This window comes from Enoplosus armatus, chromosome 19, assembly GCF_043641665.1.
Source record: "Enoplosus armatus isolate fEnoArm2 chromosome 19, fEnoArm2.hap1, whole genome shotgun sequence".
Lineage (NCBI taxonomy): Eukaryota > Metazoa > Chordata > Actinopteri > Centrarchiformes > Enoplosidae > Enoplosus > Enoplosus armatus.
In genome coordinates this window covers 10,881,183-10,938,077 of record NC_092198.1, presented here as the reverse complement: position 1 = coordinate 10,938,077, position 56,895 = coordinate 10,881,183, and the positions used below count along the sequence as shown (strand labels likewise).

Here is a 56,895-nt window from a genome sequence, read left to right as displayed (position 1 = left end):
ACTTTGCTGTTGTAACTGTTCAGGTTTGGAGCTAATTCTAACTACTCTATATACTATTGGGTAATTTAATCCAGAACAATGCATCGGATGTAATAAACCGATCTAATGTTTTGTATGTAGAATCTGCACAATTACTAGTATCTATGACTGTCAGATGTAGTGGAGTAAAAAATATTATATTTTTATATTATAAAAAATAATATTTCCCCATTGTAGTAGAAGTAGAAAATGTACAAGTTCAAGTATATAAGTACCTGAAGTACAGTGCTTGAGTAAATGTACTTGGCTCCATTCTGCCGCTGGAAGTAGGAGTTTTATTAGATGAAAGAGTTCAAAATTCCAAATGACTTATATAGAGTGCATATACAATTGTGCATGAATTGGGTATATAACACAACAAAACACCCATGATCACCTTCTTGAAATACACACCTGCATCTACGGCCATATGCACATGCAAACAAACACAGATGCATACACACATGCTACTTTGCCTGTACACATGCACAAGGCCATTCCTACACTCGCTCTCTCTCACTCACCACCTCACACACAAACCCATGCAAGTAAAATTTGTTGGGAAATCATAGTGTCATAGCTGCTGTTACTTAATGTGTGGGGGTTTTAGTTTTGCAATAGACCCTCGGGACTTTGTGATGTAGTCTCAGGTTCCAGAGAAAGGTGGTTCTTGTCCAAGTGGCTCTACAATGAAATACCCTGAAGTAAACTAAGGTAACTAGTTGAAAGTAGAAGGAAACTAGGAAATAACAAACATGATTGCACAGTTGTACTAAAAGGGGACACTTACATGTTGAATAAGTAGGCTAGACGTAGAAGTTTAGACACCAACCGACTAAATATTGAGACTGCTGAGGACATAAGTGTAGCCACTGGTTAGTTATCATGACAGATATGTGGGGGAGAACTAGAACGAGTCAGGTCATTGACGGTAAGGCCAGTCTCATCAACAAGCACTTCCTGGAATGATGAATAAAATATTCCTGCACCTCTGTGATGGCGAGAATCCAAAATTTCAAAGTTGAAATTCCTGAGAATATGGTGATGCTTCTTATGTTTTTGTTACACTTCATTTGCTTTGCATACTAACTGATTTAGTCATATCATGTGATGTAGCTCCGACAATATCAAATTTCAGAGGGTGGAAGTAATGCAGCAAAGAATAACAATCAAGACTTTCAACAACACTGCAATACACCTGAAATGTTCCACTTCCACTTAAATCCATGTATGTTGAAGAGTAATTAATGAATTGTTGGACTTAATGAATGCTGACCATCTGTATATCTGTACTATCTGTGCTGATAGTTTTCAAGTGATAACGCTGTGATTAAATGGTGATCCAGTGAGGCTGTAGGTGCCACACAGAATCAGGCTCTTAGGATGACGAGAAGGAGAACATTGCCACCTTGTGGAAGTTACCCTACATTGAGTGCTGTAGTAGCATTCAACCAAGGAACCTGATTTACCACCAAAATAAATAACGTTTTAGAAAGCATGTATATCATATTATATTATTTTTATATTATTCATATTTAATCAATATTCACTTACTAGCACCGAGCATATAGCTAATAATGAACTATGGCCACACTAGAGACACTTGTTCGGCCTTCCAACATTCATCATACGTTTTACTGAAATGTATTTTTTCTTCTTTTATATAGATCCTAATGTTGTATAATTGTATATTTGTAAGTGTTTTTGAGGTTTTTAAAAGGGCATATCGTTTCATGTACTTCCCCAAACAAAAGCAGAACATGTGACAATGGCTACAAGATAAGGAGGATGGACTGTGATTGCATTTCTGACAGCACTGCAGTACAGCAGTGAGCCAGGAGCAGACATATTATGTCTTTGCAGTTTGCTCTTTAGTCGAATGGTTCTTCCATAAAATGTCAAAGTGCTTGAATGTCAGACTCCAGCCATCATAAAGGCAAATGTCACGTATAATGTTAGCATCCAACACTGCTATCATTAGGCTCTGCTGCTGGAGGGAGCTCCATATCAGAATCAGAATCAGAATCAGAAACTGTTTATTGCCAAGTAACATACATTACAAGGAATTTGCTGTGGTCTGAAGGTGCTATTGTTTTGATAACAAATAAGTAGAATATAAAAGCTAAAATAAGAATAAGAATAAAAATAAAAACAGATAAGATAAATAACAACAGTGCAGTGACCATAATAAAGTAAAGTGTCCAGGTAAAGTGTCCAGTAGGGGGTGGGTGTGGGTAACGCAGGGGGGACAGGGGTGATGTACGTTAATATAACGTATAAGTAGTGTTTGTGTTCGGGGGGGGGTCAATGTAAGTTCGTCATGTTGACTGCAGAGGGGAAGAAACTGTTTTTGTGGCGGGAGGTTTTGGTCCTGATGGACCGCAGCCTCCTGCCAGAGGGGAGGGGGTCGAACAGATGGTGTCCAGGGTGGGAGGGGTCGGCAGCGATCTTCCCTGCTCTCCTCAGGGTCCTGGAGGAGTACAGGTCCTGAAGAGATGGAAGGTTGCAGCCGATCACCCTCTCTGCAGAGCAGATGATACGCTGCAGTCTGCGTCTGTCCTTGGTGGAGGCAGCAGCGTACCAGACGGTGATGGAGGAGGTGAGGATGGACTCTATGATGGCAGTGTAGAAGTGAACCAGCATTGTTTGTGGCAGGTTAAACTTCCTCAGCTGCCTCAGGAAGTACATCCTCTGTTGTGCTTTCTTGATGAGGGAGCTGATGTTCAGCTCCCACCGGAGGTCCTGGCTGATGATGGAGCCCAGGAAACGGAAGGACTCCACAGTGTCCACTGGAGAGTCACACAGGGTGATGGGGGCGGGTGGGGCTGCGCTCTTCCTGAAGTCTACAACCATCTCCACTGTCTTTGAAGCGTTAAGCTCCAGGTTGTTGCTGTTGCACCAGGTCCCCAGATGGTCAATCTCCCACCTGTAGGCAGACTCATCCTCACCAGAGATGAGTCTGATGAGGGTGGTGTCGTCCGCGAACTTCAGGAGGTTGACAGACTGGTGACTGGAGGTGCAGCTGTTGGTGTACAGGGAGAAGAGTAGAGGAGAAAGAACACAGCCTTGAGGGGAGCCGGTGCTGATCGTCCGCGAGTCTGAGATGTGTTTCCCCAGCTTCACGTGCTGCTTCCTGTCAGACAGGAAATCTGTGATCCACCTGCAGGTGGGGTCAGGCACGTTCAGCTGGGAGAGCTTGTCCTGAAGAAGAGCCGGGACGATCGTGTTGAAGGCAGAGCTGAAGTCCACAAACAGGATCCTGGCATAGGATCCTGCGGAGTCCAGGTGCTGGAGGATGAAGTGTAGAGCCAGGTTGACGGCGTCGTCTACAGACCTGTTGGCTCTGTAGGCGAACTGCAGGGGGTCCAGTAGAGAGTCTGTGATGGATTTGAGGTGGGACAGGACCAGGCGTTCAAATGATTTCATGACCACAGAGGTCAGGGCGACAGGTCTGTAGTCATTTAATCCTGTGGGCCCTGGTTTTTTGGGGACGGGGATGATGGTGGAGGCCTTGAAGCAGGCTGGCACGTGGCATGTCTCCAGTGAGGTGTTGAAGATGTCCGTGAACACCGGTGACAGCTGATCGGCGCAGCGCTTCAGGCAGGATGGGGAGATGGAGTCTGGTCCAGCAGCTTTTCGCGGGTTTTGTCTCTTGAAAAGTCTGTTCACATCTCTTTCAAAGACAGACAGAGGTGTCGATGCTGGAGGAGTGGGGGGCGCTGTGGGGGGCACTGTGGTGGTAAGAGGTGTGAGAGTTCAGCCCCAGGTGTGATGAGGGGGTTGGGGCTGTTGGGCTGGAGCTGGTGGCTGATGGTGTGGGGGATGGTGTCAGGACTGTCCCATTGTCTTTCAAAGCGACAGTAGAAGTCGTTGAGGCTGTTGGCGAGGCGTCGGTCGTTAGCAGAGTTGGGGGCTCTTGGCTTGTAGTTGGTGATCTGCCTGAGCCCCCTCCACACAGAAGCAGAGTCGTTGGAGGAGAACTGGTCTTGTAGTCTCTCTGAGTACAGTCGTTTAGCTTCCCTCACCGCCTTGCTAAACTTGTACTTGGCTTCCGTAAACTCTGCTCTGTTGCCACTCTTAAACGCCTCTTCCTTTTCCAGCCTCAGCTGTCGCAGTCTTGCTGTGAACCAGGGTTTGTCATTGTTGTAACTCACCCTGGTCCGAGTTGGTACGCAGCAGTCCTCACAGAAGCTGATATATGAAGTCACAGCCTCTGTGTACTCATCCAGACTGTTGGTAGCAGTCCTGAAAACATCCCAGTCAGTACAGTCCAAACACGCCTTCAGGTCCTCTGCAGCTTCACTGGTCCACTTCTTCGAAGTTCTCACAACAGGCTTAGAAAGTTTTAATTTCTGCCTGTATGCGGGAATCAGGTGGACCATGTCGTGGTCAGAGTGTCCCAGTGCAGCGCGGGTGACGGCGTGAAAAGCGTTACTGACTGTGGTGTAACAGTGATCCAGAGTGTCCCCCTCCCTGGTGGGGCATTTAATAAACTGTTTGTATTTTGGGAGTTCGTGTCTGAGATTACCTTTGTTAAAGTCACCGAGGACAATAACTAAGGAGTCCGGGTTGGTCTGCTCCGTTTCCAGTATCTGGTTGGCGAGTGCGCGCTGTGCGTCCTGCACGTTGGCCTCCGGTGGAATGTAAACACCGACCAGAATGAATGAAGCGAACTCACGGGGGGAGTAGTAGGGTTTACAGTTTATGAAAAAGGTTCACTGTCACGTCGTTACACCAGCTGCTGTTGATGTAGAAACAAATACCTCCACCCTTTGTTTTGCCGGAGAGGTGCGCGTCGCGGTCCGCTCGGAGTAGCTGGAATCCGTCCAGCTGCAGCGCCGCGTCGGGAGTTCTTTCCCCCAGCCATGTCTCCGTGAAGCACAAAACAGCAGATGAATAAAAGTCCTTGTTTCTCCTCATCAGTAGCTGGAGTTCGTCCATCTTATTCCCCAGTGAGCGCACGTTAGAGAGAAATATTCCGGGTAGCGGTGTGCGTTGTCCTCGCCGGCGAAGACGCACGAGCGCACCGGCACGTTTCCCTCTACGTCGGCGTAGAGCTGCAAAGGTGAGAGCACCTTTGACCAGAATGTCCCATAAAACAGTTAAAGGTGCAAGAAATTCGGGAAACAAATCCACTGGAGTTGTTCCCCTGATGTTCATGAGCTCTTCTCTGGTGAAAGAGCTCCGTGAACCAAAACAAAAAACACTGTTTACAAACAACTATATATACAGCATATACTCAAACTGCTGGTTGTCATGTGGTGAAGACTCAGTTCTGTAGAGGTGTGCAGACTGAGTTATGAAATAGGCCAGCAAGATGATGTCAGGCCTAAAGGAAGGGCAGGTTCATCTAAAATAACACTAAACACACAAAAAATTAATAAAACTAAATTCAGGGGAAAAATGACCTGACGCAACAGTCAAATCATATAAAGAAATGCATCAATAAATATGACAACATCTCGATTAAATGTTCTGGTTGAGGACCCCAGACTCTATGAACGTCACTTATAAGCTCACAAAATCTCCTTACGTGCCTTTGAAGACTGATGTTTTGCCATCGTTGCTAAGCTTCAATGTCTTGTGTCTTGGAGGTTTAACTGCATCTGCTCATAGATGTGATCTTTTGAAACTTTCCAACTGCATTTTTGATCTATTTGAGTATTTTATCAAAATACTGTCATACCTTGGTTTCTGATTCTGTAAAACTCTGATTTCTAAACGCATAAACAATGAGTCAGCAACAAATAAAGTTTGAACTTTAAATTGTCTGGTTTGACAGAGAGCTTTACAGTGCCCACATGAAATGGACTGGGCAGTTAGAGAGTTTGGGTTATAAGGGATGTGCTTGTTGTAGAAGAATGGTGTCTGTCATTGTCGACATGTCATTGTTTGAATTCACTTCGTCTTCCTCATCACTGTCCATCTTGCTGGAGTTTCCAGGCAGGGAGTCTTCTTCTGAGTCACTGGCAGAAAAGTCATCCTACCACTGGAAACGTTTGCCGCTGCGACTCCATCACCTATAGTTGATTTAAAATGTTGAACATGCTCAGTGAGACAGGCTACCTGGGTCAACAATGACAACAACAGCAAAAAAAATGTTGTCATGAAAACTACAACTTTGAGATGAAGAAAAGCATTCAGTGTTAAGAAATCAAAAGACTGCATTTAGTATGATAAAATAAAAGTGCCATCGAATTATGAAATTGTTACGTTATGGTTAAAATTATATTGTCCTGTCCATAACACATTTCAGATTGATACTCCATATATGTTTATATTTTTGATCATCCAAACAAAATATTTTACTGTGTTTCATTTAGTTTTTATAATGTATGTCAGCAGTTTTCTCTCCACTGCTTTCAGCTAATCATTATGCACTTTCAGGAATAAGACTTTAATTCTCAGCCACAACAAAGGCTTTACTGTCATGGATCCATCTGATCCCTGCTTCCCATCTCCCTCGTCTGGCTCCACTTTTCCTGTTTTGTCTGTTTTCATTTCTATCATCTCTGCTCTCAAAAAAATTGCCACTCCTCACCTGTCTACACCTCAGTGAACTCAATAAACTCTGTCCAGTAAAACATTGTTCAGGCCATTAACAAACTCAAGCATGGTGTCTGTAATGTCATATTTGTTGTCTGCAGTTTTGGAAAACAGAAAGTATTCACGTACAGCTGATTTGCTTGATCAGTTCAAGGTTTGGCCAGCAGATGACAGTGCATGACTATGGCTACTGAGCAGATCTGGGAATACTGCAACACATCTTCAGCCCAATACAATTTTACAAAAGACAGAGACTAGTACTCGGATAATATCCAAAGTATTCCACACTGTGACCACATTTTCTCTACGTGTAGCAGCTTTATTTTTAATTGATTTCTGTGCATTTATTATGACAATATTAACCAGCAATAAGTAACTTTGTTTACCCGCTAAGACCAATAGAAAATAACGAAGAAGATGATGATGGTAAAAACAACTGTGAGCGTAGTTAAATTAGTGTTTAAATTACAAAGGAAGGTTGTGATTTGAATAGTCTGTAATCTCAGATTTCACACATACAGGCTTTGTGTAGATCACCATTTTAGATAGATAGCAGCTCCAAAAGATGTTATCAGGGTTTTCTAATTCTGGAGAACACTGATTTTCTGTAGTGACCTAAAATAATGAAGGAAAACAACTTAACATTTTCCTCAGTTATATTTCTGTTGATAAACCTTGTGTGGACATTTCAAACTAGATGCAACTGAATTTTCAAGCAACTTCTCAAACCAACAATGTCAGACGGTTGGCTGGACGAGTCCAGAGAGTTAAAGGTTTTATGGGTTTTCACCAGGACACCTTCCCCATGGTCCTCTTATAATGTAAATCTTTGTGGCGAAATTTTTTTTTCACTTTCCCGTCCTTCCCAGGAAGTTAGAGGTCAGAGGTCACCTACACAATAACCCCCTGGATCTGTTAGACATTCAGTGTCCTCCATATAGACACTCCAGCAGACTCAATTAACCGTGGACACATCCTTGAACTCCAGTAGAAGGACATTCTCCCTCATCAACATGCCACCCTGCTGTGATCTTATTGAGAACATCATTTATATTATTCCTACTTAAATTATCGTTCATGCATTTGTAGCTTTTGCACCAAAGATCAAAGCTCCTCTAGTGAAATACGAAGCCACTCTGCTGAATTGGTTTCATTCATATCTTTTGACCTGGAGTGGCCTCATCAGTCAATAATCTGCCAGCACACTTGGACGTCACCAACATTGTTGTATAAGGTTGCTGACGCACGGAGGGGGGTAAAGTCCGCTATACACTGATGCGGGACATTTGGCAGTGGTCAGTAGCTCAAGCCCTTTGCAACCAGGACGAGAAACGTTTACCATTCTTTACTTTCTTCAGTTTACTCTCTAACTTGATGTGCTCATTTTCTATGGACGCTGTTGGATATTCACTGGCAATGTCAAGACAAGATTATGTAAAAATGATTATTAAATATATTCATATCATTTCTCAATAATTAGAAACAAGGTTTTAAGGTGTAATAAAGTTAAACTTTTATTGCAAACCAAACATGGTCACATAAATCTTAAACAATTTTACAATTTACAGTACATTTAACATGAATTGTTACATATACATATTTAAGCATACCTTTAGTCATTTTTTGTTCAATATACATTAAAACTAGTACACATGACTCCAAATATACAAACAAACTTAAATATCGTCAAACTGCATTACAGCAATATTAAAATGGAATGTCTCGATGTTGTCGGCCCCGCTGAGGGCCGCCATTAGTTTACTGTGAGGCGAATGGAAGACTACATGAGGGGGACACGGTTGGCAAGCAGAACTACACAAACACTTCTGAACACATCACTCTCTTTCTCACCTAGCAGCAGTGCTCTCTCTTTCTCTCTCTCTATCAGCATTACCGTTATTGTTTTATGTGCAAATGAAGATATGAAACAAATCCTTTGAGTTCCTGCGTCTCACGTGTTACAGACAGAACAGGTGTATTAATTCAGTGCTACGTCGTATCTCTCTGGTGACCGCTGCTCCTACGTGACAGTAAGGTCGACACAGACAAACCCAAAAGATGTGAGTTCTGATGGAGAGAAAAAAATAAAGGCACATTTGAGAGAACCCCCCCATAACATTCAGCTTCAAATGTCTCCCTTTTCAAACACACAGAAAGTAAATGAGAAGAAACTAAAGCACCAAAATGAATGTCATCCCCAAGCTACTCATTCAAACTCAACAGGTCCCTGTGGGTGGTTAGACAGAATCTCAAAAAGGATGTTTCGCTACAGAGATGAAGATGGAGCTCCTTTTCAGGACTGGTACAGTACAGTCCAGCCTTTCTTTTTTGAGAAAAGGTGGAAGTCAGTGTGTGTGCTTGTCGGTTGTGGTGGCTTCAGGGTCAAGCTGCCTGAGCTATGTGCAAAGGACCTCCACTATTGGGTGAGGGATGGGCAATTGAAGGCTGCAGGGCGCTTGTGTCTGTTGTGGAAGGTTGAAGAATTTGTGCGTCAGTAAATCAGGGTAAGATGGAAGATTACAACCCCAATGAGTCCTTTAATTATGGCCGGCATCCTCTTGTAGCAAGTCTTCTTAAATGCATTCAAGAGATGGGGAGATCGTGGCAAGTACACATGTGTAAATTCTTTGCAGATGCAGAGTTGTTGCAGAGAGGTTGGTTCGGAAATAGCCATCATCCTGATGGGAAATGTAAAGTGGGGTCAAGATGCAAGTCCATGGACATGCCACAGTTCATGTCCCGTGAGTCTGAGTTGGTGTCCATATTGAGTGCCTGTGTTTGAATCCTATAGGTAGGAGTCCATAGATGGGGCGTAGGAGAAGCCCACAAAGGCCTCGGCAGCCTCTTTGATGCTGGCCGTCACGAGCGCGCTGTCTGGGGAACAGCCAATGGAGCTGGGCACCGGTTCATCTGTGAACTCTGGATCAAAGTGCCGCAGGTCGTTGGGTCCCGTCTGGTGGGGGAGGAAGGAGGGAAGGAGAGGCAAGACAACAGGGGATTAGTCAGACTGTAAAATACCTTGCCATAATTGGCAATGTTTTAATTCACAGCGAGGATGTTCCAGGCTCTTGATCTAGTTATGTAAATGTAAATTCTGAGGACTAAGACAAGAGTCTGTGTTAGAAAATCATAAATCTGCCATTATAAGCATTCATTGGAGTATTAAAAAGGAACGTACCACGTTGGGGTTGAAGGGAGGGGTGATCTTCTTGGCATTGAGTTCATCCCAGTTGATGGGGGAGAAGAATATGTGGTTCTTGATTTCAGTCTGTGAAGAGACATATCATTGACAAAAAAAATGAAATTATGCCCTTTAAACACACGTAATATGTAAACATGCACGCTGATACAAACATACGATTGCATGACCAGACACTTACAAAGTCCTCTGTGCAGCCCAGCCTCTTGGTACGGTCCTTCTGCAGCAGGCCCTCCAGCAGGTGTCTGGCTGCATTGGAAATGTTGGGTTTCAGCTGTAGTGGCTTGTTCAGGATGTTGTCGTACATCTCCGCTGTGTTACGGCTGTAGAACGGAGGCTGGGGAGGGACGGAAAGAACTGATTAGCATCTTGGCAACGTAGAAGATATTAAAGGTGGGGGTTGCTATAGAATGATCTAAGGTGAATGTGAATGTTACTCACCAGGCCATAGAGCATCTCATAGAGAACAGCTCCTAAGCACCACCAGTCCACCGTCCTGTCATACGGCTGCTTGTGTAAAACCTCAGGAGCTAAATACTGTAGAGAGAAGAAGACAGGGAGAAGTGGTAAGTTACTGAATATTACAGAGGGCTGTCAAAACACAAAAACAAGGGATTTCTGAATCACCAGATATTTTGTCCTTACCTCTGGCGTACCGCAGAAGGTCGACGTGGTCCCGTTGGGTTCAATGTTCTCCTTGCACAGGCCGAAATCTGTAAGAATGATGTGTCCCTGTGAGTCCAGCAGGATGTTCTCTGGCTTCAGGTCTCTGTATACAATGTTGAGGGAGTGGAGGTAGCCCAGTGCACTGGCGATCTCCGCTGCGTAGAACCTGGCTCTGGGCTCGAGGAAGCAACGTTCTCTCTGTAGGTGGTAGAACAACTGGAAGAAAGAGAGAAAAAGAGAACAAAGGTTATTGCAACAAGTGCTTGCAGTAACAAAACCTAAAAATGCCTCGATTGTGTTACAGATTGTCTATAAAATCACATGAGCAGAGAGACTGGAAATTAGAAGGCGAGAGACGGACAATAAAAAGACAGATGCAGAGACAGGGAGGAAACCGGATGGGAGGAAATAAAGAGGCAGGAAGGCGACAGCTTAAAAAGTTTGACATGGGAAGACAGATGAAATGAGGACCAGAGGTGGAGTGAGAGAGCAGCAGGAACGAGGGGAAGAAAAGAGAAAGGAGAGTAAATGCATCCTGTTTCCTGATGAGGCCCATATTTAATCAGCACTGTCTTTGCCCGTCCAACAATCACAGGAAATTAGCTCGATTAGACACACACTGAGCCCGAATGGCGCTGCTAATTTTGGCCCTGAGTCTCTCCCGCTGTCCCAACCCACCCCATGATTTCCTGAGAGGTGTTTCCTTTAGAGAAAGACAGAAAAAAAAGGCAGAGAGCGGCAGCTTCTATTCTGCTTCTCATGAGAGGATATCCCCTCTGTCTGTCTGTCTGTGCTTCTGCCTCATCTTTACCTCTGATTCCTGCACTATATTATTCCTCTAAAAAACTTCTGTCCCTTCCCTTCGTCCTCCAACTGCATCCATCTTTAAAATGTCCTCCTTCCCTATTCATTCATCTTTAAGGGCCTTCTTTAAATAGCCCAGCTTCTCCACTTCTCGTCTATCATCTCTGCTCCGTGTCCTTATCTTGTCTGGCAGCAGTTCAGCCAGTAACTCACCTCTCCTCCATTGATGTAGTCCAAGATGAAGTAGAGTTTGTCCGCTGTTTGGAAAGAGTAGTGCAGGCCCACCAAGAACGGGTGCTTGACATTCTTTAGCAGCACATTCCTCTCTGACATGATGTGCTTCTCCTGAGGAACACACAGAGCACGGGGGTTAGAGAGGTTACAGAGGTAGACCGCTTTCGTTGTATGTGTACTTTTGTGGTTCTAGTTGAAAGCATGTCTGCACGTGCATTTACCTCCTTCTTCTTGAGGATGGCCTTTTTCTGCAAGACTTTGACTGCGTAAAACTGGTCGTCTGTGCGATGGCGTGCGAGCAGGACCTTGCCAAAGCTGCCCTTGCCGATCACCTTGAGGAAGTGGAAGTCGCTGGGTTTGGCAGAGGGGTTGGAGGATGGACCGAGGTTGATCTGTTGGGATGGACTGGGCTGTTAAGGAGGAAAAGGAGGGGGAAGTTAGAGCCATAATATGAGCCACAAAATGCACGGTAAACAAATGATATGTGTGTTATCTCTGCATATGGTACAATGTAAACAAAGGAAGTTTAATGCAAATGTACTTACAGGGGGAGAGGGGTTTGTGTTCATGAGCTCAGCATCCTGAGGAGGACTCAAGTTCAGAATAGACTGAACTTCAGGACTGAAAAAACAAAGAGTTCAAACTTAGTTCATGAGATAACAAAGCATCAAAAGTATCCTCAACTGCTTTTATACAAATCAGCTGATCTGAGAGTCACAGTCAGTCACAAAGTTTCCTCAGAGGACAGATAACTGGCATTTCTGGTTGTGCTTCCCAGCGTTTTTGTCCTCCAGTGAAGGCTGAACAATAACATGAGTCAGATGGTACTCACTGCTTGCAGGCGTAGGAGTTTGTGGCAAGCCTCTGAATGAAGTCGTTCAGGCCCATCCTCCTCTGTTTCATGAAAGCTGCAACACAAGAGAGAAAAAAACAGAAAAAGAAAATGTTTAGATTTCTGAATAAAATGCAAAAAGGTGTCCATCCATGTCATGAAGAATCAGCTTAAAATATCCAGGTATGGTTCCATACCGGTGACTAACGCCACTAGCCCTCTAGATTTGGAGTAAGTCAGTACGGGCTTTTCTGTTTCTGTTTTGACCGTCATGATGAGATGAGTTGAACAGCAGCTCCTGCACTCATCAACTGCCCAAAGGCAAAATCTAACGATCTTTCTTTTGACTCTTGTTTTATAACAGGCGCGAGGAGGGAGGAGCTGCCCCACCCACACCCACCCCCCGTGGTGGGCGTGATCCCACGCAAACGTTTGGTCTGGTAAATGGGCAGTGAGCGGATGATCGATCCCATTCTCAACCAATCAGAGGCCGTTGCGCTCCCAGCGCGTCATAGCCGCACCTCAGGATGTGCTTGCGTCAAAAAACATAGGGAAAAAATGGGGGGAAAAAGTTATTTGCCACCACCACGCACTGAAAGACCTGTCTGTACTATTTGCACATATGTTTGTGCAGCACCATAGCAACTTTGCTCAACATCCAATATGTCACACAGTCTGAAATTGTCACCAAGACAGCAACCTCTCAGTCTACACAAAGCTGCAAAAACAAATCCTATAGGCTAATAACATCCAGATGTGTCCACTAAGTATCATGTGGTGACTATTAATGTTCCAGGAGAGGAGAATAAACTGCAGAATGGAGAAGTACGTAAACATGAAGTGAAGTTCTTGAGATTCGGGATTATTCAACATGCTCCTGGTTGTTTTTGTATCAGTGTACCCATGCTCCCCCGTCTAACCTCACCTGGGTTTGCAACTTGGTCCTATATAAATAACATGATAGCCTCCTAACAAGCCTATCAGCTTCACCGTTTGGCCGCCTCTCAATTAAACCGGCCGGGAGTGACGCAGGTTGCCCCGGTGCACAAAAGACGAGAGGGAGAGCCTGAGCCGAGGGAGGCCCGGTGCCAAGAAAAGCCGCCGCTAGTGGAAAAGTACAGACTCACAGAAACTCCTGGATACTTCCAACTCAAACTAAATCAAAGGGAGAGATCAGACCCAACAATCTGTTTTAACCTACCGGTGAGCCCCTCGGAAGCAGCCAAAACACTTCAATGCGATGATCAGAATGCAATTATGTGGGAAAAATGTCGCTCTGTGCTGCGTTTTGTGCGCTGGCACACTGAGGACCAGTTATGTAAGGCACCTGGTTCAAGTTTTATCTACACCCCTGAGTGGAATGAAATATTATGTAAGACGATATCACCTATGAAGGCCAGACCCATTTTAAAAGGATATTGATCACCGTGTGTAAAGAGGAAGGAGACAGAAACTTAAAGAAAAAAATCCCAACATAAGTGACACTTTATGGAAAACAGCACGGTGGCAGAGAACAATGTTAGTAATCAACTGTAACTTTGCTGCACAATACAAACAATTACAAGGCATCCAGAAAATCCTGCGTAAAAACGCACACAAAAGTATAATTTCACAGGTACTCTGAATCTTAATTGCCTGATTTACGTCCAAATAAAAAAAACCCACACCAGATTCAGTTTCCATAAACAACAAACAAACCTTTCAGATCTGACGGAGCTCTCATTTGGCTGCCTGCAGGGTTCAACAAGTTGCCAAAAAAAGAGAGTTGCCAAGGTTTGCTTGGCACTTTTAACAGACCCCCTATCAGCGAGGCATTTCCATAGATAACAGCATCATAAAACCAGGTCACTGGATTACGGGGTGAATGGAGCGCCCCCCAAATATGTCTGCCAGTGCTTTCTTCCCAACCGCACACACTCCAGACACACAAAGTGAGCTGGGAGCTCGAGCTTCACTTACATAAGAAACTATAAATAGAAATACCACAATACGTCCCACAATAAGATTATCATCGATCAACAACGGATACAAGCAGTATTATAGGAATATTGTTCAGGGGTTTTTTTCGGATGGAGGAACCCATCGCTGGTACTTTCAAATGAATGTGCAGCCTACTTACACGTCAAAGCGGTCGTTTTGTCTTTCATAAGGATGCTTTATTTTCCGAATCACAACAAGGAGAGAGACTTTAGGCTCCTCGGCAGGCAGGTAATCGAAATACACCGCATTCCTCCTCTTGGAGAGTTTCATCCAGAAGATTTTTTTTCTTTCTTTTTTCAGGGCGGAGACGTCCCGCCTCTATTTCCTTCCCCTGCACAGTTTGTGTTTCATGCATGGTTGCATGAGTTTTCCTCAGGGCGGGGATGTGCTGCCTTCAAAGCCTCCTCATGAGCTCCTACTTTCGAGTTCATTGAAAATATAGACCTAGAGACCTTTTCTTGCTTTTTTTTTTTTTTTTTTACAAAACAGACAAAAGTAACGAGTACTACATGTATTTATTTATCTATGCAGCCACCATCCCCTGCAACAAAATTGATTTTTGAGACAAATATTTGTTCTATTCACCTGTAAAGTAAAAGGAAGCACTGAAAAAATTAAAATAAAATACATCTGCATCAATGTTTGTCTACACACATAATGGCAATGAACCTGCACTGCCAACATATCACTATCAACATATTTGTGATCTTTCAACATCACATAAAGGCAAAAACAGCTTACAGTTAAAATGCAAACATTTAGTTTCATCTCTACTAGTTTTTTTCCACTACAGCCGGCTAGCTGAGGTCATCCACCTGCTGAGCTGGGAATTAAAAAGTAACCAGGATTTGGAAATTCACTGAGTTCACATTAATTCAAAAGTTGGGAGCTGCCAAGAAGCTGAGGCCACATTAATTAACCGTGTCTCTTGATGAATTGCTCTCCCAACTATTTTGTGCATGTGCATACAGCCGGGTATTCTCTCAGGATGATGTTCTGCAGATTTTTGTCTTTGGGAGTGTGTGAGAGAGTAGAGAACAGAGAGAATATGTGAAAGGACACACAGATGTGAGGATACAAATGGCAGAGCACTGAACATGTGGACTGGTGAAACGACGCAGTAAGCAACACATCGTGGAAATATGGATCAGACAAAGAATAAACAGAGATGAGATGAACAACATTTTAAACCTTAATCTAGCAACACAGCCATACGTAGCCTTGATCACACTCACACAGTTGCACATATTCACACCAGCTACACTGGAGCAGCTGGAGAGTTGTGGGCTTTGCTGAGGGGCACCTCAGTGATATTGGTGAGGGTACGGCTTTTATCCTGCCTGTCCTGGAATCGAACCAGCGATGCAGGGAAGTAGGGGAGTGTGCCTGAAAAGTTATTAGACTGTGAGAATGCAGAGCCAAAGACAGAGTCAGGGAGATGGCTGTATATAAAGTATCTGTGTGTGAGAGAGAGAGAAAGTGTGTATTCTTACGCTCCTGACCCCTCTCAGAGAAAGTCATTGTGCTCGTGCATGTGTGACTCTGCAGTTTTTAAATATAGCCTCACCTTTTTTTTTTTTACCGCTGTCTCTGTCTCTCCCTTAACTCAGGTCAAATCTATTATTAATCTGTCCCCCACAGCCACCTGATGCACACACACACACACACACACACACACACACACATGCAGAGCTGGAGGGCAAAACAGACCTGCAGGGAGTCTGACAGTACACATGCACATGCATATACATACACACACACACACGCACACGCACACACACACACACATAAGCTGGAGGGCAAAACCAAACCTGCAGACAGACTGACAGAATATGCACACACACACACACACACACACACACACTTTCTAAAACAGAGAGAGAGAAAGGGAACATCAGGTACTTCCTAAACTCCCTCAAGGTGTCCAACGTGCCTCTACCTCACTGCACCACCGAGAACTTTAGAAAAAGATGTTTCTCCTTGAGACAGCACCAGCTGCAGCGCCGCCATCCTTCAAGAGGCGTTTAATCTACAACATCTCACCACTGACACCACAGTAGCAGTCCATGTGGGACACGAACCCAACTCTTATCAGCACTTGAAAGCATCAAGTGGCCAAACAAGTGAAACCTCACATATTGCTTTCTCAAATACACAGAAAAAGTGTTGACCTTGAAAACTCTGCAGTCTTTGCACAGATGTACATGAGGAGATTGGTTTTAAACACTGAATGCTGAGCAGCTCCACTTTGAGAACTAAAACACGTATCGTAACAGGAGAGGATTAAAAGAGAAGATGTTAACGTTACCTCCGCTGGGATGTAAGCCCTGCATCTGTGGTCATAGCCCAGAGTTGAATGAAATGAGAGAGAGGTGTTGAGAGAGGACCAGGAGAGAGGAAGAAAGAGAGAAAGAGAGAGAGAGCAATGCTAACAATAGGTCCACTCAGTGTTTTTCCTGTCTGGCCCTCTCTCCCTTCTGGATTTACAGGCTGCTTGGGGCTTGGGCCTTGAACAAGAGGAGGCTCCACAATACTCAAGCTGTGTGTTTATTGCCTTTCTATGTGTGTGTGTGTGTGTGTGTGTGAGAGAGAGAGAGAGAGAGAGAGAGAGAGAGAGTGGCACCAGTGCGTTATGTAACCCACTAGTGGCACTATCATCGGTGCCAAAGCCAGCCCTGACTCACACACACACTTAGAAGGCCATTTCGTGAAAGGACAGGAAGGAGTTCACCGCAGTGCCAGAGGGGTTGAGGTGGCAGGATATTAGAGTTGTAGTATAAACGCATACAAACACACACGCTCCCTCAGCCCGCCCACCTACAGTGTACCCACGGCCACATACACAAAGACCAGCATATGCCCATAGTCACGCTGTCTCCGGCAGACGACATCCATCCATTAAATCCGCTCATCTCTTTCATCCTCCCATGCCGCCATCTTGTAATGTCCACTCTCCGTGCCAGGGGGATGATGAGGGTGTTTGTGGCTACAGTTGATCTGGTGTTGAATGTGAATGAGCCTCAGTGGTGAGGAACCAAATGACACCGTTACATAAAGGCCTTGGCTATTCAGAGAGGACAGTTAGGCTTTTATTTTACCACTGGACAGGGTGGACGGTCAGTGTATGTGTGTGTGAAGTGTTTGGCTAGCTAGGCTACCAAGAAGTAGCCTACTTATGCCACATATGCATTAGTGTAAATGTGTGTGTCTATGTGTGGGTGTGTATGTTTGCCTGTCTAGCTCTGAAGGACAGGTTGACACAGGTGAGCGATGCGTCATGAATGGTGGAAGAAAAGAGTAAATAACAGCTTCAGAAGGGAGTTGCAATGTTGATATTATTTTTGCGTCACTGAGAACAAAAGTCTGACAACACACACACAGGCTTTGCAATCGCACGTTATGTAAACCTGTTCAGGAAGAAAAGCACTAGAAAAGCAAGTCAGTGTGTAAATGCTGACTAACTGCACTGCAGCAAGCTGGTGAACATACTAATGTGTTTTAATAAGGGTATCCTCAGCAGATGCTCTTTGTTACACGAGAAGAGGAGGGAAAGAACACAGACATGGTTTGTTCATCTGCAAAATTAGAACTCTACTCCCTATAATTATTATTACTGGATCCGTCCCTTGCTCTCCATCTCTCCAGCTCTCTGCTGCTTCCTCTGTCCCACACATCACCACATCACTGTAAATGACTCATATGTGACAGATTTCAACTTTTAAGTGCTTCTAAAGCCGCTAATTGCTGAACTTGGAACAACAGGGTGTAGCAGCATCGCGGCCGAGGCCACAGGAACAGCTTGTCACCAGCTTGGCTAATTGCTTGGATTTCTCTCCATACGCCGAAAACTCCCATAATTAAACAGCCAGACTACTCCCAGGGAAAAACATTTTCATCAGAATAAGCTTCTTGTCACTTTTCTTTCTTGGAGATGTTCCAGCAGGTAGCTGCAGATCTGAGTGTTGTTAGTGCAGTAGCAGATGGTGGAAAGTAACTAACTACATTTACTCCACTTCTGTATTGATGTACAAATTTGAGACACTTGTGCTTAGAGTATTTTCATTTGATGCTCCTTTATATTTATGTGTTATACAACTTTAGTTATTAGTTATTTTACAGATAAATATTTCACATACAAAACATGGGCTTATAAAACATGATGCAATATTATAGATTCAACTATCCAACAGTATATAAGATTAAAATTAGCTACACATCGACCAACTACATCAGTAAAATGCTACTTACACGTTAATGCACCAGTAATAACAATCCAATAACATAATATGTGATAGTATAACATGGCATTTTCTGAATTATGAGTACTTTTACTTTTGATGCTGTATGTAGATTTTGCTAATGTACTTTTAGTTTAGTAAAAGGACTTTCATTTGTTGCTAAAAATGATGTGATGGTGAGTTCAAACACACACGGACACACTCACGAGATGAGCTCCTGTCTTGGCACACGCAAGATTCCCAGCAAAGGTAAAGGTAACCATAAAAAAGGAACAGATAAGCTTTATGCCAAAACATGACACACACTCGTAATGTGTGCTTCGGATTGGACTATGATTTGTGGCAGAAATAAGGGGCATGATGGAAAGTTAAAGTACAGTCACTTGCAGTCATGTTGGCCATAAACAGACGCTGGACCAGTGGCACACATGTAAGCAACAAGCACAGAAACATATTTCTGCTGCAGCGAGAGGCAGAAGCTGTAAACAGATGTAGATGACTGTGTCATGTGTATGATGATCAGCGCTCAGTATTGTGTCTCTAACTACTGTTTTGCTTTCCAAGCCAGTTTCCACAAAACAACAAAATAGTAATCTTGGTTTATGAACAACAGTTATTATCCTGGGAGCTTAGAGGTTGGATTAGAGAGCCAAGTAGTAAGGTAAAGTTACAAAATGTATGTGTGTGTTTGTGTGTGTGTGTGTGTGTGTGTGTGTGTGTAGGCTGAATCACTTTGCTCCCTCAGCCATCAGGTTAGGACGGAAAGGAAACAACAAACAAGAGAAAAATAGACAGAGAATGAATGGAAGAAGATAATTTTTGGATTGATGGTGAAAAATAAACAAAACTGCAGATAATAAAGAGAAATGAGTCGGGACTGACGGCAAGGGATGACGGAGAGAGATAGCAGAGGAATGAGAGTTTGTGCTCCGGAGTCACAGTGTGAAAAGACAGATGGGAAAGAAGGAGAGACGGGAGGAAGTAGAAGAATACAAAACAAGTTGCTGGTACTTACTGTTGTCGCCAGGGCAACAGTAACTGTCTGGGTCTGACTCATTGTGGTAATACAGGTCCATCGCCTGGGGGAGAAATATGGCATTACTTAGTAAAAACAATTTCAATACTTATACAACAGACATGCAAATGAAAAGTATTGAGGTGGTTTAAAGTCTATATTAAAGTATACATACACTGTATAACAAAAATGACTTTTAGAAAATAAAACAAATTACTTATGAAACTGTATTTAAGCATACATAAATCACTTAGAGATGCACTCTCACTGTGGATTCGGTTGTACAGCCATCACATAATTTCATATTCATATCATACAAATGACCCGACATATTAGGCAACACGCTGCTATTGTTGTGTACAACCCTGCAAATCCAGTTCTGGCAATGTTCTTGTTTCAATTCAGTTGAATGATAATAGGTGCTCCACATCTTGCAACCGTGCAGCCCTGAGGGATATAAAGTCCCCATTGGATGAATAAATAAAAATATGCTGACCAGGATACAATCTGTGTCAGTGACCACTAGATGATTAACAGGATCGGAGAGCAGGAAAAAAACAAACATATTTTTGCTACACCAAATGATGTCGAATTTTTCTTTTCTGTCCTTTAAATTTTCTTCTTCATCACTTTTTTCTTGTCAAACCCTAGCAAATTACCTCTAAACTACCTCTATATTTCAAGGGGTAAAAAGCCAAAAAGGTTTGGAAACCACTGATCTAAGCTGCTTTTCTCAGCTCTTCAAAAGAGCCCAGTGACTATAAGAGATGTGACAGTCTTTTAACAGTAAAACTCTAAACCCGTATTTCTAAAACCACTGGGTCTGACCCAGACTTGTTGATGCCTCAATTTCAGTTGGTTCCCCGCATGACGTGTTTTAATGAGGCAGGGTTTCCAGGGTGAGACTGCATTAAATCACTCGAGTCCTGTGCTGGAAGTGGTGGGAAACCTCTGCTCCAACAACATGACGACACAGTGTTATTGTGCTTTAGTGAGACTGAACACCGGGATGAAACGGATCTTACTCAGCTTGGGCTGAGAGATGAACAGGACATCTGCTCTGTTGACATACCAGTGTGTTTATCCACACTTTCTGTCTATTAAGGAACAACTGCTTCTTGATGTCTTTGCTAAGCTAACTTCAGTATTTAGGAAACTACCCCAAAATTTAACAATTCCTTTAATAAAAGACAACACATGTGGACAGTGGTGGAAGAAGTATTCAGACTCTTTACTTAAGCAAAAGTAACCATAAAATAATTTTAAAATACTCCTTTACAAGTAAAGGTCTTACATTAAAAATCCTACGAAAATTATAGAAGTATTATCAGCAAAATGTACTTCAAGTTTAAAAAGTAAAAGTACTCATTCTGCAGAAAAATGGCCCCTGTAACTGATATATTATTATGGTTCCCAAGATGGAGGGGTCACAAGATAAAAAAGCAAAGTTCTGCTACATACATTTGAATCAATTTTTGGACTTATCTCTAATCTTTACCTTTTTTTTTGTGAAGCATTCGATAATTTGGACCTTGAACCCTGATTTGAATGAAACCATCTGAGAGGTTTAGAGGGGAAATGTCTGACAACAACTCACAGTCAAGGGGCCTGGACTAGACACTGCATTTTTGTAGACATAAGGGTTGGGAACCACGGGTTTAATCTTCAATAAGGCATTTAATTTAACAAGCTTTTAGTATGAAGTTCCGCAAAATGGAAATACTCATGTAAAGTACAAGTACCTCAAAATTGCATCATCCACTGCATGTGGAGTCGGGTATATGTGTTTGTGAGTGTTGATCTTTGACTCGTCCCATTTGATTATAAAAGTCAATACATTGCTGTATACGTGGCGGAGTGAGAAATGTGCACAAACACAAAAGTGACTACTTCCGCTTTTTCTTTCCACATACAGTAAATTATGATTGGCAGCTGTCAATGAAACGGCGCCGTCGTGTCAGATGTTAGTTCTTTGTGATTCGGTTCATCGACTTTTCAAAGTGTCTCTCTTAAATACAGTCTTAGCCCAGTTTGCTATTCCGCGCTACAGCTCTTGAAAACTTATGGCAGCTCTCAGTATTCTCCCATGGGTTTTTTCTGAGAACGAGATAAGTTGAGGCGTGTGTGTGTGTGTGTGTGTGTGTGTGTGTGTGTTTGTGAGTTGTTTCAATCTCATCAGTTTGTTTATTCATTCAGAGGCGATGCTTTCAACAATCTGCCTATCATGCTGGTCACTTCATCTCCACATAAGTCTTAATATAGCTGACGGCAGCCTCGTCTAACCGTCGCTCCCTCTCCTTTTTGCTCTGATACACACACATACACACACACACATTGCTAGTCGTTCATATCCTCTTATACTGTCAACATCTCTCCGCAGTCGACAATCACTTTACCATTCATGCCCCCTTTGTCCTTTCTCCTTGTGCTCTTTCTCTCTCCTTCTTCGGGTTGTTTATTGATTCAGTATAGAGATCTGATGGAGTTGTATCCATAGTGACGGCGAATCTAGGCTGTCTGTTCATTAATATTTCATTGCGGATTTATGTTTCCGAAAGAAGACAGAAAGTTTGGGTCGTTCAAGCAGAGGCAAAGAGAGAGCGAGAGAGAGTAGTTTTTGTCTGTGTAAGGGTCAAGGAGAGGTAGAGGCTTACATGACGTGACTGTGAGTCATAAGATAAAACAGCATTTAACATTGAAAGGGCTCGAAATATTCTGCTTTTTACCATCAAAGAAAAGAGTAAGTTTGCTCTGGGTGTTTTACCTTGGTTTGTATGCACCAACACACAAAGGAAATGAAAAAAAAATGCAAATGAAAAGAGGGAGAAATTAGGCACCATCTTTTATTAATTTCAATTTTAAATTCTTGTTTCACTGATGTTTCAAACATAGACTCATTGTGCTTTCTAATATCGCTTATTTTGATGTTAAATTTTGCATTACCATGAAAATTGTGTCATAAGAACTTATTACTTCTCATGCTGGTTTTTGGCAGCAGAGTGGGAGTGCAGAAAATGTGCACAAAGAAGACACAGAGAAATATCAAATATTACTTTGTGCTACTATTAACTTGTTACCCATTTGCCTCAACAGTACTTGAAAAATGTGGATGCCACTATAATACCATGAAAAAGGTCATGACAATTACAAGCATCGCTACAAAGGTGGGTCATGTTATGTTGAATAGCAATTAGCAGTACCGGTCAGCAATAAAAGTGGTGTGGCAGTCAGCACTTTGTTCTCCAGTGAACAGAGCCAAATGATCTGTGGCCAAAGTGCATAGAGTAGCATCCTCTAAAATCATGACAATGCAACTGTCCACTGTACCACTGAAGAAGATCATGAACTGAAATGAACAATTAGAGATGGACGAACATATGGCTTTTTAATGCAAGTGTTTCTAATACTAAGTTACTTAAAACTTAAAGTCCTAAGCCAAGTTTTTCTCTGCCAAGTATTTTCATTATTTAGTCAACTCCCAGTAGGTGTTATCATATAATTAACCACCTGAGAAAACAGAATGAAAACAGTCTTTTACTGTACATTGCTAACATCTATTGTATAATATAACAAAGACTTTGACAATCCATCTTTTCTCTGGAGATTTCCTGGAATCCTCCATCGAGGACACCTGGGAGTCCCCTTGCTTTGGGATCCACTGATTTCCGTAATGAATAATTTTGTTTGTTTGCTACCTGTAATTTAATTAGCTTGTAAGCAGAATGGACTTGCCTGTGTGCGTTGACGTGGCTGCCAGGTATCCTCTAGGGTGTAGCTGATGTAGGGCCCACTGCAGATGGAGCACTCCAGCATGACAGGGCTGGCCAGGAGGGGCGAGGCATTGATCCCCCAGGAGTGACAACCCCCCAGGTGGACGTCTGACTCTGCTTCCTTCTGCTTGCCCGTACCGTCGCCATAATGGCGAGCCAGCATCTTCCACTTCCTCACCTGTAAGTGAGGATAAATTGTGTTTTTCAATTGGCCAGTAAAGATCAAAACCAGATACTTCACATGGAATAAATACCTCAACCTCTTCGAGAAAGGGTCACTTTCTTATCTGCAGCATTTAAACAGACTAACATGTAATCCCCTAAACCCATAGCCACAACCTAACTGATAGAGTTTAGACATACTCATATTGTTTAGGTCATGCCAAACAAATCTTAATTATCAACATTAACCATCTACTTAAAAACAGTACATGCTATCGGGATCTTATCTCAATTCATATAGTGTCATTGTCCAGTAAAAAACATGTATCTCCAAACTTCTTGTCACAACTTGTCGCAAAGCTGATAACAGGTATGGGGTTTTTTTTAGCTCATAAAAGCTTTAGAGATACATGGTTTTCACAGGAAAGCTGCCTTAACCCCCAAACCTGATGAGTTTCCTAATCTTAAATTTTCCAGTTATTTCCTTAACAGGTAATACCTAAATAATAAACAAGAACCCTATTCTTGAGCCTTTTCATAACATTTTAAGGTATTAACTAATCTAGCTGTGGATTCAATCCAATACACATTACAATTGATTTGGGGTCTTTATTGTGTCTTTCCCTTTCAGTTTTGAACATGAAAGTCAACTATACGCAGTAGGACTAAGAAACATGTGTTTCAATGTGTTTAGTGCCAGGGATGTAGGTATTTTGAGAATAGTCTTTTGAAGTCATGCTTAGTGCAATAAAAAGTGATTATTTTAATCATAGTCACCAATGAACCAGAGCATTATCTAAAGATATTACCAAGCTAAAGGAAACACATATGTACTGTAAGTTCTGGAGCATACCACAGCTGTCATCACTTTATGAGGTCACATTTGCATCACATAGGAGGCAGTTAGACTCAGCTTTAGCAGTAATCTCCTCTCATGTGGCAGCTGCACAGTGACACACTCTCCTGAGGACTTCTCACCACAAATACCTCTTCTCAAATATCATTTAACATGTGACTGACTGGCGACACTGACTGAATACATATCATGGGCATAAAGCACAAATACCCTCCAAGCGCACACACACACACACACACACACACACGCACACACACACAGGAGAAAGAGAGGGTATGGTAGATAAATCTAAGATACATGGGACAATGGGAGCTGAGGTCAAGGTGCACATAGTTCCTGAGGAAACCAAATTGCATTAGATGGATGTGTCAGTGACCCAGAATGGCTGTTATGTAAGGTAAATGGTGCCCTTGGCACACAGAGCGGACAGGTTCAGTGACTGCAGCCATTTCAAATGAGTCTTATCAAGGCCTCTATCAGTGGGTGCTGCTCCGCTGGCCTCTACATTGCCATGATTTGGCAGAGGGAAGTGTGTGTGAGTGAGCGTGTGTGCATGTGCATGCAAGTCCAAACTTGCAACATCAGCAAAAAAAACTTTCCCTGTGTGTGAATGGTGGCTCCCTTGACTATAATTATAAGAAGGACAGAATGGATCCAAATAATTACTGAGGGTGTCAAACACAAGATGATACCATTATGTCATAACAGTGTGTGTGTGTGTGTGTGTGTGTGTGTGAGTGTAGGACTACCTCTATGTGTGTCTACTGTGGAAATTTAATCCTATCATTTAGCCAAACTTGTATTGAATTAATACATATTCCTATTAAAGTGTTAAAGGAATCATTTCACATTTTGGGAAATACGTTTATTCGCTTTCTGAAGGAGAGTTCCATAAGAGGATTGACACCGCTGTCATTTGTCCATTAAACATGAAGCTACAGCCAGCAGTCGGTTAGCTTAGCTTAGCACAAAGACTGGAAACAGGGTGAAACAGCTAGCCTGGCTCTGTCCAAAGGTAATCAAATCTGCCTACCAGAACCTCTAAAGCTCGCTAATTAACAGGTTTTAAGTTTTATCTGCACAAATTCCACTTTTACGGGGGTTATGTTCTGGACTATTTCTTGGCTCTGAGCAGTTGCCAGGCAACCAGTGGAGACACCAGGAAGTCACTGCTCCCAGGCAAGAAATAGTTTGGCACATAACCCCCCGTACAACAGCGAATTGTCATTTTTATGCTTCAGTTTCTTTTTGTTTGTGTGTATATATCATAAACATTGTTTCTCTAGGCAACATTTCATCATAGTTATATATATTTCATCATAGTTGTGTAGTGTATGTACATACCCATAAACTGCTCTTTATTAGACTGAACTGTGCATATTTTTTATGCAAATTATCCTTTATTGCATGGCCTCGTATTGAACCTTGTTCCAGAGAAAGTACCATGCATTCCTGAAAATATGTGCACAGGGAGTATAACACACATATACACACACATGCACACACTCAACTACACACATATATGGATGCCATTTCCTTCCTCTTAACCCCTCTCCCTGCCCTTTGACCTGGTTTTCTGCAGCAACCCTTTAAGACAACAGTGGTCCTGCTATTAGTTAAGTTATATGAGGCCTCTCCTATAAGATCTGTCCTTTCACCTCATAAACTCAGGATGTAATATAGAACAGGGACTTTCTCATACTAAGGCCAGGATGTACACATCAGCCACAAAGTTCCATAAATCAAGAAATAAAAACATCACACGAGACTTCAGATTTCATCAGTCCCCTTTCTTCTGCTGCCTCCTTACTTACCTCTTAACTGCCCTTTGCCTGTGTTTTATATACATCATCTATGTAAAACCTTTACATGAAGATTTGCCCTTTACTCTCATACAATAAAGCTAGCCATAAAATACAGCACAGTATGATAAACGATAAACACATGCATAACACATCGGGGAGGTTCCTTCATTTAGGGGTAGACAAAATAACAGAAACACTTCAGAGTGCAATATAGTAGCCCTGCAGTACTGATTTGATGAGGCTCATAATGTTGACGGATATAAGTCTACAATAGACAAAATAATGTATTAAAAGAGACTCCAAATTATAACCCAAACCAACAGTAAGCTCATACTAAGTTGGGTTTTAGAATAGGATAGTCCAAGTACATCTATAAATATAGAAAAACAGCCCTGACAGAGAGTTTCTGTGGTCACAAACACACCAGCAGTGACTGAAAGACATTTAATAAAAAGATGTTTCTTGGACCAACCAATCTGACAGTGTCAAAAAACAAATATCATAGTGAGCTTGTCTAAACAGATATTTACAGCTGCTATTGCATCGTAGGACAATTCTGTTATTCTGTCCATTCAATCCAAGCAATACCTCCGCCTAAGGCCTTTGTACAATACACAGTATAGGGACAGTGTTTATAGTAGTGTTATTAGCCAGGCTATGGTAGTCTTTCCTGGTAACCCCCTTTTGGCCTTGTCCTGTCCTCTAAAGCTCCCATTGGTGTGTCACTCTACCTCTAACAGGCTGTGTGATGTCCCACATATGTCTGAGCATCAAAGAGTAATGAAATGAGGGGAGGCGACAGGAGAGAGCATCGGTGGGGGGAGTCAGAAGGAGGGAATGAGGTGCAAGCAAAGAAGATGAGACAAAGAAAAATATGTTTGAAAGACAAAAAGATAAACAGAGAGAATGAGAGTGTGAGATAGTCTTACATAAGCCGTCCCATTCTCTGTCAGAGATAAGACTTGTTCATTAACACCAAGGTCACTGCTCTTTCTTCTCCCTTTTCTTTCCCCCGCTTCTGTTCCTAGATCGCAAACACGGATCTTAAAATGAAGGGTGGGGGGGGGGGGTCCAAACAGGTAGAGAGGCAGAGAGCTATGATTCAGGCAGTCCAAATGGAATTCAAACGCCAAACTACAGTGTGTCTCATGGGAGATTAAACCTCAGAAATACTGTTCAGAGCCAGAGAGAGAGAGAGAGGGAGAGTCAACCTGAAAAACAAGCATCTGAGAAACAAGACGGCTGGAACTGTCATGTTATTGTTGAACAGGGAAACAGACCATGGAGTAAGTTTGGCGTTTCAAGATTGGAATATTGACCCTAAGCTGCTTTCAGGTTTGCAGCCATTTTCATCCTCTGGGGTCAAACTCTGACTCTTTTCATCTTTAAATCCTGAGGAGCACTGAAGTCTCTAAATCCTGACTTCCTGGCAAAACATTAATATACATGGTCATCCACTGTGCCTCAACCCCTGCCACTTTTACTGGAAATTAAAAAGCTGCCCTATCCCTGGACTTTCTTAGCATCGTCTCCCATATTTATCCCTCTCTCTCTTTCTCATCTCAATAAACAGAAAGAGAAGAGTGTATGTATGTGGCACAAAGCCTATATTATGAGATTAATTTCGTTCTCCTTTGTTTTGACATTAAGTATCACCTCATGGCTCACTGAGATCATAACAACCCAACCATTTCACATTGCATTGAGCACAGTTTGACTAAATTGGTGAAAACCTTGGCTCACTGATTTTAAAAACACTACAGACACGGCTCATCTTATTTTAGATGTTTGAGGTTAAAATTATTTGACTACCTAATTTGACAAATTCACTGGATGCCAACTTTCTCTTGCGTAATAAAATAGGATAATCATTTCACAGATATTTGTGAAAATAACAAACATCTCTGTGTGGCTGTACTCTGCTAACATGCTCACAATGATAATGCTAACATGCTGATGTTTGGCGGGTATATAGCCTACAGCTGGTATAACATTTTATGTATACCATGTTCAACATCTTAGTTTAGCGTGTAATCATGCTAACATAATAGCATGTTTTTTTATAATTAACCCTAACACAAGTTTAGCTGAGGCTAATGGCAATGTTGTTATTTTTCAGGTATTTAGTCAGAAACCAAACACAATAGAATGTTGACCTCACTTTGATTTTGTGCCAAATCACCAAAGCGATCCATCCAATAGTTGCTGAGACATTTCACAAAAAACCCACAAATGTTAAACGGCTGGTGGTGCTAGATGAAAAATCAGGGGATCACCAAAGTCAGTGAGATTCATCTTCTGGGGAGCATGAATGTCTGTACAAAATTTCATAACAATCGTATAGTTGTTGAGATACTTCAGTCTGAATCAAAGTGAGTGTGTCTGTACTGTGCAATTGGATATCAATGCTAACTGTCCATACACAAATACACAAAACCAGAATGACATCTTTAGGCTGACCTGCACAGGAAATTGATTGACAGTAAGACCAACAGGTTCAAGCCTTTTTACAGCACTACAAAATGCAGTATCTAGTAACAAAGCTCAACTACAGTAGCTTATTGTGCACTAGTAATGACATGAGTAAGCGTATTGTTCATGTGGAAGCAGGTCAGGTCGACTCTAAGCTTAGTTGCCGAGTGTGAGCCGTAAACCCAAAAACCTCAGTGCACAAAGCAGTTTCAATAGAGCTGAGTACGTGAATGGAAGAAAGTTACACTGCACAGTCAGGGAGCTGCTGAGCCTCCGTGGCACAGCAGTTTTGGCATTCGCTCTGGAACATCAAGATGGAAGAAGGGATTAGCCGGGTTCTCAGGGTAGATTAGAGCAACAATAATTCCCAAATTCCCTCACAATGAGACTTGGAAGGGAGGATGCTCCCTTTTTTTTCTAGTGGGCCAAGGTCAGCGGCGAGAAAGAGGGAGGGAGGGAGGGAGAAGAAGGGGAGCATGAGGGAGAAGTACTGATGCTGGTGGATCTCCCTGATACGGGGGATTTAATCTACAAGGGGTGTAGAAACTGATACAAAATTTTCTACCGTCCTTTTGAGTCTACATCATGGTCCATTTTATGCCCATTAATATACCTAATCCTCTATTTTAATTGGGAAAAGAAAAACATCATCTCTTATGTCAAAATGATCATTTTTATCATTTGTCCTCATCATTTAATCCCTTTCTTCAATCAATCTTGCATTAAAACCCTGAAAATATTATCAAAAATAAAGCTGTGTCGTCTCCTTTAAATCTCTTTCCTCATGTTTCTCCTCACGTCATGCAGTCATGTAGATGTGTATCTCTCTCTACGTACATTGAATGCCTTTGTTATCTGTATCAAACCAGACACAGATTAGTCAGGATGGCTCTCAACATCACAAACAACTTGCCTTACTTTTTCTTCTTCAGCTCCCCTCTAGCTTGTTATAGCTAGGTGTGGGTGAAACACTACAAAGCTAATTCACACATCCCCCTGTATCACGACAATCCCTGGAAACTGTAGCCAAGGTATGAAGTGCCTTCTCTATGCTTATTTATGTCCTTCTTTTGTGCTTTGGCAGAGAAGGCCTGTATAATGCTGCAGCAGCAGCAATGGAAACAAATGCGCCGTGCCATTTCAGGGTGTATATATACGTCGAATGTGAGCAAAGAGGAGAGATCATGCAAGAAAAGCAATTCCAAGTTTATTACTCCAACCACATTCTTCCACTGCCAGAGCACTTGGCTTTGGAACAAAAGAATATCAAAGGATTAGCAGTTTTCCATTGCTAAGTGTATGCTAAACAGCGGTGGCTTAGAACTGCTTTCCAGACCCTGGGAGAGTTCCCTCATAAAAATGCTGCTTAAATATGTTTAAATCAGAGGACGGGAAAGATATGAGTCATAACAATAGGGAGGGCAATGCATGAATGAAAGTCAGGGTTTTCAACAACCAATCAGCTGACACTATCAGGTGTTGCCAAGAGGACTAGTAGGAGCTGGAAGTTTGCCAAACCTATACAAACTGGCTTCATAGCAACACTAACTGCTTACCAGTTTCATTACTAAGCACAGAATTTGAAAGCCCAGGGGGTTTCCGACTTTATATGGCGTGAATGTGAATACGTGCTGAGGTCTTTAACAAGGAGAATAGAAAGTTTTGAGTCAAATCGCTGAACTATTCAAAAGAGTGCAAACAGAAATTTGGAATGAGAGGCATTTCGCCGCGGTATTGGTACAGTATGCATGACAAGCCAACAACTCGGAAAGGGTTTTTGGCTCTGGGTGCTCTCTGTGTAACTCTTTGTATGAAATATAATTGGACCTTGTGGGTTGTTCCTCTTAATTCCTGCTTATTCCCAATACAAGCTAAGAGCCGCTTTGACAGTAATGCAATTCATGGCAAATGCAACTAAAGCTGAAATTCAAGCAAGGTTTTTGCCAGGCTGTGTAACCTGTGAGGAGAGGACCGAGTGTTGGTCAGGAGAGACAAAGGTCACCAGTTCATTAGGTGCACTTAGTTATCTCATAGAAAAGCGCTGCAATAAATCATTTCTGCTGAAACTACAGTTTGTGGTGATGTATTGGATTTCATTACAGTGAAACAAGTATATAATATTGACCTAAATATTGGTTTTATTTAGATGAATCAGCAGCAAATCAAGATTTTCCATCCAGTGTTCACCGTTTAAATTTAAACAGCTGTGTGGGAGATGGCCAGAGTCCAGAGTTCGTGTCAGTGGAGTTCCAGTAAAAGGTCACCAGTAAAGTGGAGCAATCTTTGAATATGACACACAAGTCATTAACCATTAGGTCCATTAAGAAGTGACCTGCCTGAGATCGGTTGCTTCTCAGACAACACTTCACAGATAAGACTAAGTGAAGAGCCAAAGTCTGGAGCTCAAAGTCCAGCAGAAGCGTATTCTCACATTACAGGAAAATGTAATGCACCATAAAAGTGAGAAATCTTTGTCTAAGGAGGCAATGTTAACAGCCAATATATAGGCCCTACAATGTGGCCATTTCTACTTCTAAAATCCGCCTGACTTGTTATCTGATGAAACACCTGCATTGTATTTGTACTTGTCATCGACATACAGTCTCACTCGACAAGATCTTTGAATGAAATCAGCCCACCATGACTGCCTCCTCCTGGTCTCATTCACTGACTCAGACGCGATGCATTAGCATTCGTGGTACAGAGCTTAGCCTGCAGGGCCTTGTCGCTGCTGAAGGAGAACAAGAGAGGTGGATTTGTCACAGGTCGTCTCCCTCTGTTTTGTCTCAGCGGAGAACGAACCAGTGCAGCCAACTTACACATGAGAAACATGTTTTCAAACGCCAGCGACCCACTGATCATCTGTAGCTGGGCGTTTGAGGACAAAGGTACAGTATGATCAGGTTTTTGTTCCAGATGACTCTCACAAAACATTAACAAGGTGAGCTTACCTCACTGACAAATGAGGTAAACCTTATTCTGCATCCAAGCTAATTTCGAGAAATTCATTTGCAGTTTTTCAACCTCTGCTTTCATCCACCACTTTCATCTGAGATCTAATCAATAGTCAACAGCCTCTCACAGGATGCATAGGAGTAGATAAAAAATCACTGTTCTTCTTGGACGCGGTTGGCTTCTCTCACTGCCTTGGATTTCTTCACACCCCGTCTTCTCTGCTTCACTTCCTGCCTTCCTTCCTTCCTTCCTTCCTTCCTTCCTCTCTCCTGCCCCCTTTTTCTCTTTTTCTCCTGCATGAATGAGTTTTGGACAGTAAACACAAACGGGAGCAGACTGGGCCTTTCTGGGAAAAGGTGTTTAAGCCATACCAAATGCACTGAATGATTAACAACACTATCAGCCATCATTATCCATACCCAGAACAGGTCCTAAGGGAATAATGCCAGTAAGCAACTTATGTAATGGCTATGAGCTTGTAAAATGCATGATATAGAAATAGAATATAATAGAACCATCTTACCTGATGAAAAGTTCCAGAAATTCTACTGATTCTAGTACTGAAATTGTATGACAAGAGATAACATGCCAGGACATCCAGCAGTCAGCAGAAGTTCATGTTCTTTTCATTTTTGATTAAGTCAGGAACAGTACAGGCTTGATGTAAGAGATTAGTGGAAAGGCTGCGTTTGCATTAGCTTTGTGCATGTGTGTGTGTGTGTGTGTGGAGTATCTGATGGTCTGTTGGTGTGCACATAGGACAGTACAGGACGTCCTTATCAGGAGGATTTATATGCTTTTGATTTCTGGTCATGCTCAGGCAGTGGGGCAGATGCTCTGACCTCATCCTCTATCTTCTAATAACCCCCCCCCCCCCCGTCTCTCTGTCTCTCGCTATCACTGCTGTTTCCCCTGTTTATGTCTTTCCCCTCAGCACCAGTCCCTCTCTCACTTTTCCTCTCCAGCCATTATTGTTTACCCTTCGTTTATTTTTAATTCTAATTTCCTCCAAACACTGTCTTTCCTCCTACTTACAGTAAACCTCCCCTCCTCTCCCTCCCTTATTTTCCCTGCAGTTATCACCCCATGGAAAAAGAATTGTAGGTGTCATAAATTTAGTACACTGATTTCATAATATAATAAGATCAGCGCCATAAAGTTGGTCTATATTTAGCTTTGGCTCTGATAGACTCATCGAAAGGTGCAGCGGGGTGAAGGCTACGCCAAGCACTGGGTCAAGGCTAAGCTAAGCTACCTGCATTGTAAATGGTGCTGACGCTTTGTAATTACATTTCATGGATTTTTAATGAGGAGGAAAAGGAGGTAGAGGTAGGCAATCTGTCAGGGAAGCCTTTTTGAAGAGAGAACGACGCAGGTAAATGTCCTTATATTAATTCAAATATTGCAAAGTTCATAATACATTTATTTTTTGCCTCTGAGGGGTGTTAGTGGAAACTTGAATTTCAGCTCAGATGCAGCTCCTCTGGCAACTAACAACTGCATTTTGCGGCCAAGTACAGATTAACAATTTCAAAAGTTTCTGCTCACAATGAGCAGAAGGCAGAAAAAACTACAGTGAGCGAGACCAAAAGTTGAACATTCAGTATTCAACAATACAGGACACTTAAGGCAAAATAATATACTTCTCGATTTACAACAGCATAAAAAGTCAAGAATAAAGAGCATTGTATCAGACCATGACAAATGTCCTCTGAGTCTCTGCACTCTTAAGAGTAAGCTGGCACTGTCTGTCAACGTCTGGTATCTTATTCATCTCCTCCTCATCCTCTAAAATGTTACAGCAGCCTGCCAGCATCATCACCCCACTTTCTTAAGTCCGAGTCTGAGACACTTGCTAGACAGCGACTGATACGGTTCACTTTGATGAGCTGACAAATTTCCAAGTGAAGCTCTGCTCATTTGCACTTGAGTCAGGCTGTGGGTGGCCCTCCCTCGAGAACAGAGCGGCACGCCTGGCGTGCGCGGGGGAAATGTTTCTGTCACCGCTCCATTTGTTGAACAAGTGTCACACTCTGCGAGTGTTTGGCAAGCCAACTTTGAGGGCCTGAGTTGTTACATTTAAGTGTTTGGACAGAGTGTGCTGAGATATGGTACGGTACGTAGTGAAACAGTACAGAACATGACGTCTGTGTGCTGAATTTTTGCAAACACAGGAAGTGTGCATGTCAGTCCATCTTTAGAATATGCATCTTACTGCTGCTGTATGTTGTAAGTTTCCAGTTTAAATGCGGTCAATCATTCATCGAGTCTTGGATCACAAAAACCACACGAGATATGAGCTACTATAGGTCAGTCCTGTTTAACTCCACATTGGCTTTGCGTTGACTTCACATGCACGCACACTCTGCAGTGAAAACTAACTATGACTCACCACAGAGCCCCCTCCTCTTTAACCCCCCCGCCCCGCAGCCTGCTCCCCACTTCGCCGCAGCACCCATTAATTCTACTCACGCACACGCCAGTTATCTCCAGTGAGACATTAGTGACAGATCTATTGGTTGTGAGGGCAAGAGGTGGAATTGATGGAGAGATAGAGCGAGAGACAGAACGGCCTGGAAGAAAACCCAAGAAAAAAATGACACAAAACAGAGAAAAAAATAAACTAAAGGGCTGCAGGAAAGACAATGGAGTGACGGATGACAACACCTAAACACTGGTTCCTCAGTGCGCACGCTCACATGCAAACACACAGTGGCTTTGTAGTGCTGGGACAGCGATGACTCATTTTCTCCTGTTGCCCATGGGACTGGAAAAACACACACACACGAGCGGGGAACCAATTGATGGGTATGATGATTGATAGGAGCAGGATAGCTATTATGATTGCAGTCGCATAACCAAGGACACCTGCAGCAGCATTAGTGTGAATGGACTGGTGTGTGTTTGGGCCGTTTGTATGTTGACAGCATGCTGTTCAGTGCACTGGTGTTTTACATTTTTTTTGTTTCATTTTTAATACAATGTTCATGTTTTCTGCTCCTGCCTGCTCTAATTTCAGGAACACCAGCCCGTGGTGAGCAACAACAACGAAGGGGTCTTTGAAAAAACGCTCCAGTCTTCAGTTGCCTTACTGTTTCTGTTACGTAACAGCCCTTGTAGTAGAGCTTAAACGGAGAATAAAGACAAACAGAACAATGTCTAGAGTCCTGTTTGTATCTCATTTGCTTCTTTGACTACTTTCAACGAGCGTTAATGGGCAAACAGAGGGAGGTCTGTACAATGAGTCAAGTGTTGTTAGGGAGGGTGTTTGTGGATGTACTTGCACCTGCAGGCCAGAGGGGGAGATTTGTGGTGAGAGGATGGTGGGATGTATGTCACAGGTCACATTGTCCTCATTAACTCTTCATTTAACCATTAGATTTCCCATTTCTTTAAATGTAAAGAAAATGTTTTATTTCACATGGTATAATAATATCACACATACAGTATATTGGATCTTCTTGTTGTGATGCTGAAGACACAGCATAGCAAGCTGAAGGGAAACCAGGGCTTCTGTGCCAGAGGTTAGAAAACCTCATTCAAAATCACATTAACCTTTTTAATGAATTACATCAAATGGAAATATTCTACATGTCTTGCACATTATTCTCTACATATTTCTTCAAAATTCAGCCTTGCCAAGCTATGAAAATAAACCTTTGGTGTCTTTTAAATGAAGACTGAGCATGTTGCTCACTGCCTACAGCTGTGTGTGTGATGGAGGTGACAAATGATACTCAGAGGTGCAGGCAGTTGATTGTGTGTCACAGAGTGAGAGAGTGTGACTTAATGAATGAGTAGTGACACAAATGCATTCATGAACACACATACACTCTCTCTGTTTGTCTTTCTCTTTACCTTGCAGCCCTTGCTCTTGTCATGGCCGCTGCTTTGCCCACTGGCAGGGCACGGCGAGCACGGCTCCTGGTGGTAGTACTGGCCGCCCTGCAGGCCGCCATAGTGGCAGCAGCCATAGGGCGAGGGGAAGTGAGTGTACCACAGGTCCTCGGCCAGCGGACACCGTGGACAGGAGTAAAGGTGGCCTTTCCCCTGGGCCTTTTCCACACTCACTTTGGGGTTCCTCATCCATCTTCGTACCTGCGCAGGACAGAAGGTGTTCATGTCAAAAACAGCTTGAGAAATTCATTCTTTAGAAAAAAAATGTTGGTTTGATTTTACTTTTACTTTCTCTTCTTCTTATTCACATGCAAGTACTTGCACAGGTGCTCTACAAACACACACACACACACACACTGTCAACCCTGCCAGCTGTTCCTTTGATCAGAGAAAGAGGAGTTTCCCATGTTATCCCTGATTACATGTCAGTTCAAGTGGGACACACACACACGGATTTGCACTTCAAAGATGCAGAGATTGCTTCTCTGCTCTGCCACACTTTGAACATATGAATCAGCATGGAAACACACACCAAATGACATACAGTACATGCATGCACACACAACTGTTGCATGTTGATGACACAAAGCACAATGCTGATGGCACCCTCAAATACGAGGAAGAATGGATCTTGTCTAATCTTGCCTAAATTTCTTTGGAATCTCTGTGTTAATGTCAATACTTTGAGAAGTATCTTTCTAAATTATCACAAATTAAAACCCCTCGACGCCCTTCTCACTAACAAATGTTCACATTATGTAACCACAGGCATTGTGTTTAATGGAGAGATATCACCAATACACATTGCATACACACACACTACTCCTGCAGTGACTAAGGCTTCCCAGAAAAGCACCGTCACAAACCCAATAATACCCAGTGTGTGAGTGTGTGTGTATGTGTGTGTGTGTGTGTGTGTGTGTGTGTTTTGGGGCAAAGAAACATGGAGGAGAGGTGGTGAAAGTGGAGAGGAAACAGAAAAAAGGGGACACATGGGAGACAAAACCAGAGCGACAGGGAGAGAGAAAGGCATGAGAAGCCTTATGAAATCTCGTCCCGCTGCGTGAGTCGAAACATTTAGCAAACACGCGCTGCGGGGCAGTAGCCTGTGTGACTGAGCAGCACAGAGTCCAGACATCTGTGACACACACACACACACACACACACACACACACACATACACACTCTGAGATTGAATGCCTAAGTCGAATGGTAGCCAGACAGCGTGTCAAGGCATGTCGGGTCTAAAGGAAAACAGACTTGGAAAAACACTCCAGCAGGTCAGTGCAAAAACAAACCAGCCTGCAGGACTTGCACGGAAGTCCAATGACGCACACCTGAAATAAGACTTCACAGGTTTCTTCACAGAAGACATTAACATGTGATTGATGTTACATCCAATTAGAGTTTTTTTTTCTTCCTTTGTTATTTGTCATCATATTCAAAGCAGAGTGACAAATGTTTTGGCACTACCCAACGGATCAGACAGTGCGCTGTCATACTTCTTGTTCAACATGTCACTCTGACGATGAAACTGATGAGAGGTGTCATCCAAAGCTTAACACTTCTTCACCTCAGGCACAAAAAACACGGTGTTCACAGCAGCAGCAAAGTGTTTTCCTTTATGTAAGCCCACTTTGTTTGTCCATGTGTTACACGTCGCATCTCAAACACTGCTGACATTATCGTGATGTAACTTTGGGGAAATGTTGCATCCCAAAACTAAATTTCAAAATGTCCCTGATTGCCTAAATGGCACGTCTAGTTAGTGTTTGATATGAGGAGGACTGTGTAATGTTTGGAGCAACAGTTCTGTAACTGTGTATATTCTCATCGAGACATCACCTGAAATGTACAGTCTGAGTTCACAGGCAAAACACACACACACAGCCATTGATTTTACATTTCCTTCCCCATCGTTTCCCTTACCCATTTGTATGATACAGTGCTCCGTCTGGACTCTCTCCCCATTATGTGATTAGGCTTATTTAGACACAAATAGAGAGACAAATAAACCCTGAACAGCAGCAGGCATTAATAAGAGCTGTGTGCTGATGCGTATCTGGAAGCTTCTGTTGTTCTTGTTAGGGTGGGAGGAAAGCTGGTTTTATATGGAAATATGCAAAAGAAAGGCAAGAACAACAAAAGATTTAACATAGATAGATAGATAGATAGATAGATAGATAGATAGATAGATAGATAGATCCTCAGGCTCTGAATTACTGAATATTATGATTTTTTTTTTTCAAAATCCCACGGGAGACTCATCGCAGCAGAATGTGCCTGTGGGACTGCATGTGTGTTCATGCGTGGGTGTTAACACAACACAATCTGCCCGTATTAACCTGCCGAGTCATCAGTGATCCACACCATACTGTACGCCATCTGAGACCAACACACACTTTGGACAACCCTACCGCGAGCAAGAACACATGTCGATGACACAACCAGACTAGAAAAGTATCTTAATCTACCCGACAAACCTTAAACCAGGGATTATTTATCAAGTGCATAAATTATTGTCAACTGTTGCCAATTTGTTGTTATCCTGAAAAGTATTCCCTCCCTAAGGCTGAAAATGTGGTAACTTGAACATAATAACCTGTGCAATAAAGCCTTACTTTATTGTCTGATTTATCATATTACAGTTTGGGTAATGGAAAAAATAATGTTGTTCCATATTCCCAAAGCAATCCAGTGATTATTGAGTGAATGCATCACTCCACCTCTCCTCCACATGCTGAAAGTAATGTTAGTCATTTCCTGTAATACCCCGCAGTCATATTGCTTCATGTTGTCTTTTGATCTCATGTGAATCGGTTACTAATTATTCAGATTGGGGGAGCAGAAGTTGAACTGTTTTTCAAGCTTGGCATGTTTTGAGTGAGTGTTACAAACACTAATGGAGGTTTAGACAGATTACAGCATACACTGGCGCTCACGAGTCCAACAAACCCCTGATCATGTCAACTAGTTTTACAGTAATTCACATTTGAGTTTATCGATACTGGCATTACTGACATGGGCATCCTTATGAAACACTATTGTCTTTCTACTTTCTTATTTACTCTGATTTGTAGTGCTGCAGGGATGACATATTTTTGTAGGCAAACCCGGAAGTTAGCAGCGCCCTGGTTCCCTCAACTAAAAATGTTAAAATCTCTTAAACTTGTGTTAACCACAGACCTTATTTCAGGCATCTGACCAAAATCCCATTCAAAAAACCCATTGACTTCGAGACGAGGGAAGTGTGAAAATGCTAACTCATTTCCGGGTTTTAGGACTCATTCCTGTAGCACAGATTTAAAGGATTGCCAGCAGTTGCCAGCACTAACATTAATATTTAAATGGTTTTCAAGCCTCTTATGGATTGTTCACAACTGTTTACAACTAGATTTAACCCTTGTTTTTTATTATCTATTAATCTGCCAATTATTTTCTCAATTGATCAAGTAATCATTTGGTCTATAAACTGTCAGAAAAAAATAAAATAAAATGACATTTCCAATTTCTTAGAGCCCAAGTTGACCTCATTAAACAGTCCAAAACCCAAATATATTTAATTTATGATCATGGAGAACTAAGAAAACCAGCAAATATTTCCATTTGAAAAATCAGAACCACCAACCTTTTTTGCATTTTTACTTAAAAAATGACAGATGACTAAATGAGTTGCTGATTAATTTACAGTTGATCGATTAATTTTTTTGCTCTATGTTTGTTATTTTTCTAATGCATGCATATATTTTAAGCAAAGGTCAATCTACTTTCTGATAAGGCATACTTTGCAAAGGGTTAGCAAGTTGTAATTAAGGTATTATTATATTAATAAAGAATATATCAATGCTTTATAGTGCAGTAATAAGAACAGCTGATTGTGAAAAATCCCTGGTTCATATCATCCTCTTGCAAACCTTACTTTTTGCTAGCTCTTTCTCTCATCTTGATGTTTCACTTAAAAGTAAACAACCTGTTACCCTTAATTAATGACTGACTAACATTTATAACTGCAGCCTTGATGGCTTATTAGAAAGCGAGTAAGTCATTAATGACGGTTAATGAGTTTCTCATTTTGAGTTTGCTCACAAATTACAAGTTAAGAAGAGTTAGTTATATTCGACAACAGATGATTTATTGAGCATTACTAAAGCCATTAGTTACAACTTTACCGTTATAAAGTACGCGTAATTACAAAGCCGTACCAAATGTCCTCCAAGTGCAGTTTTGTAGTCCATTAAATCACCGGATTGTACTTTTGTTTTTGGAAATGTCAGCACACACACACACACACACACAGATACACACACACACACACACACATACACACACACACACACACACACACACACACACACACACACACATTACACAAACACATCAACCAAGGAAAGCATTTAATGCAAACCATTAACATTACACAGGACATGAGCCCTGTGACAGCACTGCAGCATAATGCAGGACGTGCTGAGTAGATCCTTAACTGTAGGACTTCACCAGCTCAGTGATGTCATGATTTCTACACAACAGACACTTGTGGGTTCTGTAATGCAACAGTGTTTAGGAGCTCACACACACACACACACACACACATACACATGTACAGAGAAACACATTCACACACACAGTAAACACAGAGACGCAGGGAGCCAGATCTTGCGTCTGGTTAGCGAGGCTCAGCTTTAACAATGACATCATCTCTGGCACACACACACACACGCACACACACACACACAGGAAGAGAGAGAGAGGGAGCACTCAGGCTGTGACACCTCCTCTCTCAGCCAATACACCTCTCACTCTTTGGTTGTGTAGGTGCATGTGTAGGCACACACTCACAGATGCATCCACCCCAAAATGTGTGTGTCTGTGTGTGTGTGTGTGTCATCCAAACTCACCTTTCTCTTGACAAACTGGAAAGCAGAGCACTTCTTAAAGGAAAAGGCGGTCTTCTCTCCCCCTCCTCCGACTCCTGCACCTCCTCCACCTCCCCCGCCACCTCCTCCTCCTCCTCCTCCCCCGTTCATCAGCTTCATGGCCGACACCGGCACTCCGCTTGCCTCTGTAGATCCCAGGATGACGGACAGACTGACCGGGAGTGAAAGAGAGAGAGTTGTTTAAGGCATGAGGAGAGAGCTGTGGCTTTTGCAGGGACAAGTGCGGGACGGCAAATGAGAGAGATGCCTATGTGTTTAGGGAGAGAGAGAGAGAGACAGAGAGACAGAGAGAGAGAGAGAGGTGGCAGAAAGAGGATGCGAGGAGGAGAGTGAGAGCGAGAGGAGGTGGAGGTGGAGGTGGAGGTGGAGGAGGCAGATGGACCAAAATACGAGGGAGAGAGGCAGGATGCTGCAATGAGAATGAGATTACAGGAACAACAACAGGATGGAGATAAAGATGGGGGGGGGGGTAAGAGAGAAAGTGCTGCACACAAAAAGATGGAGAGAGGAGGAGGAGAGAGGTACCAGCTCCTGTTGCTGCGAGGAGAAAATCTCAGTGAACTGTCTGATGTGTGTGTGTGAAGTTTATCCATGCATGTGCGAGTGTATTCCCATGCTGAGTGTGTTTACATATCCCTTCAAAGTTTGTGTGCATGAAAAATGCATGAACTGTATCCTTCCGTACCTTTATGCTGGTGTGCTGGCTGGTTCCGCTGCAGCTTTGACAGCCTGTTTTTATTTGAGGACTCCTCCAAAAACTGCTCCCAGATCAGATGCACCAACTCCTGCTCCTCAGTTACAGGTGTCCCTTCCCTGTTGTCACTGATCTATGTCCACATACCCAAAAGAAGGTGGAGAGAGGAGGAGGAGGGAGAGTCTGCTGATGGCTGTCCGTTTCAATAAGAGCATGTCACTGTGTGATTAGTGTGTGTGTGTGTGTGTGTGTGTCCTCAGTGGTGCACTTGTTTGGAGTGCACTGTGAGTGAATGCATTGATGCCGCGGTGGTGTCAACCTGAAAACAAACACCCAGGAAGTGTGTGTATGAGGCGCGTGTGATGTGTCCAGCTGCAGTCCTCTGGCTCACAACAGCGCTACTTTATCAATGAAAGGCTCCGCAGTGAGCAGATGCCGCCTCCCCTTCTCTCTCCTTCCATCTCTCTCTCTCTCTCTCTCTCTCTCTCTCTCTCTCTCCCTCACTGTCCCTCATCACCACTCTGCCCTCCCCCTTTTCCTCGCACATTTTTTTCTGCTGCAGTCGATGGTGGCGCCTCCTCCCCTCTCTCTGTATTCCCCCTTCAATCTACCTCACCTCACAGTTCATCCCTCCCATGATGTCTTTCTCTTTTCTTGTCTCTGTAATTGTCCCCCAGTGAGGACTGAAGAGGACACAGACACCCAAAATATGTCTCCACCACAGTGAGTGTGTGAGGGTTTAATGTAGTGTACCATCTTTCCTGACAGCTTTGGTCCAGCTGGATTTGATGCACACAAGCGAACACACACACACCTCATCATATCTGTGTGTATGCCCTTGCCTCTGTACCTCTAACACAGGGTTAGTTTAATTTCCTGATGTGACAGCCATAAATGATAATGGTTAATCATGTTCCTTTTATGAATCCATGCACTTCTGGTGTGCAGCAAATCTGGCAACAAAAATAAAATCTAGTTTGTTTCTAGTTGTGAGCCGGCCATATTGCCTTAAAAATAAATTATCATAAATTAAATGAAACCAAAAAGAAAGAAAAGTTACATTTTTTACAACCCTTTAAATAGAGTTTTTATTACTGAAAAAATGTTGCATGTTTGTCAGGTTTTTCTTGGATTGTCTGTCTTCTTCATGTATCGATTAAAGGCTGACTTGATTTCACCCATGATGAGGAAATGAGTTTAAACTTGACCTTTGCCTGCTGTAGCTAACAAACTCAAATGGCCTGAGGCGTTTTTAGCAGCTAATGTCAAAGTGTGACTTGAATTATAATTGGGGCTGGATCCAAGACATTGTTTGTGTGGCTTTTTTTTATCATGACTGGTTGGAGTGAAAACCTATAGACTCTTGACATTTAAATCCTGGTTGACAATTGTTGCTATCGCTAAATTGGTCAAGTTACCAATTTGCGTTAGTTTGTTAATTTGACATTTAGGGAAATATGTTCGCTTTCTTAGCTTAACTTGGCTTAAAGACAGCAGGGAGAAATGGCTAGCTTGGCCCTGTCCACCTCTGAAGCTCATTAATCAACATGTTATGTTTTGTTTGTTCAAGGCAGGAATGTGTTACTTATTCTGAGACAAAAAATGACACATTCTTCCACTTCCACAAATGAAAAATTGAATTAAATGACACACCATTGCTCAGTTTAATACACTCAGGCTTCTACAGTCTTGGTCTGGTATGACTAGCGTATGGAGGCTATTACAGTATGAGCTAATGTTACAAGCTTTAAGTAAATATTGCTGTATTGAATCAGTTAACTGACTTTCTGACTTTTTCCCCCTTATATTACATTTACAATAGTTTAGCATTTTAGCTAAATCCTAAAAAATAATGAATCTGTACTAAAATCGAAGAGCATAACAACAAGTTGTGGTTTTGCTGCTTTATTGTTTATTTTACTCTAAATGGGACCATCATTTATAAAATGAACATCATGCTGTGTTGAAAAAGACTTGAAACTTGCAATTGAGACCATAACCTCGTTAGGAAAATGTTTACTGAGGTAATAAATCAAGTGAGAATAGGGTCATTTTCTCATAGACTTCTATACAATTGGACTTCTTTTTGCAACCAGTGGAGTTGCCCCCAGCTGGTCATTAGAATTAATGCAGGTTTAAGGCACTTCCGCATTGGCTTCACTTTGCTTCGTCTGGTGCTTGGTGAAAAGATGAAGAAGGTTCCAGTGCCTATTATTCTAATTTATACTAATAATTATACTATTTATACAACTAGTTTGTAGTAATTTTTCAGAAAATGCTGCAAACACACAACTTGTCTCAAATGCATAAAAGTTATTGAAATAGATAATTTCTCTGGAGTGTTTTATTTAGTACAACACAATTACACTGGCTGTTAGTGTATTGATGAAGACAGAACCAATTAGAAAGGAAAGGTTAAGATGGGAACAAACACCAAACACCATCTCCACTTGCTATGTAAATTAAAAATCTATTTCTTAATAACAGTCAGCGGCAAATGTGGTAAGCATTCAGCGGAAATTAAACTCTTATTGCGCAGCAGTTTGCATCAGCTTCATATTGAGACGGATGTAGTTCTCCTTGTAGGGGGAACAATGACTGTGCAGTATTCCCTGTAATCAGGATCAATCAGAGGCCCAATCAACAGTGACTCAGCGGTAATGACACGGAACAATGATTGGTGAAATCAGCTTTGCACCCAGCTGCATAAGAACTGAGGGCGGCATGCAATTTACCAACGGAAGCAAACAAGAAATAAAAGAAAACCCCTTTGTTTTTTTAGCTTTACCAGCATCTCTTAAAATTTTATTTGCCAATAAAAATATTCCTTAAAACATTCTTACACTGCACTTGGTTTTATTGAGGATGTTGATCAAGACAACATCCTTAGTCCTTAGAGTTGTTTTTAAGTTGAGCCCTCAAATGGTTTTAATTGCATGGGCTGTACATAAATAGCACATAATATATATAAAAGAATATAAAAGATATAAAATAATAAAGGAAGAAAAGGCCTATTTTTGCTCTTAATATTTAAGCATCAGTGGTTTGCTTTGCTGAATCCAGTCATAAGTCTAAAGGAAGACAAAAACCTAGTTTGCCAAAATATCTCCTCATGAAGCTGTAAGGGCTCCAGGGTGCTATTATATAGTCTGACAGCAGCAACACCCTTACATAACCGCAACAATTTCTCACTCAAATATATAGCTCCATGGCACATAAATTATTCTGTGATCTCCCAAAAGACCGAAAGATTCTCTGCCCCTCTTGTGGATTCAAATGCAGCCAATAAATAATGAATAATAAGGTTTCTTAAATGGTTCAGAGAATTGCCAAAATGATCGCAAAGTCAATAAATTATGGATTTTCCTCAAAGTGAGCTAGATGCAGTGAAGTATCATATATAACCACCCCCTCCTCAAAAAAGCCTCCAACTGTGACGACTACATGATATGTGGGGGTTGGTGTTTACATGGATATGCATGCTTATTATTTACCCAGAATAATCAGACAGTACATTTCAGATCAAGAACTTTTAATAGAAAGCCAAGTGAGGCTGTTTTCAGAGGTAATATACGCTTGCTATCTCAGACTGCTAATAAGGTCCACTGGGCATGTTTTGATCGTATACCAAACAAGACCTGGTAAAAAAAAAATCTCTGCTAATCCTTTTCAGCCCTGTTAGAAAGAAAAAACAAGCCAACTCAACTCGACTTGATTCGCTCTGATGAAACCAGTGCATCTGAGAGATAGCACAGACAGTGCAAACAAACAGAGAAAATATTTTTCTATTGCATTATTTTGCTTGTTCGTTTTAAATCTTTAAAACTCCTAAAACACAACACTCGAAATTAAAAATGTGTCTTCTTTTCTGCATACATTCTGTGAGAATCACTGTTTCCTGTGGATTTCTCTATGCAGCCAGATGAACCACAGTGTAAAGGGCAGCGAAAGATCATCGATGGATATCGATCAAGCGTCTTTTTATCCTTGCTCTACAAGGCATATATAGTGCCAAGAGGTCTCCACCTCTACAGTCAGTTTAGCAGTATTCCCATTTGCAGCAAGTTTAATTTGCAAGAAAAGAGCGAATCAACATTGCAGATGAGAGGACGATGAAAGATGTGTCTTTGCCAGCCTATCTTCCCCTCGCTCTCTATTTTTGTCTTTGCCCTCTGACCTGTCTCCACTGCCTCACACACAATTGATTTCCGCTGTCCCCGTTGGCTCTGCTCGTCTGCTCAGAAAAGGCAGGGTCATGGGCTGCCGTCTCGCCAAGGGTGAGTTCTTCCTGGGGAGGGACAGGCTGGCCACTGACACCCGGAGGTGAGCTCATCACTGGGAATGATGCCCCAAATTCCCTCTACCATGTGTACCTGTCTGCATGCATCTCTGTGTCGTGCAAATGTTGTTTTCTGAGACATTCATCCACTGTCTTCTCTCACCCTCTTCCACTTTAAAGAAGCTGCTCTTGACTCTGAGTCACTTTCATAAATTAACTATATCCCTGCTCTGCTTCCACAGGCTGCAGCAAAGAGCATCTATAGGGAAAAGTGCTCCTTTCATACACCACTGCCAGACGCAAGTTCTCTCCCATGCTGCAAATAGTAACCCTGCCTCGCACACGTGTTGCCACAAAGCTCCTGAATCCTTCAAATTCACAGGCTGAAAAAGTGTGCATATCGGTGTCTGCAAAAGTGTGTGTGCATTGTGTTTGTGTGTGAGATTGCTAGGCATATATGCAAACTGACAGCATTCGTTTCGTGTGAATAATCCCAGGACGCAAATGCGTTGGAACGACAGAGGATCAAGGTATAAGATGATGACAAAATTTGTGTGTCTGTGAGTGTGTGTGTGTGTGTGTGTGTGTGTGTGTGTGTGATGGTATCAGGATGAGTGAGAATGAATGCCACCTGCAAGTAAATGCAGACTTTTGACAGGTGCAGTAAACAACATTAATTCCCTTTGACACCCACATTTGACTAATGAATAGAGTGATGAACATCATTTTGGGAGTGTGAGTGTGTTTGTGTATCTGTGTATATGTGTCAGTCTCTTTCTTATTTCTTATTAGGTGTACTTTACCTCAAGGCTCCCCAGGGCCCAGAGTCAAGCTTACTGAATCTATCATCGCCTAATGAGCAGTACACACATAGTCACGTGCCTACTGTTGGTGCCAGTGTGTGTATGAGATGCGTGGGAGTTAGTTGTGATGTTGTTTGCAAAAGGAGGGATGGGCTATGAGGATCTAGTGGGGTGCACACACACCCTCACGTGCCAATGATTGCGGTGCCTTTGTGTGAGGTTGTGTGTATTATTGTTTGCCAGGGTACAGTACTGTGTTGGAGTGTGTGTGTGTGTGTGTGTGTGTGTGCGTGTTGGTGTGCGTGGGAGGGAGTGCAGCCATGAAACAACTCCCAGTGGGACTGACAACACTGCAGTGCTGAGCTAAGGAGACAGAGGGAAAGAACTGGAGAGGAGAGAACCAATTACAATGGCTCACTGGCCGACGCTCATCACTGTGCTCAGTCAGCTAAAACAGGAGCAGCAACAGCAACACGCAGCGAGTGAGACTCCCTCACCCAGGATTTATTTTACATAATGTTTCATTTGCCGTGACACTTCAAAACAAATGTTTTAGTTTCGGTATTTTGTAGAGGTGCGGAGTCGAGTCACGTGGCTTGGACTCTAGTCAGACTCAAGTCACAAATTTAAGGGTATCAGACTTTCTAGTCAAAAAGATCTAATGGAAAGAACAAAACCAACAATGAACTAATCCCTCTAAAAACTATTGTCTGTGTAGCTAAAGGCTAATATACCTTATTCCCTTTGGCCATAGAGCTCCATTGTTGTCCGAAAACTATTTAAAATGTGTCAATGACTCACACTGTTGCACTGGATGACATGTTCCTTCATTACAATGAACATGGGCACTATAGTTTATCTTGAGTCGATCCCATATACACTGTCCTGCTGCCGTAAAAAACACATTCCACAAAATGTGTATTAATCCGCAGATGAAAATAGTCCCCAACAAATGCAGTAATTATTCCTCTCTGACTGACGTTTGTTGAAAACTACCGTGCCCCACTGTTTTAGAAGATTACTAAGCCTTGTTTGAAAAGATTTTCATTGTCAGAAGGAATGAAAGGGCTTGAGGCTGAGTGCCACAGACAGGGAAGGGAAAAGTGTAGAATCTGGGACTTGACTTGGGCTGAGAGTCATGACTTAAGACATAAGACTTCTGACAATGACTTGGTTCTGCCTTGTTTACCTGGTATTTATTTAACATTTCAATTGTTTAATCCCAGAAATGATAGCAAGCCGAAAAATGCAAAAACTGACACACCATTAAAATTTTCTGTTTGTTGGGTGACAACATGATCTGACCGCTGTGTTCAGTTCAACTATCAAACTTAAATAAATTAGAATTCACATCGTATTCATCATTTGGTCGACACACCGAAAAGAAGAAACCTATCACAGTGTACTCTGTAAAGCATACTCTGTAAAATGTCATTGGGTTCAAGGCATCTACAACCTCCAGCAAGGGTTACTGGGACACAAACATTCAGACATTCTTTCACTCTGATAGCAACGTGAGACGTGTCAAAGTCTGCCACGTAACTCCTCAGCAACAAGTATAGCTGTTTTTGTAGCTTAACCAACATGCATTTTCAGGTTGGTCCAGTGGTTTTGTTTATTTTTTCAACTCAAGATCCACTTACTTGCATGTTCTGGTGCTTTCAGCCAAATCACATGGTCCAATCAAATGTAACTGTTCTGTTCCATTATTCTGAGCAATTTAAGGACTTCTCATCCATGTCGACTTAACAATTGATCTTTACAATTCGTCCTTGGGACTTGGAAGCAGCAGTGACAAAACAATCTCAACTCAAACTGTACTTATCTCCTGACGAGGACCATGTGGCGCGGTCGAAAGCACAACAGTAAGTTGACCTTGAGCTGAGATTGTTTTGTCAATGTAATATATGATTTTTTAGAATATATATTTGTATGCAGATGACTGATTACGGCGAGAGTTAACATTGTATAAAGTGATATTTTTGAAGACTAGAACATTCAAATTAACATTCGGTATAATTACTTGTAATTATGCTCCGTAATACAATATAATGATACTAAAACTGTATGCATTTCAATCATACTGTTTACAATCTGGAGTTCACATGCACTACAGCCTCCTGTTTGGCTGATTTGCCCTCCTACAGGAGGGTGTTATACAATACCAAGCTCACTACTGGGGCAAGTGGGATAGAAAAAAAAAACACGTGGTAGTGAGGTGTGGGAAGATGTCTTGGATGGGTGACAGAGGTGTCAAGGTTGAGTCACCTGATGTTCCCCATCTGATCACTGAATGCGATATGTGATGTGGTATGTGATGTGTGTAAACTATGGGTGTGCACAGAAAATGGGTTGTTATACTTTAAGTTATGCATAGTGTTCACAGAGTTTATATTATTATAGAAAGAGAGAGAGACTGCATCAAGACATGTTATTGTCATTGATATGGACACATGCATAATGAGTGTTACGTACTGTTGTAGCTGCTAAAAATGCAGCCACCAACATGTTAGTGTTTTTACGCACACACGCAAACACTATAAACTTGTTCCTCTTCTTTCTGTAATTCTGCACACAAGACAAGCCAACAAAAGGGTGTGTGTGTGTGTGTGTGTGTGTGTTTTGAAAGTGAACCCAGTGTTTGTTTCGTGGCTATGTGTGTCCTACACACCGTAGCACATACCTGTGTCAGGAGTACCAAAGAATTTTAAGGTATCAGCATCACATGATTTTCTTTCACTGGGTTTTCAAAGGAACGACAGCCAAGGCATGTGGAGTATTTGGCTGCGATCTGGAACAAGGTGACCTATCGGCTTTTTCACTTTCGAGTTATTTTGAGCCACCTGAAGACTGACGGGACAGGAAGAACAGGAGCCGTGAAAACTCAGAGAACTAATATAAAATTGCAATAGAGTTAATATTACCATGGCCTACCTGTTTATTTGTTCCACATTTGCTGGTTTTAGACATTACATGCATTCAGTACTTTGCATTAATCTTATGTTAGACGACAGCAAGTACATGAACAATTTTGCACCACGATGTAATCCACATGGACTGTAATTCATTTCCTGGCTTCCCAACCACAAAAAACATCAAAACATCAAAACGTCTTATGGGAAACAAGGTCCTCATGACACAATACAAAACACTTTGGTTGTGCATCTGTGTTATTTACATTGAGTTCACGTTGAATATTTTTAAATGATGACCTCTGAGAATTATTTTGTTATTAAAGAGTATTTGGAGAAACGGTTCATGTCAAAGTTGTTTATTAAAAGAATCACATGACCTGAAAGGTATAGCATGTGAGGTATGTACTGTATGTGTGACAGCAGACATCATCAACTGCTTTTGTAACTGAGCAGTACATACTGACATTAGCCTGAATACTGTATATTACAGTATACAGCTTGGCGTCCTGCCTTCAGCTGTGCTTGGCAGTTGCTACATGCCTGAGAAGGTGATTCACCTGGTCTACAGTCTAAGCGGGGCAGGTTGGGTGGGTATCTAAAAGAAACATTCTGTTCAGAGTTAGTGTTGGACAAACCAAGAATGTGGATCAGAAACTTGTCAAGTGTCTTCCAAGTGGAGTGCTGATCTACAATCATATGTCAAGGCATATGACTGAACAGTTATTATTCAGAATCAATAATGAAATTATAAATGTTTTAATTATTTCTAGCTTTTTTTAGCAGACTTTTGTGCAAACCTCATCTGTCTTGTTTTGTTCCAAGAGTTATTAAAGTATTCAGCGCTCTCCCTCCCCCTGTCTGTCTGTCTGTCTGTCTGTTTAGCGGAAGGCTTGTGACCTTTTCAGTAATACGGTCTTCAATGGATGATTGACAGGAATAAGCCAGGGGACTCAGAGACATATTACCTGCTCATACACACACACACACACACACACACATATGCATACACACACACACACACACACACACACACACACACACCAGAACCTGAGTCATGTGTCTCTAAGGACACAGAGTGAAGGGCATTTTATCATATCATTTTATCTTTGGCTTGATACTGATCTTATTTTACCCTGAAAACACAAAGGCAGGAATAAAGAGACACACACACTTGTTGTATGCACACTGCAACTCCAGTTTTGGTGATTTGCATATTTTCACTTTAGGTTAAAGACAGAGGGCATAAGCCTATAGGGTGCAAGTGCAGGTGGGCAACTAATGTTGTAATTTTAGCAGCCAAATGCACTTTGTGTAATTTAGAAACAAGGCTAGAGCAGGAAAAATGCATTGTTATCAAGGGGATTTGTATCAGCAGGTGGGGCCAGCTTCATTAATGGCTGAACACATCAGCTCCACTTTTTCCCTTTAAGAGCAGTAGACTGTTTCCTAATGAGTCGAGAGGAGAGGCTAGAGTGGCTTCTCTTGAGGTAAAACTGTCATCTGAAAAGGTGCAGATGCACACACAATATATACAACTCTAATAATTTCCAAATGCAGATCCTTCTAAAGGCATTGAAGTTTAATTTGGTTTTCACTAGAGAGTGAAATAACAACGTGCACTACATTTGTGGCAGGCCAAGCACAGTACAATTGGTACCTCAGTTACGAAAAACTCAACCTTAGCTGCAACACTCCACCCAGTTAGTTTGTTTGGATCCAGGGCGCAAGGGATAAAGATGATATTGCGTCTGTTAATCTGCCTCTGCCTGAAAACAGCGAAAACCATTTCACTGTTCATAAAAAGAAAATGTCTCAACTCTCAACTGAACGGAACCGCTGAAAAAGTTAGGAGAGTGGAAAGTTGAACGAGCTGTAAAATATTTTACACCAGACATGAAAAGTGTCTTTATTCATATGGGATATGTTTTTTCAAAAGTTGAATGTTTTTTTTGTAGGTTTTGATTCTCCCAAAGTCTGTGAAATTCAGAATTTCAAGGGGAAGTCAGTGAACTGGCAGGGGAGTAGATATTCAGCCTGTGGTGTCTCTCCTTTCAAAACACAGTAAATCATAACTCTTCTTCTCTTCCTGTCGGCCACTGGTCCATGTATATGACATCATGTTCTAAAGTAAATTTATACTTTAAAATATACTTTATTATTTCTTAAAGAATGTAATATCATGGGAAAACATGTACATATATTCAGTTTTTCAAAATTATATAGTTCTTATGTATATTAGTCATTGTACTTATAATGAATTATATTGTATTAATGTAAGCCTTACGTTTTGACCCACAGCTGCCTCATACATAACTCAACCTAGCAAAACATTACTTTTCCCATTGTCTGCTCTCCTTCCATATATGGTCCATATCAGACCTTCACTTTGCCCTATGTGCCCCTCTCTCATTGAACCAGCTGTGAAATTCCAGTCTTTCCAGGAACAATGAGAAGCGTTGACTTCAGAGGAGCGATCCAAGCGATGCCTCTCCGATAAGGAAGTCTGCAGGAGCCACAGAGAGCACACAGACGAACAGCAGCACTATTTACAGACATGCTTTGTTTCTGCCTTTTGTCTCTCAGGCGGCTCATGGCATGCCAATCATTTCCCTTTCCCTGATCTGTGCTTCAGATATGAAATCACAGTTTATATTTACTCTATACCTTGTAAGGTAATCTTTTGTGCTATGGCACAAGCAGTGATACAAAAAACTATCATCTCAGTCTCAGGTGTCTCACTGAATATCAGTTAATATTATGAATTAATGGGAACACATTATTTTAAAACTTCCTATTTATTTACATAAATAATATATTTCAGTAATATATGAACACTTAAGAAATGTTTATAACACACTATAATGTAGTTATAAGCAAATATAAGCATATTATAATTTAACTTTTATTTAAGCTTAGATTAGTTGTACAATCAGTTAATAAATTCTTGAAAACACGGTGTAACCAGTATGATTGCGCAGAAATCATTCACAGGCAGGTTTAAAAGTGCTGTAAATATGTTATAAATATGTTAAACTCATTAAGACAATTCAATATTGTATTGTGTTATCAAACATTTATTAGTTGTTTATACATCAGTTATTGAAGAATGATGAAGAAAGAATCATAAAAGAAGAAATAGTGTTGAATCCATTAATAAACACTATGGAGTGGCACCACTGAAAACAATGGTCTACATATTTACACACTGTGACATACACATTTACAGACACATATATACACACACACACACACACACACGCATACTCACTCACTCACTTGCCTGAGGTTCAGTGTGTCCTTTATTGTCCACTTCCTGCACAGCGGTCAGCTGCTTCCTATCTGGCGCCACACCAATGAACAAACACTGGCCCCCCATCGCCACGGTAACACTACGAAGGGGTCAAGAGCAAAGGGAGAAAAGATGAGAAATGGTGAAAAAAAGGGACATTCCCGTGTTCGAAGTTGAGTAAGTTGCGGAAATTGCAGAGTGATTTTGCAATGCAGCGGGCGCTTCAGCCCTAAAAGGTGTAAGATCATGTCACAGACTGATATTGGATACTGCCTGGAAAAATCAGGAATCCTGTTGTTGTGAGAACTTTCCTTTGTTAATAGATATGGAAAAACAGCATCACTGAGTGATTCTGAATGTTCGTACTTGTCCTTTATAAAAGCACACAGGTTATTAACTGATCTTATTAACTTATCTTCTAATCATCCAAAATTGCAAGACCGATTCCAAGAGTTTCTGGAGTGATTTTATTCATTGTGAAAGATAAATCATGGGTCAAAGCGTCTGCTTTAGGCCCAAGGCAAGAATTTCAATTTCATCTTGAATGCTGTGGACTTGTAGAGTGAACCAGTTCAAAGTGAAATCCTGATAGATTCTGAGAAAAGATATACGGAGAGCCAGATGAATGAAATACAGGGGAGTGTGCTGGAGGGGTGAGTAGATGTGAGAGAAAAGAAAAAGATGAATATAAAGAGGAGAGAGAGATGAAGGCACTGGGAGAAGAGAGATAGAGAGATCTGACAGGGGGGACAGCTCTCTTTCATAAAGAGCATTGGATATGAGCCTCAGTCTGTCTCCCCAGGGGATGTGGCCTGGTTTCTCTTTTCCCAACACACACACACACACACACACACACACACACCCTTACTCACAGTGAGCTGTCAGTAGAAGCTAACGCTATATTAATCAGCATAACACAAACAAAATATTTGCCGCTGAGCAGTCTGATACATGAAAGCCAAAGCAGGTAAAATACATGGTTAATTCAAACATTAATGCCCAGAGCCAAATTACTTTCTCTTCCAGTTTCCCCTCTTTACGTATGGATTAACTAAGACTTTGATGCAAACTTAAGGGAGAAAAACACTCTAAGCATCAACAGTAAATGTCAGCCTTTGGTGCTGGTTCCTCAGCAATAAGGGCTCCCCCACTGACAGTAACCTCAATCGACTTCAAAGCAACATAGGGACATGTTGCATTTAGCAGACGCAGTCCAGGATTGGGCTGCACCAGCTATTCATGACTCCATTCCATTCAAGTTTGTGTTGTAAAGTAACCGCTAGTTAGTTTCAAACTCGTACTAAAGTAGCTTGCACCATTCAAATTCAAATTCAAGCTGTAACATAACTGCCAGCTTTACTTTGTCTAATTTATATGTATATGCGGAGAAACGTATATTTCAGAGTTAGTAGTTTAGAATGACTGAGTCTGATGTTATTAGCATAACGCTTTGGTAAAGTGTGTTTTCTTTTGTGAAACGTAAATTAAAATCATTAAACATCACCAGTAAACGTCATTATTAAACAGCATAAATCAAGTGTAAGGTCAGATATGTTGATTATATTCAATATTATTTCTTTTAAAAATTTCCTTTAGCACACCAAAGGCTTATCAAGAATTTGCCCTTAACGTGGCAGTGTTAGATGCATTGTGTTATATTTTGTGGCCCATTCACCCGGATGCTGACTGTGATACGTTATCAGTTGTGCTCTCTGTTGTGTGGCTAGATGACCCTAAAAGTCTGGGTAAGGTTTTTCTTTTTCTTGGTGTTTCCTGTCTTTTAAATCCCTTTCAGTCTAAAAGTCAGCTGAGACAGTGCTGGTGTCCCCGGGGTTGACTGGACTGATCCACCATTACCTGTTCCTTTTCTTTCTTCATTGCATTAACTGAAATAATTTAAATACAAAGACATCTGATATTGAATAAATATACAGCACAGATAGGTAATAACATCTACTTCTGCACAAACTTGCTAATGTTGTGGGAAATATGTAAAATAAGCTGAAAAGATAAACATAACTTATTGTACAGGGAAAATGCAGGGAAAGACAGAGTGAGCTGAGCTGTAGCCCCCAGTGAGAAACATTTCATCTTTTACTGCTTCCTTATTCTCTTTCATCTTTCAGGCTCGCTGTTTTACTCTCTCTGGTTCACATGCATTTGTTATCAATGCACTTGGGTTTTTTGGGCTCTTATATTACAACCTCTGCCACCTCCGCTATGCATCTACACATTGCTTATATTTCTTCAGAGCACACACATACATGCACATTCCCACATTTATTTTGGAAACACCTTCATCATTCATTCATGTGTATCTTAAGATTTCAGCAGAGGGAAAAGGGGCAACAGAAAAAGGAAAACCCAAACTCAAAGAAATGCAGGATTCAGCCGTAACAAAGTCATTTATACATATCAAATGTATCACAGTCAGTGCCGGTGATGGCTGGCACACCCACATGTCATGGTGAAAATGTTTTTTATTGTGCCAGGAGGAATACTATAACACAATGGAGTTTACAAATAGCATATCAATCACAACACTAAACATGTAGCAGTGCATTTTGGGTGACAGTGCCCACTATAAGCCCCAGCCCCGCCCCTGAAGCGTTGCTTGACTTTTGTTGAAGGACGCAACTCGGACGCTACAAAAGTAACTATAAAAAGTTTTGTCCAAAGAAACTAATGACAGTAATAGCTCAATTTCATTTGAGCTATTACTGCCATTTTCATTTTTAAATCAAAAGCTGACTGTCTTGAGTGGCCTGTTGCCAGGACAAAACCAATCAAATGTAAAGAAATTGACACGTGCAGTTATTCAGTTCAGTTGACCCAATTGCGACAACTGTTTGGGGTTGGCTAATCTACGCAGTGCTATGTAATTAGCCCACAGCCAGCCTGAAAATGTCGAAACAGAGCTCTCTATTTAAGTTTTTGAAGAAGAGAATGAGCAGACTGCAGCTGAGAGGCCTGACAAGTTAACTGCTGAAGCCCAGAGTGTTTCTCCACCCCCCTCAACAAGTGTAGCTCCTGCAGTCACACCAGTTCCATTAGAGGACGCTGATACGGCTACAGATTTGTCAGCAGTAGACGAGCCAGCATGCCAGCCAAAGCTACGGGAATTCCCAGCCATGCAAGCAGTCTGTGGTAGGAAGGTTGTAGTCTATTTGTTACATTTATGCAAGATGTTTGTACCTGGAATGCAGGTAGGTTATGCAACTCATGCAGACTTTATTTTGAGCAAACCTAACAAACGGTGGTTTAGCTACTTTGTGCTTCAGCTGTTGGCACATCCACTTTTCCTGAAGCACAGACAGAAGTTTTCATTGACACATTTTTGCAAATGTTTAGTTTTGAAAGCACCAAATTGTAAAGAGAGTCACTAATATAACTAGAGAACATACATCGCCAGTCAGTCTGGTCTCCAGATATGTTGGGAATTGCACACAACATCTTAAATTATATGTTCTGTAAACAAAAAGTGAGAGAAAACAAGTCTCTAATTCATTACATGAATTAATAAACAAAGATGTGGGTAAAAACTGATTTTGTCTGGAGTTTTACATGACTGCTTCATTCTTATTTTAGCATTGACAATGAAAAATGCGGGGGAAACACCACCCATTTCTTTGCATAAAGGCTGCTCTGCCAAACAAAATCAAGTATTAAATCAAGTATCCTGTATTATGTGAAGGATCGGTATCAAGAAAAGCCACTGCTGACTTGAGGGTAGGGAAAAAACACTTTCAAAGGTCTCATCGATCCACAGTAAAATACATGTGAATAGTTGTAAATAGGCAAAATATTAACACATTTTTTAAAATATTGTCTTGTAGCCACACACTACTTCACACCTCTGCTTGTCTTTCCGAGTAACGAACAGGTGAAAATGGCGTGTCCAATTTGTGTTATTGGCGCAGAATCCTTTCATGGTTAAGAACATAATCTTCACATTCGTCTTTACCCTGCCACATAATGTGCATTTTAAGTACTTTTGTGCACACACACACACACACACACACACACAAACACACACACACACACACACACACACACACACACACACATGCAGGGACATATTCACAAACACAATGGTTATCCTAATGACTATAAAGATATGTGCTCAATTAGTTTTGGCTGTCTGACAGGGTACATTCAGTTTTAACTTTCCATTTAAAACATCAGTCGGTCTTACAGTGACTCCCGATACTTGGAACTGTTGGCTCCTCATTTCTTTCCTTGCAGGCAGAATGTTTAATAATGGACAGGCATTGGCTGAGGACTTTCTGTTTTTGTTTCTCTCTCTGTTTCTCTCCTTATTCACCTCACTTACTTCCTCTCTGGGAAAAAAAGAAGTGCATTTTCTCCTCCCGTTTCATTTGTGTGCCTTTGAAGAGTGTATAAAGGATAACAGTTTTGCTTTTGGGTAAGAGGCAAACAGAGATGTCACCTAACATTTGAGAAGAAAATTTGAGCTGTCCTCGTCACGCAGTTCAGCTGCCTGACACACATACAAACTCAAGTACACACAC

The 56,895-nt window shown here is 41.8% G+C and overlaps 1 protein-coding gene across 6 annotated transcripts; it reads right to left on the bottom strand.

Annotated features, from left to right (window-relative positions):
• Positions 1-8,070: 8,070 nt before the first annotated feature.
• sgk1 (serum/glucocorticoid regulated kinase 1) lies at positions 8,071-40,482 on the bottom strand. Of its 6 annotated transcripts, XM_070926453.1 has the most exons (14): positions 40,446-40,482; positions 40,345-40,406; positions 35,411-35,650; positions 23,265-23,480; positions 19,533-19,596; positions 12,300-12,375; positions 12,013-12,088; positions 11,689-11,877; positions 11,447-11,578; positions 10,409-10,645; positions 10,205-10,300; positions 9,945-10,100; positions 9,743-9,832; positions 8,071-9,517 (listed from the first exon to the last, which is right to left on the bottom strand). In XM_070926453.1, exons 1-14 carry the CDS (start codon positions 40,480-40,482, stop codon positions 9,350-9,352), a joined length of 1,839 nt encoding a protein of 612 aa, XP_070782554.1. In that variant the 3' UTR covers positions 8,071-9,349. The 6 variants fall into 6 exon arrangements, with proteins under 6 accessions (XP_070782554.1, XP_070782553.1, XP_070782557.1 ...); XM_070926452.1 differs by having other exon boundaries at positions 40,345-40,482; XM_070926456.1 differs by lacking the exons at positions 19,533-19,596; positions 23,265-23,480; positions 35,411-35,650; positions 40,345-40,406; positions 40,446-40,482 and adding an exon at positions 14,419-14,527.
• Between the last annotated feature and the right edge of the window lie 16,413 nt (positions 40,483-56,895).

Coding starts and splice junctions, on each gene's coding strand:
- sgk1 (XM_070926452.1), bottom strand. CDS start 40,482: ATGAAGCTGATGAACGGGGGAGGAGGAGGAGGAGGAGGTGGCGGGGGA. Junction 11,878..12,012: donor ACACAAACCCCTCTCCCCCT/GTAAGTACATTT, acceptor CCTCCTTAACAG/CCCAGTCCATCCCAACAGAT. Junction 10,101..10,204: donor ATGAGATGCTCTATGGCCTG/GTGAGTAACATT, acceptor GTCCCTCCCCAG/CCTCCGTTCTACAGCCGTAA.